The 71850-nt window shown below is 40.2% G+C and overlaps 2 protein-coding genes across 4 annotated transcripts in view; both read right to left on the bottom strand.

Moving 5' to 3' along the window:
* The window catches only part of LOC118006516 (uncharacterized protein C5orf34-like), a 37475-nt gene extending 13912 nt beyond the window's left edge, over positions 1 to 23563 (bottom strand). The window contains exons 1-9 of the mRNA XM_034999198.1: positions 23273 to 23563; positions 17845 to 18078; positions 17594 to 17683; positions 14400 to 15046; positions 9380 to 9478; positions 8156 to 8279; positions 1482 to 1573; positions 916 to 985; positions 1 to 132 (exon numbers count right to left, since the gene is read on the bottom strand). The exon at positions 1 to 132 is cut by the window's left edge and continues 39 nt beyond it. Of these exons, the coding sequence (XP_034855089.1) occupies positions 1 to 132; positions 916 to 985; positions 1482 to 1573; positions 8156 to 8279; positions 9380 to 9478; positions 14400 to 15046; positions 17594 to 17683; positions 17845 to 18039 (1449 nt within the window). The 5' untranslated portion in view covers positions 18040 to 18078; positions 23273 to 23563. The remainder of the gene's footprint in view (positions 133 to 915; positions 986 to 1481; positions 1574 to 8155; positions 8280 to 9379; positions 9479 to 14399; positions 15047 to 17593; positions 17684 to 17844; positions 18079 to 23272) is intronic.
* Positions 23564 to 28603: 5040 nt separating this feature from the next.
* LOC118006471 (polyadenylate-binding protein-interacting protein 1) lies at positions 28604 to 60226 on the bottom strand. Of its 3 annotated transcripts, none has more exons than XM_034999140.1 (11): positions 60209 to 60226; positions 58700 to 58869; positions 49094 to 49279; positions 45590 to 45702; positions 40904 to 41015; positions 39389 to 39514; positions 38015 to 38121; positions 36967 to 37084; positions 36119 to 36173; positions 32158 to 32251; positions 28604 to 29774 (listed from the first exon to the last, which is right to left on the bottom strand). In XM_034999140.1, exons 2-11 carry the CDS (start codon positions 58796 to 58798, stop codon positions 29681 to 29683), a joined length of 1104 nt encoding a protein of 367 aa, XP_034855031.1. In that variant the 5' UTR covers positions 58799 to 58869; positions 60209 to 60226; the 3' UTR covers positions 28604 to 29680. The 3 variants fall into 3 exon arrangements, with proteins under 3 accessions (XP_034855031.1, XP_034855030.1, XP_034855029.1); XM_034999139.1 differs by lacking the exon at positions 60209 to 60226 and adding an exon at positions 59683 to 59941; XM_034999138.1 differs by lacking the exon at positions 60209 to 60226 and adding an exon at positions 59443 to 59933.
* Positions 60227 to 71850: the final 11624 nt, after the last annotated feature.

The following is a 71850-nucleotide window of genomic DNA, read 5'->3' on the forward strand; positions in this document are numbered from 1 at the left end:
GGTTAGAGTAATGCCATCTAAAAAGACAGCATGTACTTTGTCATCAGAGTATGCAAGAAATCTTCCCACGCTGGGTATGACTGATTCTCTCAAAAGCAAAGGCAGTATACTGCTATCATTTATCCCAGGTACCTAAAATCAAGTTAATAAAAATAGCAGGAAAGAGAGTTATCCATTATTACTTAAATGATTAATAAACTAAGAGGCAACTTTATTTAGAAGTTGAATATTGTAGAATCCTTACATATATTTTGACTTTTCCAGAAGTGGATACCCAAATTAGTCTATTACAAGCAGATTAAGTTCTAATATCTTTGTAAAGTCACTGTTCTGCTGAATTTTACATAGAACATAGAAAAACATTAGGAACTACAGCAACGTATAGGTTTATAACTAAATTAGTACAGATAATAGAAATCAAAGTCTGAGAATCACTTCCTTTAAAGTCAACGTTAAAGAATTTACTTGTACAGTTATGGAAATACAGTAGAATACTGTAATATCATAGTTTAAAAGAACTATGTTTCCACAAACTTCAAATCCAATCAATTCCCTGCTCTTCCCCCTCCACTAAGAAAAAAGAAACAAAAACAAATTATAGACAAAGTATAACATAAAAGCTGGATCTTGCAGTGTTTTTCTAGTAAGTGGATATTTTTCTGAATAAACCAATATTAATGTTACAAAGAATTTCTCACATGACTTAGATGAAAGTAAATTGAACTTAGAGGTATGTATGCAAACAATAAAATAATTTTAAAAATCTTCTTTCTAAAATAATTTTAAGGGGCCCCTGGCTGACTCAGTCAGTGGAGCATGTGACTCTTGATCTCAGGATTGTGAGTCGGGCCCTAAATTGGGTATAGAGATTACTTAAAAATAAAAATCTTTAAAATAATAATAATTTTAAGATACCATTTTCCAGCAGCATATACGATAATTATGGCTTAAAGAAAGCCTTGTCTTGGCGCAGTGTTGAAGAATTCTGTGAACATGAAAAACAGTACTTAAACATTTGCAAATAATGGCATTTTCCAATTCTAGCATCGCATTCTTACTGCTATACAACATGTTAGGCAAGTAACTCATTTCCACTAAAATAGGTTCAGAACACTTTTCTTCCAGAAATCCTTTATGCCCTGGAAGGGGGGTTGCTTTCCTTTGTGTTAATCTTACATAGTGAAGGCTACTCCTCTAATTTTTTAGCAATGAAATGACTCCAAATGGAGACTTTTGAGGTGCTCCTTTCTAAGAGGTGATGGATTCACAGCACCTGCAAGGTTTGTCAAAGCCAGAAGTACTCTTATAATGATGTGATTACCTTATTTTATAAATGAAGAGACCAGAAAACTTGACAGATTCTACCAAAGACACATATTTCCACTGTACCAACAAATTTTTAGTCTTCCCCTAACCACCAGAAAATGTATCAGGGTTCTCAGACACATAACACTTGAGTCAGATGAATGTGAAGAACTTACCTGGTTGCCTGTTTAAGTAGAGAACACACAGAGAACAGACTTCCTGGTCTGTCCGGAGGAAGGTTATTTACTGAGTAAGTTTTCTCTTCTCTCTGAAAATTAATTTAAAATGAAATAGCTCAATAATAAATCCTGGCCATTATTAGTTAACTCTTCTTTTTAAATTTTGTATTTATACTGTGACGATGCAAGCAGTTATTTTAACTTAAAAGCCCATAAAAGGTATATTTTTAAAGTTATTTTATGCTTTTCCTTTTTTCCCATTTTTTTTTAAGTCTAGCTTTCATCCTGGATAGTTATAAAAGTTGCATTCTAATACCCTATAACTTACTGCCCACTTTAAATTTTGGCTATACTTAATATGGCAACCAAATTAATTTTCCTACACCTTAGCAGAAAACTTATCATATAAGCCTCACTTTACCTTTAGACCAAAAAAAAAAAAAAAGCCTATATAGGTTTAAAAAACTATTTTAATTGAACAAATTATATAATTTTATTATGTTTTCTTAATGGAAGAACTACTGCTACAGTTTGTGGAAGACATATTATGTATAATATAAGCTCAGCTTCTTGAATTAAAAAAAAAAATTTGTTATTCCCTTTGAATTCCCTCTTTCTCAGGCTCTTTAACACTTGTGTTTCCCTGGGTTCTGTCTCCAGCCTTGTTTTCTGATTTCCTGACTTCTTCCTGGGTAATACCAGCAGAGTCCAAAGTTGTGTTCATAATAAATATAATATCAACAGCTAACATTTATTGAACAGATACTATATGCTAGGTGCTATGCTATGTAATTTACATGGTTATTTCATTTACTCCTCAAAACAATTCTGAGATAAGAACTATTAATGCCTATTTCTTTTAGATGAGGAAACCGAAATTTGAGGGCTAAGAAGTAGCACAGATCTAATTTGAACCACAAGAGAATATAGCTCATACATGCTTTACCATCAGTGAGAGAAGGTGGGCTTTGAAGTTAAGACAAAGCTGGATTCAAATCACAAGTATGCCTCTTACTAATTATAATGACAGGCAGGTTTATGTAACCTTTTGGGTTTTTTTTAAGATTTTATTCATCCATTCATTCATTCATGAGAGAGAGAGAGAAAGGGCAGGCAGCAGGGGGGGGGGGGGGGGGGGGGAGCGGGCAGAGCGGGGGAGGAGAGGGAGGAAGAATCTGAAGCAGACTCCACAGTAAGCAGGTGCCCGACCCAGGCAGGCTCAATCTCACAACCAGGAGAGAAGACCATGACCCCAGCTGAAACCAAGAGTCATTGGTCCAACCGACAGAGCCACCCAAGGCGCACCTTATGCAGACTTTTTTAAACCTTGGTGCCTACTACCTGTGAAATGGTGATACTACCTACCACCTAGACTGAGGATTAATGATATAATACATATATAAAGTACCCAGGACAGAAGTTAGTATATAGTAGGTACTCAAAAAATAGTCCCTCCTCTTCTCTACTAGGCTTCTCCGCTGGATATCTCACTTCAACATGTAGAAAATGGAATTACCTTCATTTCAAAATTCACATTTTCTCCTTCTCTACTTCGTATATACCTGTGGTGTGTTCCCTCTCCCTGGAATTCAGTTCCCTCCTCCATCATCTCCCTTTGTCTAACACCTACTTTCCCTTCTTCTCAGGGAAGCCATTACTGAGGTCCCACAGACTAGGTGAAATCCCTAGTTATGTCCACAAGCACAGTACCCTCCACTCCAGCTTCTTGGTTTTCATTATGATTTCAATTTAATACTTTTTTACTTAATGTCTGTCTTCCCTGCTAGAATAGAGCTTCGTGAAGGTAGGGGATGTGTCTGTTTTACTGACCTCTGTATCCCCAGCATTTATTAGCAATGTGCTAAGGCACATGATAGGCACTCAAACTATTGCATTTTAACTATTTACATCTTTTTCTTTTGGATACTGAGTTCCTTGAGAGTTCTTGTCTTTTCCACTGCCCTATTTCATCAATTCTAAGGTGCTCACTTTTCACAATTTAACCTCTATGACATCTGGATACATCTTATAATTAAGAGTATCTCACTTTTAGGCAGATGTTGAGATCTAACAGAATTTAAATGTTTTATTGACACCTCCCAGTAAGATAAAAAAGCAGTCATCATCAAAACAGTTTAGATTTGATAAAATTTTGGTTTAATACTGTGCCTGCCACCATCACTCATTTATTTATTTAATAATCTGCCATCATTTTCAACTCCTTCCTCATCCCCAATCTCCAGTCAGCCATCAGTTCTGTTTCCTTAATATTTCTTGTGTCCATTCCTATGTTTCCATTCTCATTACCACTGCCTAGTCCTCATACTTTCTTCCCTGAACTGCTATAAATGTCTTCTAACTGGTCTACCTCTTCCCCACTCCAGTTTATCTTCCTCTGAAATGACCTAACAAAAATAGGATGTCACTTCCCTACTTAAATCCTTCAGTGGCTCTGCAAAAGCAGTATGGTTTCTCATGCCCCCTTTAGGAGCTGGCCAAACTTAGTGGTTTAGTCTCTTCCCCAGACATTACCCCAACACTCGATCTCTACAGCATTCTGTCTATCTATAGCATTTTCATTTCCTTCAACACCCCACACTCGTCCCAGCCTCTAGTTAGGTGACATTCATCTACCTCTTTGATGCTCTAGCAATAATAGTGTGTTGAACAAGACAGGGCTGACTTCTAGTGTGGGCTAAGTTAGCAAACAAACATTAATCAGTAAGAAAATGTCACACAGTATTAACTGCTGGGAAGAAAAAAAGAGGAGGGTACCATGACAGACCGTGTCATAGGTAGCTTCTTGAATTTGGATAGTCAGGAAAAGCCTCCTTGAGGAGATGACATTTAAATAGAAATTTTACCAACAAGAAGCCAGCCATGCAAGGAGTGGAGCAAGTAGTGTTCCCTCAGCTATATACTCCTCCAACCTCTACCCTTCTTCTGTATAACTCCTTCTTTAAAATCATAGGTCTAGGGACACCTGCCTGGTTCAGAATAGAGCATCTGACTCTTGATCCAACTCTTGATCTTGGGGTTGTGAGTTTGAGCCCTATGTTGGGTGTAGAGATTACTTAAAAAATAAAATATAATGTAATTATAGATCCTAGCTCAGCCATGTCATCCTCCAGAAGACTTTTCCCCCCAAAACTAGGTCAGGTGCCCCTCCTTATGTGGTTCCAGAGCACCAAGTTCTTATCTCTACAGAAGCAATTACATCTTTCCTATTTAAAAATTTAATTGTACAAGTAGCAATACATCACTATTTTTTTTTTTTTGGAAGAAAACAAAGCTAAAAAAATATAAGATTTAAGTCCCTCCCTACTTTTCCTCCCTCACAAAATCCCACACTCCTCCCCAAAAGTAACCACTTCAGTTTTAAGGTTTAAGAGATTTATCTATTTACTTGAGAGAGAGAGATAGAGAGAGCACGAGTGTGAGAGGCAGAGGGAGAGAGAGAATCTCAAGCAGACTCCTTGCTGAGCATGGGGCCTGATGCCGGGCTCAGTCTCACAACCCCGAGATCATGACCTGAGCCAAAAATCAAGAGTCAGATGCTTAACCAACTGAGCCACCCAGGTGTCCCTTCAGTTTGGTTTTTATCTGCCCAGATCTTCCCCTGTGCATTTACATGTGTATTATATACAGTAATATATTTGGGTTTGGGGTTTTTGTTCTTTACAGAAGATACCACTGTACATGTTCTTCTGCAACTTTCCTTTTTCAGTGTCTTGGAGATCTTTCAATCTCTCTCTCTCTGTATGCATCTACATCTTCCTCATTCCTTTAAACTGCTGCACAGCATCCCCATAATCTGGCCACAAAGCTCATTTCACCATTTTTCTACTGATAAGCATTTAGACTGCATCCAGTTTTTTGCTACTACAAACAATGCTACAATCCACAACCTTCGCCGTATTTCTTTGTATATATGTGCTAATATTCTGCTAGAATAGATACCTAGAGGCAGAATTTCTAGCCAATTTAACTTGATATTTCAAATTGTCTTTCATGAAGGGTGAATCAATTTACATTCCAACCAGCACTGTGAAACACCCTTTACACTACACCCTTGCCCATTGTAGACACTATCAAACTTTAGATAATTTCATGAGTAAAAACATATGTTAATTTGCATTTCTTTGATGCAAGCAGTAAAGCCTAATATGCTTCCACATATTAGGAGTTATTTATATTGCCTTTTCTATGGCTTAACCATTCTTATTGTTTACTCATTTTTCTACAAGAGTTTGTGGGGGTTTTTTGGTCTTTTTATTCTGATTTATAGTGTAGAATATTTTCTTCTAGGCCTTTGCTTATCTTTTTGGCTTTATCTAATTTAACAGAAGTTAAATATTTAAAATTTAACATAAGTATGAAAATTTCAAGGTTGCCAAACTTTTATTTTGTGCCTTCTGGTGTTTTGTACTGTACTTAAGAAGACCTCCCTCCCCCAAGATTATAAATATTGTTCTTCCATATTTTCTAACATGAGAAAGTTTGGTTTCTTACATTTAGCCCTTTAATGCATCTGGAATTTATTTTTGAGTATGGGTTAAAGTAAGGAGCAAACAATTTTATCCTGAAAAGATAGCCAATTGTTCCTAAATCTCTTCACTCCAGTGGACAGAGCTGAAGTGTTGCTCACAGAGGTGGTCTGAGAGTGAAGCCTGAAGCAGGCCACCACAAAGGCACAACTCGTCTGGACGTTCTGTTTTCTCCCAAAAGCTCATGTTCCTCCTCCCTGATATGTTTGCTTCAGTATAAAAATTATCATCACTGGGGCACCTGGGTGGCTCAGTCGGTTAAGCATCTACCTTCAGCTCAGGTCATGATCTCAGAGTCCTGGGCAAGAGCTCTGTGTCGAGCTCCTTGCTCAGCAGGGAGTCTGCTTCTCCCTCTCCCTTTACCCCTCCCCCCACTCGTGCTTTCTCTCTCTCTCAAATAAATAAATAAAAATCTTTTAAAAAAAATTATCATCCCTCCCCTTTACACCTTGAGTAAAACTGAAGCTCCAGGAAGATGTAGCGTATTTATCTTGTACATTTTCAAATTCCCAATACGTAGCAGTCAGAAGTATAGGTATGCACACCCACTCTATTTGCCTGTTTAATTGACTGTCTCATGCACTAGACACACACACACACACACAGAATACTGGTCACACTTTTATTTCATTTGCTCATTTGCCTATCTGAATGACTACTAGGCTGTGAACGCTTGAGGGCAGGAGTTCTTCATCCTTACCCAGTGCCTGACAGAGTGTCTGCTTAGGAGTATTCAATTAATACGTATAGAATAAATGAATACTTTCCTACAAATAGACCCAGTGGGAAATCTGTTCCTATATATATGTTATATATATATAAATATTAATGAACGGAAAGATATTTGGGATTTACTTAAAATATAAATAGGGAGTGGAAGGGGCAGTGGGAAGTATAGATGGAACAAGTGGATAAACAAATGATCACTCAAAATTCCACTCTGTAATATGGAAAGAAAACATATTCATTATGTTCCATCCTGCAAAGCAAAGCCAGGTGATACTACGGTGATCCTTACATAATGGTGGATGTCAAATGTCAGACTGGGAACAAGCAAATGTAGACTATTAATAATATAGCCATATGACTACATTTTGGTCTGATAGATTAAATATATCATGTTATGTTTTACTACTTTCAAAAACAGAGAACAATCTTGTTCAACTTTCTTTCTTTTTTTTTTTAAAAGAGGGTGGGGAGGGGCCGAGGGAGAGGGAATCCCAAGCAGACTCCATGCTCAGCATGGAGCCCACCACGGGGCTCGATCACACATCCCTGAAATCACAACCTGAGCCAAAACCAAGAGTTGGATGCCGAACTGACTGTGCCACCCAGGTGTCCCTTGTTCAACTTTATAGTTGTATATAAAGATTTAGGAGTTAAGAGGTATTTTAAATATGCAAACAGTTACATGATGGGGAAAAAAAGAATGTGCATATATTAATTCAAAGAGGAATACTGATTCAAAGTAATGCTGCTGGTTTTAGTGTTTCCTTATTGATAAATTCTATGACATGAGAAGTTTAAATTTGGGGCGCCTGGGTGGCTCAGTCGTTAAGCATCTGCCTTCGGCTCAGGTCATGATCCCGGGGTCCTGGGATTGAGCCCCGCATCAGGCTCCCTGCTCCGCAGGAAGCCTGCTTCTCCCTCTCCCACTCCCCCTGCTTGTGTTCCCTCTCTTGCTGTGTCTCTCTCTGTCAAATAAATAAAAAATCTTTAAAAAAAAAAAAAAAGAAGTTTAAATTTAACTTCCGATTTAAACATAAATTGGGGCACCTGGCTGGCTCGGTCGGTAGAGTGTGTGACTCTTGATCTCAAGGTTGTTAAGTTCGAGTCCTACCTTGGGTGTGAAGCTTATTACTTAAGAAGAAAATCTTAAAAAACAAACAAACAAACACAAATTTCTTAGGCAAATGACTGGCAGAATACAGGATAAAAATGCAATAAAAATAAGGTGGCTAGTAATCACTGTGACAATGTTGGCAAAAGGTTATATGAATTCTCCAGACTGTGTAGTAGTAGGCAAGCAATGTTATGTAAAGATCAAATTTCCTATATATATTCAGAATTATTTAGAAACAGCTATATACAAATTCTTGAGCTGAGACCTAATTGTCAGCTTACCTCTTCTGATCCTTCTTGAATGGAATAATATGTAAAATACCTCCCAAAATAAGCTCCCTCTGATTTGAAAACAGATCCATCTCCAGGATAAATCTCTATTGAGTTCACATTTTTATGGTTTAGTCTAAGGAAGAAAAATAATCATTAAATTTCTTTTTCTAGTTGAGAGTAAAACATAAATGAGAGCAATCAAACAAACAAACAAATTAGTAGGGGATTTTGCCTACCCAGCAAAATGGATAATTGCAAACTCTGCACCCAACCAGCTATACTAAATTTTTTGCAAAAAAATAAATAAAACACATAGAATTGGTTAACATACCTATTTCAAGAACTAAGCCTACGTTTTGGAAGTCAGGCATCTTATCATCCTGGTAGCTTCACTGCCAATCATGGTAGCTGGCATACACTAATCACCAAAGAAATGCCCACTGCAAAGAAGTTAAATATGACAACTCCAGAACCCGAAAATAGGATTATTCTTCAATAATGAAACTAGTAGAATCAATATCTGATGAATGAGATTAGCCATGTGTAAAAGGAACCATCTCTAAGAGAAGGTGATTGATCATATCTGAAGCAGCCAAGTACAATCAAGGTATTGGGTATATAACGTACAAAAACTTCAGCCAAGTCTACTTTTTAAAAAGAAATATATGAAGAATATATTGTCAGGAGGGAGTGGGCTTTCATGCACAAAAGGAGAGCCCAAAGAACAAAATTTTGCAGTGCTCTTCCAGCATTATTTATAGTAGTGAAACCATGAATCTAGCCAATATTAGTATTCTAGTCACCGGAGAGGTATACTTTGTGGTGGGGTAGGAATAATTCAATGGGATAGTGCAGACACAGAGGAGCCTCTAATCTTCTCTAATGCCATGCTCAACAGGCAACATTTTGATGTGACTAATTCAGACAGCTAGATCCCCTGATGCTTGGAAGAGGAATCCTAAATAACTGACATGAGTATTTCATTCACCAGGAAAACTAATCCTCACTGGCTCTGGAGTTGTCACAAAAATCCTGTGAATATGGTTAATGTGAATTAGTCACAAGACCCCTATGTACACTCATAAAACTAAGTTTTGGGACCTATAAAATTTAGGACCAAACAGAAGAATGATGGCCCTGGCCAAACTGTTGTTTGTGGGAGTCTGTCTGCAGGGCTAGTCCCCTCCCCTCTGACATCGCTGAAGAGCTCCCACTCCAACACAGGTGCCTTACCGGTAAGTTACACCTTTGTACCAAACCACTTTCACTAGCTCAGCATAGGAATATTCTTCATCAAACTGTCTTTGTGAAAGTGAATCACAAAAATTCCACCTGTGAAGGACAAAGTACAAGCTTGTAATTCTGGTCACTTAACATAATTACCTTTAGAAGTCAACAAAATAGTGCTACTGTAACAAGATGTATTTCTTACTTAACTTGCTAGAGCAAAGAAAAGCAAAAATTAACATAAAGGTATATGAAGGAAATTGAAAACTTATTTTTCCATGTATTTTTTTCAGTATTTTTAACAATCTCACTATTCAATCTCAGCACAATTACATAAATGAACAGTTTTACTAACATTTAAAATTTAGGATTCAAACAACAAATATTTTCTACACTATCTATGCCACACCCACTGGGGATATAACACCCAAAAAAGCAGACACAGTCACTGCCCTCAGTGAAGATTCTTATCAAGCAGGGATGTTAAACAGCAGACACAGAACACAAAGAAAGGAGAATTGCTGGATGCTGTGGGATTGGAGAAGAATCTAATCCTGTCTGGGAACTTTAGGACAACCACCCGAAGGAAGAAAACTTCCGCTGAGACCTGGAAATGCGCACAAGTTAGCGAGCTGAGAAAGATAAAGCAGTGCTCCTGGCCAAGGACAGAGCAGGTGAGGTGGGAAACAAAGCTTGGACAGGCATTCTAGAGATTGTAAAAAGGCCAAGAGTAGAAAAAGCAAGGGAAGCGTGGTGAGGATTACAGATGTTGAAGGGATCAGAAAATGGAAGGCCTAGTAGGCCATGTTTAAAGATAATGGACTTTAAGGTTAACAGCAAGTTATTGAAAACTATTCATCTGGAAGCCTAAATCTCTTTCAATGTGTATTTATAATACTGGAACTTCCAATTTTAACTAGATAATCATGACAAGCCTGAAAAATCACTCCCCTGTTTTGCTTTAAATAACAAATATATATTCAGAGACAACCTGGGATCAAAGCCCAATTCTACACGTGCTAGCTATGTGACTCTGCTCAGGTTATTTAACCTTCCTATTTCTCCAGGCTATCAGATGGGATAAAAAAAACAAGACCCATCGATATGCTGTCTACAAGAGACTCATTTTAGACCCAAAGACACCCCCAGATTGAAAGTGAAGGGGTGGAAAACCATTTACCATGCTAATGGACACCAAAAGAAAGCTGGGGTGGCAATCCTTATATCAGACAAATTAGATTTTAAACCGAAGACTGTAATAAGAGATGAGGAAGGACACTATAATCTACTTAAAGGGTCTATCCAACAAGAAGATCTAACAATTGTAAATCTATGCCCCTAACATGCGAGCAGCAAATTATATAAGGCAGTTAATAACAAAAGCAAAGAAACACATCGACAACAATACAATAATAGTGGGGGACTTTAATACCCCCCTCACTGAAATGGACAGATCATCTAAGCAAAAGATCAACAAGGAAATAAAGACTTTAAATGACACACTGGACCAAATGGACTTCACAGATATATTCAGAACATTCCATCCCAAAGCAACAGAATACACATTCTTCTCTAGTGCCCATGGAACATTCTCCAGAATAGATCACATCCTAGGTCACAAATCAGGTCTCAACCGGTACCAAAAGATTGGGATCATTCCCTGAATATTTTCAGACCACAATGCTTTGAAACTAGAACTCAATCACAAGAGGAAAGTCGGAAAGAACTCAAATACATGGAGGCTAAAGAGCATCCTACTAAAGAATGAATGGGTCAACCAGGAAATTAAAGAATTAAAAAAATTCATGGAAACCAATGAAAATGAAAACACAACTGTTCAAAATCTTCGGGATACAGCAAAGGCAGTCCTAAGAGGAAAGTATATAGCAATACAAGCCTTTCTCAAGAAACAAGAAAGGTCTCAAATACACAACCTAACCCTACACCTAAAGGAGCTGGAAAAAGAACAGCAAATAAAGCCTAAACCCAACAAGAGAAGAGAAATAATAAAGATCAGAGCAGAAATCAATGAAATAGAAACCAAAAGAACAGTAGAACAGATCAACGAAACTAGGAGCTGGTTCTTTGAAAGAATTAACAAGATTGATAAACCCCTGGCCAGACTTATCAAAAAGAAAAGAGAAATGACCCAAATAAACAAAATCACGAATGAAAGAGGAGAGATCACAACCAACACCAAAGAAATACAAATAATTACAAGAACATATTATGAGCAACTAGATGCCAGCAAATTAGATAATCTGGAAGAAATGGATGCATTCCTAGAGATGTATCAACTACCAAAACTGAACCAGGAAGAAATAGAAAACCTGAACAGACCAGGTGCCTGGGTGGCTCAGTTGGTTAAGCGACTGCCTTCGGCTCAGGTCATGATCCTGGAGTCCCTGGATCGAGTCCCGCATCGGGCTCCCTGCTCGGCAGGGAGCCTGCTTCTCCCTCTGACCCTCCCCCCTCTCATGTGCTCGCTCTCTCTCATTCTCTCTCTCTCAAATAAATAAAATCTTTAAAAAAAAAGAAAGAAAGAAAGAAAGAAAACCTGAACAGACCTATAACCACTACGGAAATTGAAGCAGTAATCAAAAATCTCCCAACAAACAAAAGCCCAGGGCCAGATGGCTTCCCAGGGGAATTCTACCAAACATTTAAAGAAGAATTAATACCTATCCTTCTGAAACTGTTCCAAAAAATAGAAATGGAAGGAAAACTTCCAAACTCGTTTTATGAGGCCACCATTACCTTGATCCCCAAACCAGACAAAGACTCCATCAGAAAGGAGAATTACAGGGGCACCTGGGTGGCTCAGTCGTTAAGCGTCTGCCTTCGGCTCAGGTCATGATCCCAGGGTCCTGGGAACGAGCCCCGCATTGGGCTCCCTGCTTGGTGGGAAGCCTGCTTCTCCCTCTCCCACTGCCCCTGCTTGCGTTCCTGCTTTCCCCATCTCTCTCTCTCTCTGTCAAATAAATAAATAAACTCTTTAAAAACAGAAAAAAAGGAGAATTACAGACCAATATCCTTGATGAACATGGATGCAAAAATTCTCACCAAAATACTAGCCAGTAGGATCCAACAGAACATTAAAAGGATTATTCACCACGACCAAGTGGGATTTATCCCTGGGCTGCAAGGTTGTTTCAAAATCCGCAAATCAATCAACGTGATACAATACATTAACAAAAGAAAGAACAAGAACCATATGATCCTCTCAATAGAGGCAGAAAAAGCATTTGACAAAGTACAGCATTCTTTCTTGATCAAAACTCTTCAGAGTATAGGGATAAAGAGTACATACCTCAATATCATAAAAGCCATCTATGAAAAACCCAAGCGAATATCATTCTCAATGGGGAAAAACTGAGAGCTTTCCCCCTAAGGTCAGGAACACGGCAGGGATATCCACTTTCACCACTGCTATTCAACATAGTATTAGAAGTCCTACCCACAGCAATCAGACAACAAAAAGAAATAAAAGGCATCCGAATTGGCAAAGAAGAAGTCAAACTCTCACTCTTTGCAGATGATATGATACTTTATGTGGAAAACCCAAAAGACTCCACCCCAAAACTGCTAGAACTCATACAGGAATTCAGTAAAGTGGCAGGATATAAAATCAATGCACAGAAATGAGTGGCATTCCTATACACCAACAACAAGACAGAAGAAAGAGAAATTAAGGAGTCGATCCCATTTACAATTGCACCCAAAACCATAAGATACCTAGGAATAAATCTAACCAAAGAGGCAAAGAATCTGTACTCAGAAAACTATAAAATATTCATGAAAGAAATTGAGGAAGACACAAAGAAATGGAAAAACATTCCATGCTAATGGATTGGAAGAACAAATATTGTGAAGATGTCAATGCTACCTAGAGCAATCTACACTTTCAATGCAATCCCCATCAAAATACCATCCACTTTTTTCAAAGAAATGGAACAAATAATCCTAAAATTTGTATGGTACCAGCAAAGACCCTGAATAGCCAGAGGAATGTTGAAAAAGAAAAGCAAAGCTGGCAGCATCACAATTCCGGACTTCAAGCTCTATTACAAAGCTGCCATCATCAAGAGAGTATGGTACTGGATGGGTTAGCCTGGTGATGGGTATTAAAGAGGGCACGTTCTGCATGGAGCACTGGGTGTTATATGCAAATAATGCATCATGGAACACTACATCAAAACTACACTACATCAAAAACTAATGATGTAATGTATGGTGATTAACATAACATAATAAAAAAAAATTCATAACCTTCCTGTGTCTCAAGTTCCTCTGTAAAATGGGTTGATAACCATACTTACCTCATACAATTTCTATGATAATCCAATAGATGAAGTACCGAGGTGCCTGGCACGTAAGCACTTTGTGTCAGCTATTACCATCACTACTGTACTACTTACAGAGGTTATTCACCTCTTTGTCGAGGGAAAAGGTTTATATCTGGCCTCCAGAAACCTCTCCACGTTTACCACTTGTTTCAAAAATGTTCAATGTGTATACACATGGGTGTATACAGCTAACCAAAGATAGGTGTGGCCTCTGAGACTAGGTATGAAAGAACCCAGGATCATAAATCAGTCAGATCCATGCTCCAGCAACCAATGGGAGGACTCCACACAGATGCAGTTGATGTTTCTCTGTGCTCCCCACCACAGCCCTGTGCCAACACTTACCACACTTTAATCATCTTTTCAGTGACAGTGACCTTCACAGAGTCCAAGCTCCTAGAAAGCAAGGACTGTGTCTTGGTCATCTCTATAGTCTCTGTGCTTTAGAAAGTATGTAGTGTACAGTCAGCCTTCCATAAACACTCAATGCATGAGTACAGAGTAAGGAACATAAGCAACACATGGGCTAGGGGAATGATTTACTATTGGTTATTAGCAAAATTTTGGATCACTGAACTTTCCTTAAGAATGGTAGCAGATGACTGAGAAAGAAAAATTATCTTTAGTTAAGGACTGGCTCTGACAAGAGCTTGATGACAAAGAAGCCATTCTTCCATTACCTGTGCAGGTGGGGGACAGGACAGCTGAGTAACAGGGCCCTGGGAAGAGCAGAAACCTCTTTTCCTCTTTCCTCTGAAATCTCAGAAGTTAACGTTCTACTCCGGGTGATGTCTGCATCACTTCTTGACATACTGCTGATTTTATTATGAAAATGAAGTGCTAAAGACAAAGGATATTTCCATTCCTCTGGACAGGAGGCCACAGGCCAGCGCTGCTTCACCCATGTGTATACACACGTGTGTCGTGTACCAGGCGGGGGTGGCTCCTCCCTCCCTTCAGCTCCATCTACACAGCTCTTCTTCTCTAAAGGTTCCTTGGATTTCGTGAGCTGACAATAAAGGTCATTTTCTTTATTCTTCAGTCTCTGTCTTGATAAACTTCCATATGTACAGATTTTGCCTGCTTTCTCAACTAGTTTGTCCTTTCTGGCTTGATTCTTCTTTTCTGACAATACTAAAGACGAGTCTGGCTTCTGGCTTACTTTACACAAAAAATGTACTATAAATTCATGCTGCGATCTGGGAAGGCAAAGGTATGCGTGCCCATCCAACGATGCTATCTTCACGCTGCCCCTCTGCGTACATACCACACCATCAGCAGTGTCAGGACTGGGCCATCTCACTTCTGAGAAGTCAATGAAGATACGCTGAGTGGAGGGGAGAAAGAGAGATGGGGAGCATTTTGTCAGCAGTCCAATGTTTCCATACATTTGATGCTTATATATTGTGTAAGAAAGCTCTTGAAGTTGGGTTTGTGTTTTACTACCTAGAAAGAATGAAAAATGGCGAGCCAGGTGTTGGCCTATATGTATTTTTCCACAGAATATTTGATATTGTTAAGATTATTCCTCTTAGAGAGATGTAAAACACACACACACACACACAGAGATAAAAAATGAAAGAGAAGAAAAAGAGATAGATTTTCAGCCCTTCCCAAAAGTCTACCCTGAAAAAGAATATTAATGAGGGAAGATCAGCACTACAATGTACAAACACCACCACAATGTACTATATTAAAAGCAATCACAACTTAAATGGTATGGAACTAGTATAAAAATCATTGCCAGAGCAACTCAGATAACAAGGAAACAGAATCAACCATATCTTAAGATGTTACATGTGATTACATAAACTTTTCAAAACAAGGAGGGAAGGGGAGAATGACTTAATAAATGGTACTGGAATTACTGAATAGCATGTGGGAAACGCTATCTCAAAGGGTTATCCAATAGACTAAATAACATGTATAAAGTACTTATCCTAGGTAGCACCTGGCACACCATACCCTAAAATAAATTCCAGGTAGCTTAAAGGGCAACATTTTTTAAAAACTGAATTACTAGGGGCGCCTGGGTGGCTCAGTCAGTTGAGCGTCAGGCTCTTGGTTTCAGCTCAGGTCATCATCTCACTTGTCGTGAGATCGAGCCCTGTGTCATCGAACTGTGTCGGGCTCTGCGTTCAGCGGGGAGTCACCTTGGGGGTTCTTGCCCTCTGACCCTCCCCCACTTGCACGCACCCTCTCTCCCTCTCTCTCTCAAATAAATAAATAAATAAATCTAAAAAAAAAAAATTACTCAAAGGTAAACTGATCCTGACCAATAGCAAACAGACTCGTAACAGGTGCCAGTGCCTACTACATCTCCTCATATAAGATAAAAACAGTAGGTGTCACCTAACAGTCTTTTTTTTTTTTAACCCATAATTTTTTTTTATTATTATGTTATGTTAATCACCATACATGACATCATTAGTTTCTTTTTTTTTTTTTTTTTTTTAAATATTTTATTTATTTATTTGAGAGAGCGAGAATGAGAGAGAGTACATGAGATGGGGAAGGGTCAGAGGGAGAAGCAGGCTCCTCGCTGAGCAGGGAGCCCGATGCGGGACTCGATCCCGGGACTCCAGGATCATGACCTGAGCCGAAGGCAGTTGCTTAACCAACTGAGCCACCCAGGCGCCCGACATCATTAGTTTCTGATGTAGGGTTCCATGATTCATTGTTTGCGTATAACACCCAGTGCTCCATTCAACACATGTCCTCCTTAATACCCATCACCGGGCTGACCCATCCCCCCACACCCCTCCCCTCTAGAACCCTGTTTGTTTTTCACGTAAGAGTCTTTTAATCAATTAATCTTGGCAACAGTTAAACACTTCAGCTTCCATTTATATAAAACCTTAAATTTACAAAAGCTAGTGTCAAGAAAGCCTCTTAAACTTATAGTGCTATTTATGTGTACAGATGTTAGTACAGTATTCACTGATGGCAAAGCTGGCTTGTAAGGATGGTCAGTTAAGATGGTTCTCTCTTCGGGGCACCTGGGTGGCTCAGTCGGTTAAGTGTCTGCCTTCAGCTCAGGTCACGGTCCCAGGGTCCTGGGATGGAGCCCTGCACTGAGCCCCTGCACTGAGAAGTCTGCTTCTCCCTCTTCCTCTGCCTCTCCCCTCACTCAGGCTCTCTCTCTCTCAAATAAATGAATGAATCTTAAAAAAAAAAAAAGTTCTCTCTTCCAGAGTTAGATTATCTAATAATCCTACTACAGCATCAGCAGCAAATACTCTTATAGACTAAGTTACAGCTTACAATTTTTCTTGGCTCCTTTGCCATCATGACAGTAGTGGAAAATGATTAAAAGACATGGCCTTCAGAGTCAGATAAACTTGGTTCAAATCCTGACTGCCTTTTAGAAAATGTCCACGAACAGATTAGGTAAACCCTCTGAGATTTAGTGCCCTCACCTGTAAAAATATACCTGAATATACCTGTTTTGACTGGCTGGACATCCACTTTGATTATCAGGAACCCATGCCATACTGACTGGTGTTATTAAATATTTTTAATATCATTCCTAATTCTTGGCACAAAGTAAATCCTAATAAATGATAGCTATATTATTATTCATAAAACTTCAAAATAGAATATAAGCAAAAAAATAAAATGTGCGTATCTATAAGTAATTAAACATCTCTATTGAACAGTAACTGCACATAAACTACTGAACTATGTACCTTCAGGGTCTCATCAATATTTAACATACCAGAACACCCTAGTCTGGTGAAAAATATAAGCCTATGCATTCTACAGCAACATGTGTATTCCCAAGTCTCATAAAGAAAAAGATTAAATATGAAACTACCTGTTTCTAATTACTTGCCCTCAAATATTACTTATAAAAAAATCTTTGAAAAATTACCTTTTTTCTTTCAGAAGGTATGATGGTTTCAGATAAAAAAGGGCAAACAGCAAAAGAATTTCGAAAATCTAGGGCTCGCTGTAGTTGCTCCTACAAAAAGAAATACATAATGTAACCTTAAAAAATGTAAAATACTTTGAAAATCAATTTAGAGTGACAGTAATCTGGAATACTGATTACTTTCCATATTCTGACTACCTCAACAATATTTTGGCATCAGAAAGAGTTGTTTCTGTGTCATCTTTACTTACTCGGTAAGTGCTAATAACGAAGTGTGTCCTTTGACGAATTCTTTCTGGTTGTTCTAAAGGATGTGCTGAAACAGGAGGTGCCTTTTCAAATAAAAATTCAGAGCCACATGGAGAAAGCTGCAGTCTGGAACCATCAACATATTGCACTTGCACTGAATCGTCTTCATAAAGTACCATTCGCACTTCCGCTGCCATTCCTAGGACTATGGATAAAATGTCCTTCCAGGGTGAAGACTGAAGGAAATAGGAAATAGGGTAGCACAAATAGTTCCTTTAATGTACAAAAGTTCTATAATAGAAAATGGATGCATTTTCTAAGAACATAAGCAAAATGTATTTCCCTTGTATTTTTGTTGGAGGAAAAGGGATTATTGGGGCACCTGGGTGGCTCAGTCGGTGAAGCGTCTGACTCTTGGTTTTGGCTCAGGTTGTTATCTCAGGGTTGTGAGATCGAGCCCCACATTGGGCTCCGCACTCAGCCCAGAGCCTGCTTGAGATTCTTCCCCCCTCTCTTTCCCTCCCCCTCTGCTCCTTTCCCCATGCTCTCTCTCTCTAAAATAAAAAAAAATTTCGGTTGCCTGGGTGGCTCAGTCGTTAAGCGTCTGCCTTCGGCTCAGGTCATGATCCCTGGGTCCTGGGATCGAGCCCCACATCGGGCTCCCTGCTCAGCAGGAAGCCTGCTTCTCCCTCTCCCACTCCCCCTGCTTGTGTTCCTGCTCCCGCTATCTCTCTCTCTGTCAAATAAATAAATAAAAAATCTTAAAAAAAAAGTTAATTAAAAAAAATTTTTAAGAAGCAAAATAAATAAATTTTAAGAAGTGATTATTTTACTACATACTTTTAAATTATCTGACATTAACAACCTGAACAGAATGCCTTGATTAACCCCGAGGGCTTTACTCCAATGTGGGAAGATAACCTAAAGGGATAAGAAAGCTCATCAAGTTATAACTGCCTTTATACTTTCAATAGCTTTAGTTCTCCTGAAGTTTAATTTCTGTAAATTATATGCTCAGCAAGTCAATTCATATAATAAGCAAATTCCATCTTTGTGATAAGAATACAGCAAATCATTTGTAATATATGCAAAAGGCAGGCCAAAAGTAACTAGTAGGCCTAAGAAAAAGAACACTGAAAAAGAAATCCCAATACCTGGATTTTTGTTCCTAGTCTGACATTAAGGAAGTAGTTCCATGTCACTCCTGAATAAGCTAAGTAATCTTCTAGTGTCTTAGACTCACTCTTATTTCACTGAATTCAATTTCCTCTTCCCTACCTCTAAAATGACTGTCATCGCCTACGCTTTCCATAAAGGGTTGACTGATGGGCAATTAGAGGGTTGGGTTCCATTCATACTCCACCATATACTAGCTAAATGCTTCAGGCTGTTTGTTTCCTTATTTGTAAAATGGGGCATAGTAACAAGACTGTTGCGAGGATTGAACCAGACAACACATATGCCAGTGCCAGAATTGCAATGTCGCTTTGTAGGCGCCCAATCTTTTTTTTTTAAGATTTTATTTATTTGTCAGAGAGAGAGAGAGCACAAGCAGGGGGAGCGGCAGGCAGAGGGAGAAGGAGGCGGGGGAGAAGCAGGCTCCCTGCCGAGCAAGGAGCCTGATGCAGGACTCGATCCCAGGACACTGGGATCATGAACTGAGCCGAAGGCAGACACTTTACTGACTGAGCCACCCAGGCGTCCCATGAACCACCCAGGCGTCCTGGAGCTCAGTAAATTTTATGATTCCTTTCTAACACCGTCGCCATCCTCTCTGACACTTACCCATCTCCCTCTAGAACATCATCCTTTTTTGTTTTAATATTTATTCATTTAAGAGAGGGAGAGAGGGTGGGGGAGGGGCAGAGGGAGAGAATCTTCAAGAAGACTCCCCGCTGCGCGTGGAACCCAATGCAGGGCTCCATCTTACCACCCTAAGATCACGACCTGAGCTGAAACCAAGAGTTGGAAGCTTTACCAACTGAGCCATCCAGGTGCCCCGAGGACATCATCCTTTTTAAGACTTTCCTTTCTAAACACTAGCCCATCCTCTTCTAGGGCATTATCTCCTACTACTCAGGTGGTCAACTTTCACCTGACAGAAAAAAGTAACTTTCCTCAGTTTACTCTTTTTTTTTTTTAAAGATTTTATTTATTCATTTGAGACACAGAGATACAGAGAGAGAGAGAAAGCATGAGCAGGGAGAGAGGCAGAGGGAGAAGGAGAAGCAGGCTCCTCGCCGAGCCAGGAGCCCAATGCGGGGCTCGATCCCAGGACCCTGGGATCATGACCTGAGCTGAAGGCAGATGCTTAACCATCTGAGCCACCCAGGCGCCCCTCCTCAGTTTACTCTTTTTGCCTACCAAAAAACTTCTCCAGTATAATATCCACTCATTGGGGCGCCTGGGTGGCTCAGTTGGTTAAGCGACTGCCTTCAGCTCAGGTCATGATCCCAGGGTCCTGGGATCGAGTCCCGCATCGGGCTCCCTGCTCTGCAGGGAGCCTGCTTCTCCGTCTCCCATTCCCCCTGCTTGTGTTCCCTCTCTCGCTGTGTCTCTCTCTGTCAAATAAATAAATAAAATCTTTAAAAAAAAAAAAAAAAAAAAAAATATCCACTCATTGTCCACTTTCTCTCCCATCCGTCTTCAGTCCATTGCAATCCAGCCTTTCTCCACCTTTCTACTGAAATTGTTTCACAACGGTCACCAATGTCTTCCCACACACAGTAACTTCAGTCTTCATCCTACTAAACTGCTCACTCTGTGATAGTGCTGTCCACCTTCCCCTGCACCAAACTCTCTTTTCCTCTGCCTTTTATTTTTTTAAAAAAGGAGGGAGTGCCATGGTTTCTCCCACTACATCTACCTCTATTTTTATTTTAATTTTTTAAATTTTAAGTGGACTCCACACCCAACGTGGGGCTTGAACTCATGATCCTGAGATTAGGAGTCACATGCTCTACTGACTAAGCCAAACAGGGACCCCTACCTCTGTTTTTAGTTTAATCATTCCTTTCACCATTCTCTTAAATCAAGGATTTAAGACCTGACCTTAGTCCCATATCATCTCTTACTATAACCACTCATGTTGCTTTTATGCCCACCCTCTCTTTTTAAAAAAAATCTTACGCCCTTACAATGTATGTAATCAGCTACATATGACTGGCCTATAATCCTCTGTAAAATATGTCAGAATATAAGTACACGTTAAGCCATATGGTCTCTCCTGAGCAGATTCACACAATTTTATTAATTCCCCTCTCTAGAAAACTTCCAAATCCACCTGACCTCTCCCCAGAACTTTAAGCTGCCTGCTAGACCTCTCTTCATGTCCTTGTCCCACAGATAAATCAAACTCAATTAACATAACTAAAATGGAACATTGTCACTCCCACCAAAGCAGACTTCTGTAACATCTCCTCATTTCACTTTCACTCTTACCTCCCTCAAGTCCAGTCTACACACAGTAGCCAGAGGGATCTTTTAAAATAAAAATGAGATCTATCACATCCTGGCTCACAATCTACCATTTTGCACTTAAATAAAATTCCAAACCAAGACCTATAACAGCCACACAATCTGGCCTCATCTTCCCCTCCAAATGTCATCTTCTATCTCTCTTCTCTTGTTCAGGACACTTTAGCTACAGTGGCTTTTTTTTTTTTTTAAAGATTTTATTTATTTATTTGAGAGAGAGAGAATGAGAGACAGAGAGCATGAGAGGGAGGAGGGTCAGAGGGAGAAGCAGACTCCCTGCCGAGCAGGGAGCCCGATGCGGGACTCGATCCCGGGACTCCAGGATCATGATCTGAGCCGAAGGCAGTCGCTTAACCAACTGAGCCACCCAGGCGCCCCTACAGTGGCCTTTTTAATGTTTTTAAAACAAGCTGTTTCCTATCTCAGACCCTTTGCACTGTTCTTTCTGCCTAGCATGTCCTTTCCCTGGCTTATCACATGGCTGGCTCTTTGTCTTTTAAGCTTAAATATCACTTCCTCAAAGGCCTGACTTGTTCAACTCAATTAAAGTTGTTCCCAACCACCTCCCAATCACTTTTTTTTTTTTTTGTCAGAGAGAGAGGGGTCGGGGGAGAGAGCGCACAAGCAGGAGGAGTGGGAGAGGGAGAAGCAGGTTTCCCATGGAGCAGGGAGCCGGATGCGGGACTTGATCCAAGGACCCTGGGATCATGACCTGAGCGGAAGGCAGACGTTTAACCGACTGAGCCACCCAGGCGTCCCTCCCAATCACTTTTTATCCATTTCATCTTTTTTACTCATAGGATCTATCACTATCAAAACTGATTCTATTCCTTTCCCTGCTTTTTATCTTTTTCCACTGGGATATAAACTCAATCAGACCAGAGACCTCATCTGTCTTATTCACAGTAGTATCCCTGGCATTTAAAACAATACTTAGCAAATAATAAGGGTGCAATAGATATTTAGTTAATGATGAAAGAATGAGTAAGTGAATTTCAAAATTCCTGCTCCTCCTGAATTTGCAATGTGAGTTAATGGCATCTCAATATTAGCAATATTTGACTTTTCACTTTGTTTCTCTCTACTCCCCTGTAACATGTCTTGTTGACTTGGTAGGTTTCTTTTATGAACCTGGCTCCTTTTCCATTTCAGTCCAGCAACTCACTCCTCCATTTCTGCCACTATCTAGGACCTTCTTCAGTTTCTTCCCTCTCCATTTCCAGTATTGCTGTTATAGGTAACTTTCCACAATCCGGACAATACCAACCACTTTACATCACTTGTTTACGTGCTTGTTCATGTCACAAGCAATAAATATCATAGCAATAAATGTATTTATACTGCATACACACACACATATACATATAAATCTCAGATATCTACTTGCTATTTCAGGAAAAAAAAAAACAGGTCGGAAAACTTGTATTTTCTGATTGCCAATTAGGAAAATGTCTCTATGTTTGGCCAAGTTTTTAATTAAAAAAAAAAAGTGGGGAGCCTGGGTGGCCCAGTTGGTTAAGTAACTGCCTTCGGCTCGGGTCACGATCCCGGGGTCCTGGGATTGAGCCCCGCGTCGGGCTCCCTGCTCAGCGGGGAGCCTGCTTCTCCCTCTGCCTGCCACTCCCCCTGCCTGTGCTCTCTCTCTCTGTCAAATAAATAAAATCTTTTAAAAAAAAATTTTAAAAAGGTTACAGAGATATAATCATTTATTTAAATAACAAGCAGACACAAGAAACAGTGGAGTATCTAAAGTTCCCGGCATATTACTAAAAAAACATAATCCGGCTCCAACCTACATTTCAGCCTCATCTCTACTGTCTTATTCCTGTTTGTTTTCACCACCCAGTACATTACGTCAGAGTGTTTAACGATCAAAAGCCACAAGTCTGTACTTGACATCAATGGGACCTCATTCTTCCAAATGGCAGTATCTAGTTACAGAAAAAGCCTCACCAAAACAATAACCAACGTCTGGGACTCACACGGCAGTTCTGAGATGAAAATTCCTGGAAATGAGGCCAAAGGCCCCTTTAATTTGCCAAAATGCTTGAAGCCTGCCCACGACCGCTTCTCCAGGGGTATTTCTTGAATTTGACAAATTACCAACGGTGATGTTTCTTGATGAGAGAAAACAATCACAGCCGCAGAGGAATAAGGTCACAGAGAGAGTGCTCTGGACGAGACGTCCGTCGTGTCAGGGTAGCGGGAAAAGGGCGGCAGCGCCAACTATGAACCCGCAAAGAAAACACAGGAAATCAACAGCAGTTCAAATCTTCCCGCAACCGGGGGAAGCGTCTTTCCTCTCCGGAAAAAGACCGGAAGTCCCGCCCAGTCCGCGCCCTCCGCTCCGGGGGCCAATCTCCGTCGCGCTCCTAGAGAAGGGCGGGACCGGAAGTAAGGGAGGCGGGCTTTCCCTGTCCTGAATGCGGTTGCTTCCTTCTTGATCTTTATTTGATATTCAGGTTGGGACCGGTCGGACCTAGCTGTGATTCGTCCTTGTCAGGCAGTTCAGCCAAGAGCTGTTAGTGGAGTAATGCATGTTTAAATAATCTAAACAACAATTATACCTTAATAAAGCTGTAAAAAAAAACAAACAAAAACTTGGACAAAGATAGAGACCTCTTCTTTTCCTAATTTGGTATCAACTGTGTATCTGCACTTTTTTTCTAAAATAGCAAGTAGCGTGGCTGCTAAATTTATTGTAAGTATTTATGGGGAACTTACTATGTGCTGGGCACCCTGGGGATAAAGCAGGGAATGAGACCCAGGGTCGAGGATGGGGGCTGGAGATTAACTGGAAAGAAAGGAGTAGAAAGTAATTTCGTCACAGTAGTGGTTAAATATTCCTAAACTAAAATACAGAGGTCTGTGAGAGCATGTAGTGGACAGACCTGAGACTGAGGAAGTATTTCCACTGAAATCCAAAGGGTAAGTATGTTAGCCAAGTACAATGTGGAAAAAGTGTTTCAAGCAGAGCTAACAGCCTGTGTTAAGGCCCTGAGGCCCAAAGGAAAGATCTTGCCCCCTTCGAAAGGCCAGTTTGATTTAAGAATGATTAAAAAGGAGAGAGAGGCTTTTAGGAGCAAGAAGCCTGAATGGGGACTTAGAGATAGGCAAGGGCCAGATCATTATGGATTTATGAATGATGGACTTTATCTTAAAAGCGATGGTAAACTATTACAAGGGCTTTTTTGGTAAATTTTACTTAACAGTGCAATATTGGTTCTGGAGTAGAATTCGGTGATTCATCACTTACATACAACACCCCTGCCCTCTTTAATAACCATCACCCATCTAGCCCATCCCCCACCCACCTCCCTCCATCAACCCTCAATTTGTTCTCTATCCTTAAGAGTCTCTTAGGGCTTGTTTGTCTCTCTCTCCTTTTTTTCTATTCCCACTTCCCATATGTTCATCTGTTTTCTGTCTTAAATTTCACATATATGGTAATTTGTTTTTCTCTGACTTATTTCACTTAGCATAATACACTCTAGCTCCAACCACATCATTGCAAATGGCAAGATTTCATTCTTTTTGATGGCAGAGTAACATTACGTTGTATATACACACCACATCTTTTTTATCCACCCATCAGTCGATGGATGTTTGGGCTCTCTCCATAATATGGCTGTTGTTGATAATCAAGGGCTTTTTAAGCAAAGGTGGCAGCACCAAGGAATGGGAATAAATCTAACTCCTTAAATTCATCTCCATTTTTGAATGTCTGATAAGCAAACTGACCTCAATCTTACGTAGAGTGTCATAAAGTCACCCTCAGATGCCCTGTTTTCATTGATCAGTAACATCAATTTCTATTACACACTGTTAACTTAGGTCCTATCCTGCTCCCACCTTTTTCCTAATGACTAAGACCCTCCTATCTGCAAACTGTCTACTACTAAGGGGTTTTGTGATGCTATTTGTATTTTAGAAAGATCCCTGGAATGTCTGAGTGAAGAATGGATTGTAGGATGCAAGAGCAGATGTGGGGAGCCTGGTAGTCTTTTGAAAATGCGATGGGAGAGATGGCATTTCAGACTCAAGATTAGACAGTAAGGATGGAGAGCACAGCTCCAAGAAATATTTACATCAGTTCAATAGTCTTGGGGATGACTGAACAGGACTTAACAGTTCCTCAAGTTCTGACTGGAGTAAGTGGATAGGGGGCAGTGCCATCAGTAAGATGGACACAAGAAAACTTAGGGAATAGCAGGACTTCAATTTTGTGTCTTCCTAGTGCAAATACATTAGCAAGGTCTAGAAATAGATTAGAAAGAAATCTGGAGGTCAATGTTGATAGCTGCTAACTGAAGCTTTAGGAGAGGATTAAATAGTCCAAGGATATAGTGACATGAGAAGAAAATGTTGACAGAGCTTTGAGGAACACCAATAAAGATTAAAGGGAAGAGAATTCCACAAACACTGAGGAACAGCCAGAAAGAAGGCTATTCTATTCCAGATGCCTAGAGGTTTTCAATTTTGGTGTCCCTTGATACTGTCAGGTATTGCCTAGAGAACAAGCTAAAGAATCAAATTTCTACTGGATTTAGTGGCATAGATGTCATTGGTGGCTCTACCAAGGGCTATTGTATATAGTGGCAGCAGAAGCTATAGGTCTCAAGAGCAAATAGGAAGGAAATGGAAAACAAATATGGGACATTTGAAGAATCTGGCTAGGAAGCAGATAGAACTGTACAGAAATGTGAGGGCCAGATTTCTCGATGAGAGGAATGACACGTTCAACAGCTCGTGCAAAGGGCCAATGGAGAGATTTTAAAAAGAAAAAATACAGACCAAGTAACAACAGAGTTCATGAGGGAGTGAGGGCATGGGATTCAAGCACATGTGGAATAACTGGCCTTTAACAGGAAGGCTACTTCCGAGTACAAGAGGAGGGATGAAATGAATGGGAGGCATTTGTGTACATTTGCCTGATTTCTTCTGTGAAGCAAGTCATTAAATGGGGACGAGAAACAAAGACAGTGGAGTTTGAAACAAGCAAGGTAATAAACACAGTAGGATTACTGGCAGTGCTGATAGCGTAGGTGGCGATTATGAGTTGACACTGGTACAAACCTACCAGAAATAGGACCTCCAGCTGCCTGGTTGAAGCAAGTGTTGGGTCCATCCAGGGTTGTTTTGCCAGGCTGACACAATACATGACCTAGTATACATGACCTAAAATTATTTACATCTATTAAAGTCTAGTCAGCCAAAGACCACCAGGTTAAAGCCTGCAGTCTGACAAAATGTTATTGACTTGTAAGCAAGGGAGGAAACTCCAGGGAAAACACGAATGGCATGCTACACAAGAGGAAGGAGGGCACCCACTTTGGTAAAATTTGGATTCCTGCTGAAGGAATCTGAGGAGACTCTAAGGGAAGAGATACCTGTTCTGAGTTGGATGCTGCTTCTGAAGCAAGATTAGAAGCAGGAATTGACTAGGGATTGGTGTGGTTATGAGGTGACGGCTGTCTAGTAATTGGGTATCCCCAGTAATAGATGGGTGGGATAGCAAAGCAGGTCTGAAGACAACAAAGCAGTAGTCCTACAAAGGGGTCATGATGGTAGTTCATAATTGCATGGCTTTGGGAAAAATGTGTCCTGTTAACTTTCTAGCTGGCTTTATCTGTGTCTATCCTCCCAACCAGAAAAACAGCAAGGGTACACCTCCCCACCCCCCATGAGAACTGATTTTCAGTCCTTCAGTCCTGAACAGGTTTTTACTCTTTCATACCACGTGTCTTCTCTTGTTAAACATGACTGATTTTTTCTAAACAAATGAGAACTTCCTCCAGATCCATCTGTTCTTCTACAGATAAGACTTAATGAAATACCTAATCATGGAGTTGCCCTTTTCTGACAATTTCCAATCTAGGGTGAACCTCCAGTTTCTTGGACCCTCTCCCAAATTATCCAACCAAAGCACAAATCCTATTATAATGGGTTCTAATACCCTCTTACTGACACACCCCCCAGTTCCCCATATGTGTATTCTCCTTTAGTGCAAAAGTACGAAGCCCAGCCTGTTCAGGTACATGTATATTCCTGGTAGTCTTTGGCTGGAAGGGCACGGACAACATAAAGACAGAAGGTATGAGTTGATGACACAAGTGCCAGATACTGTACAAACCAGTATTTGTACTTTGTTACCAGAACACAGGCCTATGACCTGCACTAGCACCCATGCATTCTTGCTCATTGGAGACTTGTACTATTAATCCTTACAAGAGACTTAGGACCCATGTTTCTGTTGAAGATACGGCCAACAATAGTAGCACAGGGCTGGCTCTTCCTTTCGGGATATACCGTTGCAGTTTTAAAACATATCCACACATTTCCTGATGGCCTCCTATTTGATATGTCTTTAGTGACTCAGAACTAAGACTGTAATGGAAGTTAATGCTGTGTGCAGCTTCCAAATGCAGCTTCTTCCTGAGTCTTCCACAATGCCCCCTCCAAAATCCAGCTGCCATGTTTGTGAAAAGTCCAGGCCACATGGACAGGCCATGTGTAGGTGGGTCTTGCCAAGTGATAGCTTCAAGTCATCTCGGCCCAGTCAGCCATGTGAGTGAAGAAGACTTCAGATGATTACAGCTCCTGGCCATTTGAATCACCTCCAGTCCTTAGTTTTCCCAGCTGAGGCTGCAAACACTGCAGAATAGAAAAAAGCCATGCCCTGTCCAAATCCCTAAACCACAGAACTCATGAGCATAATAAAATGCTTATTGTTTGAAGACATTAAATTTAGGTGGTTATTTAAACAGCCCTAGTAACTGGAACACATAATGATCCTGAGTACAGCAGTGACTGGTGACAATGAGCTAGTGGACAAAGCTGGATAGTTATTCACAAAGCAACCACAAGAAGTTTAAAGTATATTCAGTTTTCATGTACTTGGCCCCTGGTCTAATGAACTCCCTCTTCCCCATACCCCTTCCCCCTCACCCCCAAGATTTACAATGAGCACAGTCTTTGGAGAACTGCAAATTAAAGTAATTATCCACCACATTACAGGAGCCATTTTGAAAAAAAGAATCCTATTACAAGTTCCAAAAACCCCAATTATATATATCCTTCCCTTTTACAATAAGGAATCTAAAGGTTAATGTTTTATATTTAATTTTTCCAACTAGACTTGTTACTGAATTCTTAACACACACTGAATAGGACATCTTCTAGCATAGTTTGATTTCAAACACTTAATTTTATGACAAAGTTGAACAGAAATTCTTTAAAATATCAGGATACCACTCCAAAAACTTAAGAGGAAAACTATTTAAATTTTATTTTCAAAGTCTAACTTTAATCCAGACTGAACAAACAAGCTGAAAAGTGAGAAAGCTAACTGTATTAGCAGACACAGATGTACCAAATGTAAAACAGTGGGTTATTAACAGAACTATTTACATGCATATTTACAAGCAATCCTTTTGTACATAAGTTTTTAGTTAGCTGGAAAAAGGCTTTTGACATTAGGTACAAATATTTTTAAATAGGGCTGAGGTGGTACTGCATTATAGTAAAAGTATTAGAAAAGTGATCCTCAGGGTGTATCAATTATAAAGCAGGTGAAAACTTGAGTGACAAAGATCTAGTAAAATTCTCTAGTAAAAAAGTCAATGCAACTCATGCTACAAAATAAAAATGAAAGCCATATAAATAAAGCAGAATAATGTTCTAGGCTTTTGGGTAATGAAAAGTTGGGGGGTGAGTTGGGGAAGAACAATTCCAATAAATCCTAAGTAAAGAATCCTGGTTGTTTAGTTGGGAGTTTTAAGTTTTGTTTTTTTTGTTTTTTTTAATGACATTTTAAAAGCCCTTGGTATCAAATAGCATCTGGATATGTAAATCAGTTGTTAATGATATATTCTAAGACTTTAGTGCTAAAGATTTTCATGATTGTGATTCATACTTGAAACCCAATTCATTGAGACAACGTAAAACTAAATGAAAGCTATATACTCATCTAAAAAAGGATGCTACATTTTGCAATAATACATATTTCCAGGCTAAGACTTTTTCCCTCAAGAAAAGTAGAATTTAAAGGTTAAGCTTCTAACCAACTAGCAAAATTTACTTTCAACATTTCATTTATTTCAAAATCGATTTTATTGCAGCCAGAACAGTGGAATTAACTGTACATAATAAACTATTATATATATATACACATTTTAAGTTATAGGGAATAAAGTTTATTTTGGCAGATAGTGTTAAACAAAATTAAAGTTGCATACATTAGTAACATAACTCAACATCCTTAATTTGGTATAAGTGTGACACATTTTCCTGTTTTCCTGTGTTCTGCTAAATCACCATAACCTAAACTGCTTTATAAAACTGTTATGTTGAAATTTAGCTTTACTGTTTTCGCTTACGCTCTGATTCCAAACAAAACTTTTCATAAGCTTCTTCTATCTCTGGGTCCATCTCATCATCAATATCATCCAAGTATCTATGAAAGAAGTAAAGATGATTCATAAGTTTAACATTTTTCAATTCAGAAATATCTAAGATGCTAAGCCACACAAAAAAGTATGGTGATATAACTTTCTTAGACTGTTACAGAATGTAAGCACTTTTCAGAATTACATACATATCAGTCCTCAGACAACCAAACGCTTAATCTGAGCAGTTACCTTTCACACTGGATTCTGAGTCTCTTGTGTTTGAAATTAAGCTTCTGTTATACTTTTAGACGTATGATAAAAAAAAATTTATCTCTACACCCCATGTGGGGCTCAAACCCACAACCCCAAGATCAAGAATCCCATGCTCTTCTGACTGAGCAGTCAGGCGCCCGACATGTTAAATTCTTAACCTAACCTAAAAGTGAATTCAAAGTCTCGACATATAAATTTGGGGGCTCAAGATTGATATTATTTTCATAAACTTACCTTAATCACACTATAGTTAGAACATAATTTCAGATATGCCATTCACCTCTAATAATGCAAAGTTTTATGTCTACTTTTTTTTTTTTTTTAAGATATTATTTATTTGATAGAGACAGCACAAGCAAGGAGAGCGGCAGGGAGAGGGAGAAGCAGGCTCCCCACTGAGCAAGGAGCCCAATGCAGGGCTCGATCCCAGAACCCTGGGATCATGACCTCAGCTGAAGGCAACCGACTAAGCCACCCAGGCTCCCCTATTTTATATCTACTTAACATCAGAAATGTTATTCTTGAAATGACAATTTAGTCACATTCCATTTATCTGGAATCACTTTCATAACAAGAAGCTACCTTCGAGATCATCTATCTCAGAATTTTTCCAACTATTAGGTAGTTTAAAATGATGGAAAACAAAGCTTTCCACAGTTAAGTATGGGTAGAAAATTTAAAGAGCCCATTAAGGATTTAATATACATATTCTTACTGAATACCCATAGCCATCTTAAAAAGATAGGTACTACTATCATCTCCATTCTTTTTAAGTAATCTCTACACCTAACATGGGGCTTGAACTCACAACCCTAAGATCAAGAGTCACATGTTCTACTGACTGCACCAGACAGGCACCCATCATCTCCATTTTAGAGATAAAAGAAAAAAAGACTCTGGAAGGAGGTTAAGTAAATAACTCTAAGATTTGGGTTAAATATGTAGCACAGCCAGAATCTGACTCCAAATCTTTTCCCTTTTCTACACTTTTCCTCTACAACATGTTGTCTGTATGTCTCCCCACCCCGCAATAATCCTTTCCACCTACATATGTGACAAAACTATCTTGCCAATCCTACCAACTGCTGATGGGTCTTTCTGTCATTGTTCCTCCGTTTCTAGTACAAGGCCATGTGTTGAAATGGCCATAAGTGTATCAGGGCAAGAGCATGTAATATTTACCAAGCAAAACTTCAGAGGACAATCTGAAATTCAATGCCAAGAACAGCTTGAACTTCCAGTGGTATACCCAGCAGGGCTGAACCTTTTTCTTATTGGGCTTGAGTCCTTACAACCCTATTTTTTTTTTTTTTTAATTAAACTAGTATGTAAAAAAAATATGGTAACATTAGATCTCAAACAGACTTATAAATGTCACTAGATGGGGGAGAGAATAAAAGTGGTTCACTTTTTTAACCTACAACATACATGAGAGATGAGACGTAGGAAAAAATTAAGTCAGTTTTAATTTATTCCCTCTCCTCCACTTAGAATACCTGAGTAACTGGTCCAAATTCACATGAACTGTTAAGAGAGCTGGGACCAAACCTTACAAGCTCTTGGTTCTTCTATAACTCAGTGTAATGCAATCTGATGGTAAGCGAGTAGCAAAAGTTTCTTTTATTACAAAGAATGGCAGGTAGGGATCGAGAGATGTGAATGGGACTATAACTTACACCTTCCCATCAGTCCAAACACTTAATGTAGTTATCAGCATTCTCTTTAATCTTAATTCATCCTTTAAAACAGCTAAGATCTGAGTCTTTTACTATCTGCCAGGAGGTGGTTCTAAGTATGTATGTATTTTCACCTAGTTCTCAAAGGAACTCAAGGAAGGGTCTACTATTTCTACTTTACAGATGGAAAAAACAGGCACAGAATTTGCCTAAGACCTTACAGTATTAGAGCTGAACTGAATCTATTTTACAAAACTATACTTGAGTATACCACTATTTTAGTTTTTCCCCTTCAGATATATATACATTTTCAGAATCAGAGTTTATGTTTTCTAGTATGATTTCCTGAAAATTTTTGGTAAGCCATACATGTATACCATTGCAACACCATCAAATCAAAATGTGCATTCTTCATCTACCTTTTTCTAATCTAAACTCCATCTACAAACTATGGCCACAGAAATATCACAAAGAAAGTTAATAGCTAGGAAGAACTTACGGATCACCAGCCCCTGATAAATCTGTCCCATTTTCTTCATAATCTGGAAAAAAGTCTTCTCTTTCAAGTAACTCTTGATATTTCTCTTGGTAATCTATAAAAAAAATTGAAAAAAAGGTTGACAAAAGTCATAAAATGGCCAGTTATCCTTAAAAATGACTTTTAATATTAGTTTTCATTTAAGTAGAGCCAGTGTTTAAATAGCAGTTGCATATTTAATAGCTTTTACAAAACTTATATTCTAACTGGCTTGCTTTTGCCACCTGCGTGCTCATAAATCTTAACATTCCTCTAATTACATGTTGCAAATCAAGGCCACTGTGGATATACCATAGCCAATGTGTATGCCGCTTATACTCTCTGCTGCTTCTTTCCATAAAACAAAACATATATCTATATAACTTGTTGGGAAAAAACATGTTCTTCCATATTCCTGTTCTTCCTTCCACAAGGAAGGATTTTAATCAAATAGCCTGGCCTCTGTTCCCCTTACTCTTTCCCGAGGAAGTCAAGTGAGCTAGTGGCTAGCAACTAACAGCCACTGGCCCATGTTTCTCAATCAGATTAGCTAACCTAGCAAAGGTTCTGAGCACAGGGGATTTTCTTTTCTTCCCTCAGAGACAGCTGGAAGGTAGCTATCTGATAAATGTTTCAGCTATACGAACTTTCCCTTGGTTGGGTTCTTCCAAGGCAATACGGGTAATTTTATAGCTCTCCATCTGCCAACTGTCTTAGGCAGAGTTACTGAGTATCTTTTAAGATTAGCATATCCATATGGAGTACTTATCTCTGAATAATAAAACAGATCAGTGTGTATTAAAATTAGTTACCTTAAAATTGGTTTCTTATGAACAATAGCTACCTCAAATTTCAACAAGATAATTACATTAGACCGTATTTTCCCCAAGATTGCCAGTCTCTATAAAACTTATTTCAGCTTAAAGGGTTGGTGATATTTTGACATCCAATTTTGGCAATTTGGAGACAATTTTAACTGCAGAACCTTTCTGCAACAAATACTTGGGGTAACAGATAAGACAAACATTCTTTTAAATGCACAGATGAGTTCAGAAAAAAGAAAATCAAGTCCCTTGATGACCAACAAAAAGGGAACTGAAAATCATACATACCTACTCCAGCCAGGAGGCTGGCAGACCACATGCTCTCAGTTAACAAAGGGGCTTGGATTTAAAAACCTACAGAAGTTCAGAAAGCAAGGTCTTGGGCCCATGTGAAACAGAGATGGAATTCATGCCCATGCCCACCTCTACCTACAAAAACCCGGGCCCTTCAAAGGGTGGATATCTCAAAAAAAGGTGGACCAGGAAAAAAAACAAAATGGAAAACACTCTGGTGGCAAAGAGAGCTAGCAAAGAAGCTTGCTGGTCTCTTCCTGGGTTTGAAGGAGAAACAACAGTACTCTGAAGAAACCGGTTCCTCAGAAAATTTGTAATAATGGGCCTAGACCTCAAATTTCTACTACCCACATAAAAAACCCTATGACAAGAAAATAAAAACTTGTTCCAAATCAGTTTTACCCCTGTGGCTCCTTGGCAGGAAAAGATGTTACTACAACCCAAGCCATAAGGAGTTTTCATGAAGAAAAACAAAAAAAAGCAGTTAAAACATGAGAGCAGTCATTAAGGGCCACAATATGTATAACTTCAAATGGTTTAGAAAAGTGTGGACAGAACAAGTGATAAAGCAAATAGAATAAACGTTAACAAAGGGTACATGTGGGTAATGGGTGGATGGGTGTTATTTGTACAATTTTTACTTTTGTAACTTTTCTGTAAGTTTGAAATCCTTTCCAAAAAAAGTTTAAGACCATTAAATATCAGATTGCAATTTAAAAAAAAGATCAAAATAAATTTTATGTGATCCTCAAAAATAACAGCAAGGTTAGAATTAAAAGAACAAAAATGTGAAACAAAAATAAGCATCTTTAGAAATTTCTGTAGACAGGGGCGCCTGGGTGGCTCAGTCGTTAAGTGTCTGCCTTCGGCTCGGGTCATGGTCCCAGGGTCCTGGGATTGAGCCCCACATCGGGCTCCCTGCTCAGCAGGAAGCCTGCTTCTCCCTCTCCCACTCCCCCTGCTTGTGTTCCCTCTCTCGCTGGGTCTCTCTCTGTCAAATAAATAAAATCTTAAAAAAAAAAAAGAAATGGACTTCCTTTAAAAAAAAAAAAAAATTTCTGTAGACAAAAGAACAAATAGGTTGAACAAATGAGACACAGATGAACAAAGAACCAAAATGATTCAAGGTAACTTTGAAGACTAAGAAAATCTGTCTTACCAGCCATAGCAAGATTTAAAGTAAAGTAGTAATTAAGACTGTGGTATTGGTATTAAGACAGACAAAAGATCCACATGCACAGACACAGACTAAGATACAAGTTAGAGAGGATGGACACGGTACACATCAGAGGGACTGCATTTTACTGAGGAGAGAGAATGGGTAACTCAACACCAGTTGCTGAGACAAGAGAACATGGAATATTTAAGTCCTACTATATCTATCACATAAAGATTAGCCAGATGGATTAAAGACCTCAATATGAAAAAGCAACAAAGACTTTTAGAAGAAAATGGAATTTGATGGTAATAAGGAAACCTTAGCCACCGAGAGCAGGAACAAGACAGATACAGTGACATGAAAACTCGAAGCTTCTATAGGATAAGACAAACATAATGGAAAGACAGCATATACTGGGAGAACCTCAGAGTCACTTTCTGGGCTATGTAAGGAATTACAAATCAGTTAAGAAACAAACGATCCAAGACAAGTATGGGCAAAGAACACAAATAGGCAATTCTTAAAAAAAAAAAAAAAAATTCTTAAAAAGAAAACAACTGTCAATAGAAACATGAAAAGAAATTCATTATCACTAGTAAGGAAATGAAAGTTTACAATTTGGTACAATCTAACTGACAACAATAAGGTCTGGTAATAAGTGTTGCCATGGATGAGAAACAGGAATCCTCATGTTCTGCTGGGGGCATATCATGTGGTATAGTCAGACTGGAAAGCTGGTTAGCAACATTTAGTGAAGTAGAAGATGCAGGTAACCTACAATGTAGCAACTGTACTTCTTCACCCTGAAGAACCTCCTGCATGTGCACAAGGACTACTTAAAGAGTACAGCACTCTATAGTAAGGAGTGTGAGCCACCCAACCACCCTCAAGTAGGGACCTATAACCAGTGCTGTACTCTGAGTGCAGTATTATTTGGCATTTAAAACGAACCAGCGTGCTTTTTATATTCTGAGAGTTTCATAATTTAAAGTTGAAAGTTAAGCAGTCCTTCTTTCCACCTCCTCTGAGGAACAGGAGGTGCCTCCTATCCAGAGTAAGCAAATGGGAAAATTCCGAACAATAAGCTGGTTATAATTTTTATCAACTGGGAAAATTTTCTCTTGCTCATACTGCAGTCCCATTTATCACAATTAAAGAAATCTTTCTATAAATGGCCCTTTTCTGGAAGGGGAAGTGTGCCGAGATTTAGATTTTAATTAACTTTGACCTACTGACTATTAATGAAACCCGTAATTCTTAGTATCTGCAAGTATTAACCCATAGTAACAAATGTTGTACTCTATGTAGTGACTAGAACCATCTTTCCCTTCTATTTTAACCACCTAAAGCTTACAGTATAAAAATGAAATATTAGAGAAAATATAAAACAAAAATGGTTGCATTTAATCAAGGGATTCCTCCAAAACCACTGTCAGGATGACAAGATACTATATACAGAGTCAGACTTTCCACTTGAAATGGTTCAAAGCGGTTGTCCCTGTCAAGAATATTCTATAGGAGATAAACATTTACAAACATTTACCCTGTATCTTAGAACAATGTGCCTGCTTCAAACAGTTACCGCTTCGTTCCCGTGAGGGTATGGTTTTCTGTAACTCACTAGCTTACCAAGCAATGGGGGGCAAAGCACTGTGAGACAGCCTACCTGGGTCGGCCGCAGTGAAAGGAACACCGTCAGAGGTATAAAATGTTGGTTCATTCTAGGATGAATCAAAGTGATACAAATATGTAAGCATTTCAGAGTTTATTTTTTAAAGCACATTAATTAACAAAGCATGGCTGAGGTCACTCATCTGCACCTGATAATGCAAGATCACACAAAAAACTAGCTTCCTAATAGCCATTTTCATTTCATTGGGAAAGTCTATGGTTTTCAGATTTCTATTCTATTCTCTCAAGTTCCTGCGGCTGTAACCCTGCTGTCTAGTCTGTCACACTCGTGATGAACTGTTTTGTTGTGCACTGTGATTTAGCGTTGTGTCAGCTTATTTTGAGTTGTGGTTCTCCCCCCACCCCCCACCAATTTTTAAAGAATTTCCATGGCTGGGGTTATAGGAGCATTTCTCCATTGTTGTGTTAGGTTTGGTCATGTCAGGAGCTTCAGGGCATCATTGGCCTGGTGATCACTTTTATTTTAATTTACTACAACATGCAAAGTAAAAGTGTGAGATGCAGGCCTTTGGTTATAATTTCTCTGGAAAAACTTCCCACAATCCCACACTCAACTGAGTCCAAGCCTTATTGATTTCCCTTGCCACTGGATGGATCTTTCTCTAGTCCACGCTTTCCTTAGAGGATTCCATGTTTCTTCCCTATTTACCTGGCCTGCTGGTTGCCATGTGACCCTACGCCAATGAAAAGAGTTACTGGCATTAAATTCTGAGAATACCTTTTTTTTTTTTTTTTTAAGAATACCTTTATGTACCTCATCTAGAAATTTCCAAAATTGGATCCAAACAATAAACAAAACTTAAAATGTAAACGCTGGCATACCATAAAATAATTAGGATCATTTTCAGGTGTTGCTTCTCTGTACGTTGAAGTTGCGTGGACTCTACCCCAGTTACTTGACCGGAGTTCAACAAGCTTCAACAGCATCTGTTTCACATCTCTGCAGACAAGTTGAAAAGGAGTTAAGGGTATCCACCAAAGTGTTGTTAGGCTCTAGAATACCACAGACTCCTAAAACCATGTTTCATAAATTTAACATGTACATCTAAGTGCTTTGATTTTTTAGGCATTTCCTATATTGACATAACATTTTTTTTTTTTAAGATTTTATTTATTTCTTTATTTTGAGAGAGAGAGAGAGAGAGAGAAACAGCATGAGAGGGGAGAGGGTCAGAGGGAGAAGCAGGCTCCCCGCCGAGCCGGGAGCCCGATGTGGGACTCGATCCCAGGACTCCGGGACCATGACCTGAGCCGAAGGCAGTCGCTTAACCAACTGAGCCACCCAGGCGCCCTGACTTTTTTTTTTTTAAGCAGCCTTGAAAGTTGTTCCATCTGGGGCGCCTGGATGGCTCGGTCGGTTAAGTGTCTGCCTTTGGCTCAGGTCACGATCCCAGGGCTCCAGGATCAAGCCCCACATCGGGCACCCTGTTCAGCAGGGAGCCTGCTTTTCCCCTCTTCTCCCTGCCTGTGCTCTCTCTCTCTCAAAATCTTAAAAAAAAAAAAGTTATTCCATCTAACTGTGACTATATGGTTCTTAAAGGCAGTGCCTATCCCATATTTTTACCTCCAACTGGACTTAAAATTGTACCTCACCCAAGTATTTACTGAACAGTTTAAAGTCTGAATCATTTTACTTTTCAACGGACTCCTATCTCACCACAGGAAAATCTTAACTTTTTCAATTTATAAACACAACTGAACAAAAAAAGCCAGGTGAGCAGAAGCCATAACTAAAATATTATACCTTTAAAGGAAATATTTAAATATTTAGGTCTGTAAGATTTCAATTCTTTTGATGATAGCATACATCACAGGTTAAAAAACAAGCCCCACAGAAAAAGAAATTGAGATCCACTGGCTAGCTACCCACCTGCTGCAATTTGCATCTAGGACAACATTCTCAATTCTCTGAATGATTTCTTCCATATCAGTCTTTCCTTTCTCCTTCCAGGCATCTTCCAAAACTGACCCTGTCAACTAAAAAAGCAGGTTATCAGTAAAATAAGGGATTCAATAAAGTACAGAAATTCTTAAAAAAAAAAAAAAAAGTATTCATAGCAATTCAAGCATTCTCTAAAGAAAATGAATTTGGTAAGTTAAATACTCCCAATTATTCTCCACCATCTAACAGTCAGGAATCTCTATTTTTCCTGATTGAGAGAAATTAAAGCAGAACCTGAATCACAGGTTTTATGTATCAATGACTATAGGGTATATTCCCCATGTAAGTTAGGCTATAAAATTTTAATCAACCTTTCGCTTTTTGAAATATACAAGTATAGAAGCTCTGAATTTAAAAAAAATAAAAAATACAAACTTCAGGGGGGGGAAAAAAAAGAGGTAAGGATATAAACCGGTAATTCATAGGAAAAAAATGGCTAACAAATGTGAAGAAATGCTTAAATTCACTAGTGATCAGGAAAATGCAAAACAAGATTTTTGTTTTTACTCATTAGCCATGACAAAACAAACCAGGATTGATTATATCCATCACTGGTAAGAATATGGGGAAAGCAGTATACTCATTCACTGTTGGTAGGACAACAACCAAACCACACACTGTCGTTTAGAAGGGAAATTTGACATTACTTCTCAAAATAAAGTATACTACGCTCACTGACCCACCAAATCTATGTGTAGGAATCGAACCTACATGAACAACTGCACATATAGAAACGAAGTTACTGCAGAAAGAGGTAAATCTTTTGTGCCAAAGATCTAAGATATTGTTAGATTAAAAGAGCAAGCCAAAAAGAGATTTTTTTGAGGGCACATATACATACATGGGAAAGGAAATTTAGAGATGGGGGTGAAGGACTTCCATTTTTTGCTTCTAAATTTGGATTCTCATATTTAAAAAAATCAGTACAGGGTAGCACGGGTGGCTCAGTTGGTTAAGAGTCCGAGTCTTGATTTCGGCTCGGGCCATGATCTCAGGGTCGTTGAGATTGAGGCCCATGTCAGGCTCTGTGCTCAGTGCGGAGTCTGCGTGTCCCTCTCCCTCTGCCCCCCGCCCCCAAATCCTGCTCATGCACTCTCTCTCTCCCCCCCAAAAAATCTTAAAATCAGCACATACTGCTTTTCTAATATTTAAATTCAAGAGCAAAGCAAAATGTCAATATTTAACTTAAAGAAAAAAATTTAATCTTGAATTCACTCAATACTATACATACTTTCCTTCCTCTAAATCATATACGAATGGGGTAGAAAGACGAATTTTAAGACAAACATAAGTAAAACCTACCTTCAGTAATTTTACTGCACAAATTAAGTTGTCATCCATAGGATTAGAAAAGAGAGCATTCAGCAACTCCCGAAGACCAACCTGAAGAATATCTGCTCTTGTAACCTGTCCATTTGTTCCCTTGATCTTTTGGGACAGAAGAAAATGAAAAGCAACCATGCCAAAATATTACAACAGATAAATAAATGGTCTAACATCTTGGCAAAATAAGTGTTTTAAGTTAAACAATACAAAAATCAGAAATGCTCTTGTATCTTCACAAAATTATACTATTTTACATGTATATAGGACCTCTAATACAACTAGTAAACTACAGGTAAAATTTTCCATTTATCACACATAACATATGGTCAGGATAACCTAAGCCTCCTTTATAAATTACTGCTTCATAAAGCATTCTCTGGTCTATTAAGCTACCACCATTTTTGGAACATGCAGCATTTTATTATTCTTTTTTATACTATTTAAAAATACTGTTTTGCATCAGAATCGTCTAAGTATCGTAGCTCTCCAGCCAGAAGAGCTGCAGTCTCAGGAGTCACACCTCATCTGTACACCCCCCACAGACATGGCATTATTACGTCCACATAGGAAACAACTGCATTCTTAGAATGACTCTTCATTTACAGCACATTTTAGGTGAATGCTCTTATTTTGGCTTATATAAAAATTAAACTGAAAGATTAATGCATGAAATTTTTAAAAAATTAAGTCCATCCAGGGACACCTGGCTGGTTCAGTTGGCATAGCATGTGACTCTTGATCTCAGGGTTGGGAGTTCAAGCTCCATGTTGGGCATGGTGCCTACTTAAAAAAATAAAATAAAATAAAATCCCAATGCAAAAAAAAAATAATAATAATAAGTCCATCTGTGGTAAAATGGGGTAGTAAATTAGGCACTAGATTGGACAGACCTTTTAGATGCACTGAGATGCACATTTGATGGTGGATCTCATGGGTCTTTTCAGTGGTGTTTACGATTAAGTTTTCAAGTCAAAGTTAAAGGAGGTATAACCTATCTCTGGGATTAACTAGTCCAAGAAAAAAAAAAGCAAATCCATTACAAAGTAATATTCAGCACTAGATATTCTAGTGTCTCCCCCCCGCACCGCCCCACCCTTTCAACTCAAAGCTTTGTGTTCTGCAGAGTACGCTGCTTTTGAGCCACCATCTGAAAGTCAATATACGAAATGTGTGAATTCAAAAAAGGTATTATCTGTATTTCGAGAGCTTACACTGCATGGAAACCATGGCTTTCCAAAAGTACACAGACTTTAAAATTCCCAGTAACCACTTCCCAACAGCCTCCCCGCAAACAGAAGAAACAAACATTATGGACGTTCCATTAGAACGCAGGCACTAGCGTGAGCAGCCCCTAAAGCACTGTTTCTCTCTCCCTTCACCTGGTTTTATTTCACCCTTAATGCTGTCCAAGGATAATGTGAATACAAATTCCTTATCATGATCAGTTTACGTTCCCAGGCTTTGTCAGTACTTAAGAAAATTCCTCCTCACCTCCAGGTTAAGATAGAGCTCCCCCAGGAAGAGAACAAATGCGTGGAATCGTTTCCGAGTCACTTCGTCACCTTTTGCAGCTTGATCTTTAACTTCATATTCAGTCCGACATCTAATGAAGATACACCTTTTATAATTGCACACTGCTTTGTTTTGTGAACAAACAGGATGACCAGCTGTCGGGTTCGCAGTCCGCAAGCAATACAGAGACAAGTACCATGCACCAATGCCCTGACTTTCTGGAGTAAAAAATGTTCCTGTCTATTGTAGAGACCAGAACAGGCATCATCTTTTTATACTAAGATTCCTAGTTGTAAGAAACTAACGGGTTTATTTTCAACTACTCTTATCAGATCAAGTTTGTAATCTGTTTAAGCAACATAGGTTTCATGAGGTTCATTGCATACTGGCGCGAAAAAGAAAGAAAATGCCTCACCTTTGTTTTATTGGCTTTTTGTCAAGAAAGCAATGTTTTGTATTTTTTTTTAAAGCATTGTTTTAACTCAAATTGTCTCTGTAAAATGTTCTATTCTGAATATATGAACTTTGAAACATATCTTTAAATATATATATATATATATATATAGATGGTCTCCAACTAAGCTGAAAATAAAATGAACTCTTATTAAGCCCATTATCCTTAATTTCCATTATACAAATCAGAGAAAAGAAGGGAAAGGTCCCCAAATGAAATTCACATAGAAACAGAAAGCAATTAGTTTGGTCTCAATGTCCCAGAGACCAAAGGAGTCATATAACTTAGTTTCCCTTGCTTTATTTTCCCCCGACTTGGCCCATCTACCATCCTATAAAGTATCTAAAACCATTACCATAAACCTGTCATTGCCCATTTCAGTGAATTATGGTGTCAGCTGTTATTAAAAAGGATTTTTTAAGGGGCGCCTGGGTGGCTCAGTAGTTAAGCGTCTGCCTTCGGCTCAGGTCATGATCCCGGGGTCCTGGGATCAAGCCCCATATATTGGGCTCCCTGCTCAGCGGGAAGCCTGCTTCCTCCTCTCCCACTCCCCTTGCTTGGGTTCCTGCTCTTGCTATCTGTCAAATAAATAAAATCTTTAAAAAAAAAAAAAAAGGATTTTTTAAATGTACTTTAAATGTTTACATTCTTGGCGTTAAATATTTATCTTTATTGATAATGTGGTGAAAAAACTCAAGGAAAGTCATGTGTTTTGTAAAGCTGATTTTTGACAGTTCTGTTAAAGACAAAAGGAGGGATTTATGGAGACTGAATGGATTCCAAGTATGAGGGACCAGTTTAGCTTCGCTTTGTAAAAAAAAAAAAAAAAAAAAAAAAAAAGTAAATTTTTTAAGGAAAAAAGAAGTCACTGCTTACCAAGAATTTACCTTGGGTCAATCTGTGAATCATCCATAAACCCAGGATAATTTATCATGTCTATGTGGCCTATAGCTTACAAGCTATTTTAAATGAGCAATATTTTCATTTGAATCAGATATAGTAAGTTATTTGTTACCGTCTAAACATTTTTTTTTTTTTTTTTTTTTAAGATTTGAGAGAGAGAGAGCGCACACATGTGTGAGAGCTCAAGCACAAGCAGGGGGAGCGCAAGGCAGAGGAAGAAGCAGGCTCCCAGCTGAGCAAGGAGCCTGATGAGGGACTCGATCCCAGGACCCCCAGATCATGAACCGACCCAAAAGCAGATGCTTAACCGACTGAGCTACCCAGGCATCCCTAAACATTAATTCCTCATCAGAAAAAAAAAGTTGGGATATCTATAAATGAAACACTCTGGCTAATAGAAAGGAAATTAATTAACGCCCGTTTAGTTATCCAAGCACCTTATTGGCTACTCTCCCTTCACGACTTTATCGGTAGTTTTGATGAAATGACCTTTTTGTTTTATAAGTACAATGATTATTAGATTATACGTTAAGATATGTTCATTCAAGTGCAAAAGTAAATCCCTACCCCTGTATGTCATTAATTATCTAGATGAGAGGAACCTATACCTCTAAACTAACCCTTTTTAAATTAAAGATTTTTCAATTAGAAAGGCAATACGTGCTTATTTCAGAAAGGTTAAAAAAACAGAAAAATATAAAAAACAAAGTCATAAAACCCAGAGATAACTGCTGTAAAGTAACTTTTCAAACTACATATATATTTAAGTTAATAGAATTATGCCCTGCTTTTTATTTGTTCAAGGACTAGCACTTCCATTATTATCTTTGACAGTATGATAATATTATGGGAGCGCAGATGGGGTAGAGTCAGAAGAGACCTGGAAGAGTAGTTTTCAACCACGGCTAAAATTCAATCACTTGGGGAGGTTTTAAAAAAACCGAGGCTCCACCTCAGTCCAATTACATCAGAATTCCCAGGAATGAGGACAGGGTCTCAGAGCCCTATTTTAAGTCTCTAGAGTGACTTTAAGGCACAGCCAGAGGTGAGCAGCTCAAGGGAAAAGCAGCCAGCCTTTATGCCATGCTACCTCCCAGAAGTACCCACTTTCACACCTTTCTAGGAGCTATACATCTAGATAAGGTTAAATAGCTTTTTAGAACTTTGTCATTTATATTTTTCCAAGTTTTACCTATTCAAAGGCATTCCAAATATTTCTATTAAAATACTGGTCTTCTGGGGCGCCTGGGTGGCTCAGTCGTTAAGCATCTGCCTTCGGCTCAGGTCATGATCCTAAGGTCATGGGATCAAGCCCTGTGTTGGGCTCCCTGCTCAGCAGTGGAGTCGGCTTCTCCCTCTCCCCCTGCTCATGTGTGTGTGCGCAAATGCTCTCTCTCAAATAAAATCTTTAAAAGTAAAAAAAAAAATTAAAAACTGGTCTTTTTAAAGGCTCCTGGGTTGGGGGCGCCTGAGTGGCTCAGTCGTTAAGCGTCTGCCTTCGGCTCAGGTCATGGTCCCGGGGTCCTGGGATCGAGCCCCGTATCAGGCTCCCTGCTCCGCGGGAAGCCTGCTCTCCCTCTCCCACTCACCCTGCTTGTGTTCCCTCTCTCGCTGTGTCTCTCCCTGTCAAATAAATAAATAAAATCTTTAAAAAATAAAAAATAAAAAATAAAGGCTCCTGGGTGGCTCAGATGGTTAAGTGTCTGCCTTTAGCTCAGGTCACAATCCCAGGGTCCTGGGATTGAGCCCCGTGCTGGGCTCCCTGCTCAGGGGGAGGCCTGCTTCTCCCTCTCCCTCTGCCCCGCCCCCTGCTCATGCCTTCTCCCCCCCCCCATAAACAAAGAGAATCTTAAAAAAACAAACAAACAAACAAACAAACAAAAACTGGTCTTTTTCTTACTCATTCCTAAGAGGTCCCTCTTTTCATATTAGAGCTCATTGCCATGTGTTATACATTTCCCTATTTTTTCTTCATATAAATTTATGACCCCTCCCAATATTATAATCTATATGTAATTAGGTTTAATCTCTTATTTTAGGATTTGTGGATATCATGTCTTGCTTAAAAGGGCTTTAGCAACCTAAGATTTAACTGTCAATTTCTCTTAGTATTTAGTGTTGCACTTTTAAGTTTTTTACAGATTTGAAATATATTTTGGTGTAAAGAGACAGGAACCCATCTTTGTTTTCTCCCCCAACGAATGGCTAGCCAGTTGTCAGCAGCACTATTTACCCTTTACATACATATTTGGAGTATCTCCATCAAAAGCTTAATTTTCAAGTGTCTCTGGAGTCTACTTTTGGGATCTTTATTCTGTTCCAGTGCAGTTTAACCACATGATGGAATACTTTGCAACCACTGAAAGTATCTTTAAAGAATTAATGGACCAACTACAATAAACTCGAAGGCAACCTTGTTATTGAATAAAACAACTCCCATAAGAAAATTAGTTTCCCTAAATTAGCTTTTGAATTCAAGGTCATGTCGAAAATAATACCAAAAAGATTCATGAAATTTCACACACTGATTCTAAAGTTCATTGGAGAAAAGCAGCATGCAAGAATAGCAAAGGAGATTCTACCCAAAAAATGTGGGGAGGGGTCCAACAGTACTATATTAAAAAATTAGAGCTTTTTAGTAGTATCATAATAAAATAGGAATAGAACAAGTGATGAAAAGAATATAATGAAACTCTAGAATCAAAACCCAAATGTAAGGATGTAGTGTGATAAAGGGAGCAGTTCAACTCAATAAAGAAATGGATCATTCTAAAAAGTGGTATGGGAAAAACTAGTTCAACATGTGGCAATAAATTAGAACCTACCCAAACCAAAAGTACAGATGTAACTAAGAAATATGTAAGTGGGAGATTTTTAAGATCTTGGGAAATGAAAGGCCTTCTAAGCACAAAACCAAAGGCAGAGGGCACCTGGGTGGCTCAGTCGATTAAGCGTCCGCCTTCGGCTCAGCTCACGATCTCAGGGCCCCACATCGGGCTCCCTGCTCAGTGGGGAGCCTGCTTCTCCCTCTCCCTTCCCCTCTGCCACTCCCTCTGCTTGCGCTCTCTCTCAATTGAATAAATAAAAATCTTAAAAAAGAAAAAACCCAAAGGCAGAGATCATTACAGAAAAAAAAGACCGATATGTGGGACTATAAATTTTTAACAGCATATACTAGAATACAAACAATGGTCCACCCTGCCTTCCCCTGCAGCCTTCTATAATGTACAGTCTTTAGAAGAGAGGAATGGTCAAAGTCTAGTAGGTCTAAAAGCAGCTTTCCTTTAACTTCATATATTCACACTGACCTTTGAAGCAGCAACTGACGAAAGTTGCCGCTCTGTGGGCTAATTGTCAGATGATGGGACAGGTAATTACACAGGCGAGCTCCCATGTAAGAGAAATTTGGGATAGATGTGGCCTTTCAAAAAGAAAAAAACTTTTTTAGGACACAAATACATTGTTCTTAATGCAAATACTTAACAGCAACGTTCTAAAGAAGAAAACATTTCCTCCCCTAAAACTGACCACACTCTACAAATGTACAAGTCTTTTTTAGTTGTTAGGCATAAAGAAATTAACTCTCCCTCCCAACTTTACACCAAGATCAAGAACAAAGGAAAAATTCTGAGTTCTCCCCATCATTTACCTGAGGTCACCAGAAAGCAAATAGACAAGACCTCTTTATACTAACCAATTTTTGCATAAGACAGGTGCATGTACCCAGTTGCATAGTGCTAATTATGAAAAGAGTATTTGCCAAACGATTGTTCTGTGGTGTTTTTCAGGGACAGACTGGCACAGACTTTGGCATCTAGCAGTCCAGAGCAAGATTCCCAGGCCTGCACTGAGACCTTGGACATCACTCAACCTCCCTGGGCTTCCATCTGATTCCTAAAAGAAGTGATAAATGGTCCCTGGTACAAGAGATTAACACTTAAAGAATACTCCAAACATACTTGGGGTAAAGCAGAAATAAAGATAAGCTATTCCAAAAACTAAGACCATGAAAAAACACTACATATCAAAGATAGTTTGATATAGCCAAAACAGTACTCAGGAAGTTTTAACTTTAATTGTAGTTTTTAAAGAATAGTAGAAAACACAGTTCACTACCTAATATTAGGTAGCATATTAAAAGGTAAAGGGACCTGACCAAGGTTACAAAGATAGTAGCTCACCATAATCTAGATATAACAAATGGCCTGAGGCCTCTCTGACCCTTTGCTGGGTCTACTTACCAGCTGTGGTAACCTTAGCCAAGTCCCTTAACCTCTGTTAAGATATGTATAAAATAAGGGATAAAAGTAGTATCTTCAACCATGGAGGATTAAACGAGTTAATTACATGTCAGGTGTTACCTAGCATGTAGAAAGTACTTCATAATTACTAGGTCTTTTTATTTCTGATTATTTCCTTGCTTGCAAAGACAACAGACTGGTTTCTCCTGAGATCATTCATGGATGTGTATCTGGTACCACAGAAGACTTGAAATTCAAAAATCATCCTTTTTCCATTATGGGCATTGCCTGTTTTCCTTTAGTTTACTTTTAAAATTATCACGCACAACTTAAAGACAAGAAGTTCTACAAAGCTTGTTATTAAAATTTCATACTTCCCCACTATACCTCAACTTCACTCCCATGGACAACCATTTTCAATTCTTTCAGCTGAAAATCAGGTTTCAACCTCTGCATCTCCATGCTTTGTGATTTCCGTTTGGACATTATTTCTTACTAGTTTCCCTCCATGGACAAGGAATATCCAGCTTTCACCTTGCTTACCCTCACTCCTTTCCACTATGCCAATCTTTCCGCCTACCAACATGGTCATACTATGATTTGATTAGTTTTATGTTTCCTTTTACAGCTGGACCATGTAATATATGGATTTCTACTTTCTTGCACAACTTTGTTTTCCCTAGACTTAAATTTTCTCTACTCTGTTCTTTACTTACATCTCATTGATTTACCCCTAAACTCATAAGTTCCCAAGTTTCTTCTTAATACATTCAAACACAGCAATTATGCTCATCTTACCAGGGAATCTTGCCTGGAGCCTTCTGCCCTACTCCAATGAAGCCCGGCTATTGTCTTGGGATCTCCTTTCACTACCATCTAGATAATCCATTTAGCCATTCCTATAAAATTCTGTTTTCTAGTTTTTACATCTTCATCTCTGGCTTACTTTCCTCTTTTTGGTGGAGTACTTCCCTTCAATAACTTCTCAAGAAGGGTTGTAATAAAACTTCAAACCAGATACTCAGTGCAAAAAGATGTAGAGGGTTTAGTTTTTTGGGGGTTTTTTATTTGTGTTTTTGTTTTGTTTTGGGGGGTTTTGTTTAATATTTTAAAGCTATCCTTTTAGTGTCATTCCATTCTTGTCCTAGAGTCTTTCAGAGATTCCACACAGTAAATCAGGGTGATTTTCAACTTTCCCCACTGGCTTGGAATTCAAATTGTTTTTTTAGATCTGCCCACCTGCTTTCTAGTCTCTAAGACTGGTACTTTAATCTCTTTCCCTCATGTCAGCCCCTACAGGGTCCTGGCTTCTTAAAATCCCCTTCATTTTTGTAGTGGTATTTGGGGAAGAATCAAAGTTGAATATGTATGTTTAATTGCCATTTTTATAACAGGTCTTCTTTTGTTAGTTGCTAGGAGTAAATCCCCCAATGAAATTTAAGAACTGTTGGTGAATCTGTGTATCACTGACACAGAATATTGATAAATAGGGAGTACATATTTGAAGAACTGGCTTTGAGACAATCACAGAAACTAGTTTGTTACATTACAGCCCTTAAGACTAGAACCAGGCAGCCTACGAAGAGCTGAAACTGAAGAGAAGAGAAATCAGAAAAGCACTAACAATTTCTCCATTTTCTTCTCATATTCCTTTGCAATCCATTTAGAGGCCAAAAGTAGGTATCAGGACAAATGGAGCAATTCTATACTCCTAAAACCTCAAGCATGTCCAGAAACCTGAGAGTTGGACAGGCAATACTGGGGTCCAGTAACTATCCAGAACAAGCTGTGAAAGTAGTCAAATGAAACACTAGGTAGGATGAAAATTACCTACTATCATAATCACCCTTCCACATATTCCAAATTCAAGTTGCTCTTTCAGCAATGACTTAAAGAACACTTAAGTTTCTATTTCTATTTATCTCCTACTGTTTTTGGTCAGTTTCAAACAGTGCCCTTAATCTGTCTTCAAAATCCAGTGTTGTCTATCTCCCCCACTGAAAATAGCATTAATGTGTCACAGACCAATACGCTAGGATCAAACTTAAATTTTCTGTGAACAATCTAGACGGACAGACTTATGGAATTAAGATGTAAATCCTCGGAAATTTAAAATAAACATAAATGTTGACTCAAGACAGTGTTTTATGGTCTAGCTTTTTTTTGGGGGGGGGTGCTCCTTTGTGAGGATGAAGGAAGTTCTCCCGTTGATTTTTCTTTTCCTCCCCTACTCCAAAAGTGCTATATAATTTGATACCGAGGAAAACAGAATTGCACTCTTTCTGTGTACTGTTAATTTCAGATCCTGTAAAAACACATACTTACCTAGCCTCCCTCATAAATGTCCAACATTCCTTCCAACTGCCTGTACAGAGCCTTGAATCTCCAGTCTGGCTCTAGCCCCTAGATCCCCAGCTACAGGAATCTCATACAACAGAGACTTAAAAGCTCCCATGAACCATAAAAAGTTAAGAAGCATGGAGGCCAGTGAACATGAACGTGAAGGAGCAACCACCACCCCTGGGCTTCAGGAAGCTATCTGATGATCACCTGCGGCATCAGCCAACCTACCTGTTGATAGATGAGTTCTACAAGTTCTTGCAAAGCATCATCTGTTGTAACCCAGCCATTCAGGGTCTCTGCAAACTGTTCAATTTCAGTTTCAAAACTGCCAGGCTGCTCTGTAAGATGATTCAAAAAATCCTGAACATATTCTGATAGAGTAGGATAATCCTCACAACCATCTTCATAGGATTCCTATAGATGAAAAGTTTTAAAAAAATGTTTTAATCCATGCAACGGGCTAAAATAAACCTGAGGCAGCTTTAAGGTGAGCGGTCTCTAGCACAAATGATTCTTCACATGATAAAATTTATTTTCTTCAATAAAATTAAGCCCACTGAATCATTCTTCCTCGCCCAATGGCCAACGTGTTACATTATAGCAGAAGGATTCCATCTAACTGGGTAGGAAATTGTCTTTTCATTCTGGCAGATTTACAAGACAACCGAGAAAATTTAAACCAATATTTCACTATAATACGGACATCAAAATTTTGATCTATTTATGGGTATAACATCTGAGATCTGCTTCAAAGTGGGAAGGAAGAAGGGGCCAGTGATAATAGAAACAAGAATGGCCACAGGTAGCTAACTGTTGAGGCCATGGGGATTCATTATACCCTTCTCGTACTTTTTTTTTTTTTTTTTAAAGATTTTATTTATTCATTTGAGATACAGAGATAGAGAGAGAGAGAAAGCATGAACAGGGAGAGAGGGAGAGGGAGAAGCGGGCTCCTCGCTGAGCCAGGAGCCCAATGTGGGGCTCGATCCCAGGACCCTGGGATCATGACCCGAGCCGAAGGCAGACGCCTAACCATCTGAGCCACCCAGGCGCCCCCCTTTTCGTACTCTTAAAGGTATTTGAGAATTTCTATATTGGGGAGGAAAAAAAGCTAGTAAGACTTGTCATCTGTTAATCCCCAAAGACAGTGAAATATATATAGTTAAGGGACTATAACATTTCCCCATAGTACATTGTGGCAGACTGCTATATCCAGCCTTCTAGCCAACCTTGACTGGAGTAGTTTCCAGCTAATGTTTTACCACTATCACCTTTGGTAGTTCCCAATCTTTTAATTAATGGCTGGAGGCTGAACAGGGGGAGGACTGCAAAAGGTATCAGATTATCAACCCTATACTTGCAATGCCTGGAATACTAACCAAGCATTCTGAAATTTACTTAACAGTTATGATTTAATAATAACTATATTACTGATGAAAGTTACCCTTTTCCAAAGGAGTCAAATGAGAAACCACACGAAAGAATTATGACCATAATATAGAAGCATTTTATGAAGGGGTTAAGTTCTAAAGCCAGTGAGTGCATAAAGAAAAAATAAAATCACACCCAGTCCAAATTCCCCTTAGGAAAGCTCCATGTTAGATGAATACACAATCTTAGTAGAAAGGCTAATCCAACCAGTTGGTCCTACTATTTTTTCAGCTGACCACCACTTAGAGGCCATGTTATGTAGTTTTTATGTATTTCCAGATATTAAAGTGATACTACTTACCATGACAAACTGCATGTGCTATCACAGGCACTAAGGAAATAGAACCAACTGCAGGAAGAGCGGACTCATGTGCCCGTATCATGCTCACAGCGTTTGCTGAGCGGAACAGGTAAACGGACAGATTAAATGTCTAAGCTCAAAACTGAATCCAAATTAAATGACTCCACTCTAAGGGCGCCTGGCTGGGTCAGCTGGTAGTGCAAGGGACTCTTGATCTCAGGGTCCTGAGTTCGACCCCTACACTGGCTACAGAGATTACTTAAAAATAAAAATTTTTTCTTTTTTTTTTTTAAAAGATTTTATTTATCTATTTGACAGAGAGATAGACAGAAGAGCACAAGCAGAGGGAGTGGCAGAGGGAGAGGGAGAAGCAGTCTCTGCACTGAGGGACTCCAGGATCATGACCTAAGCCGAAGGCAGTCACTCAACCAACTGAGCCACCCAGGCGCCCCTATTTTAGAGTCTTTTAAAAAATTTTTATTTTGGGGGCGCCTGGGTGGCTCAGATGGTTAAGCGTCTGCCTTTGGCTCAGGTCATGATCTCAGGGTCCTGGGATCGAGTCCCGCATTGGGTTCCCTGCTTGGCGGGGAGTCTGCTTCTCCCTCTGACCCTCCCCCCTCTCATGTGCTCTCTCTCATTCTCTCTCTCTCAAATAAATAAATAAAATCTTAAAAAACAAAAAAAAATTAAAAAAAATAAAAGACTCTAAAATAAATTAACATTGACGAAATTCAAATTTATTCATCATAAACATTACAGCTATGTGACAGAGAATTAAATGAGTTAATGCGTAAATGCCCCTGGACCAGTGAAGAGCACACAGTAAGGCATTAAGTCAGCAAATCTTTACATTTCTGAGAAAATACTAAAACATATTCCAATGCCATAGCTGTGTTCTCATACCTAAAGGATCATATCTAAAAGCATCTAAAAATAAAAAGCTATGCTTCTTGGTATGTAGGATGATACTCTGATTAATGAGCTAATAGCCACCAATTGCCTGTAAAATATGGGACAGTCCCTTTAAGAGCTCTGCAAGGCTGCCTCAATCCCAAAAAACTCTGAAGCAAGCATTATTGTTCCCTGTGCACAGATGGAAGAAATGAGCACAGAGCAGTTAAGTCACTTTGGTTATTCATTCAAAACCCTTCACTGAGTGCCTGCTAAGTGCCAAATACTGTTCCAGGTGCTGGGGGTACGGTCTTGGCATGAATAAAGGAAACAAAGTCCCCCTCCAGTGGAGCTTATCTTCCATCACAGAAGACATCATTCAGATCTTAGAATATACTATGAAAAAAAAAATGGGCTGAAACTAATGTAACACTGTATATTAACTATACTGGAATTAAAATTTTTAAAAATAAGAACAGAGGGACGCCTGGGTGGCTTAGTTAAGCGTCTGCCTTCAGCTCAGGTCATGATCTAAGGGTCTTGGGATCGAGCCCTACATTGGGCTTTCTGCTCAGCAGCAGAGTCCACTTCTCTCTCTGATCTCTCCCTGTGATCTCTCTCGCTTTCTGTCAAATAACTAAAATCTTAAAAAAAAAAAAAAAGGAAAAAATGGGAAGAATTCTGAAGAATTAACATCTAATCTGAGAAAAAAGAAAAAAATAAAACCAAAAAACCCAGTCCTACAAATACCTAAGGAGAGAGAGTCTATATATAGTAGGCTCAAGAAGCACGTAGGCCCCAAGGATAGGTGCTTACCTGACACCTTTGAGAAAGAAAAGCCAGAACACAGAAACTGAAGATGGGGCAATAGTTAACATTATCAATGAAGCAGATGGGGAAACTGTGTAGGGTCTTGGGGACAACAGGGAGACTGCCTCAAAAGCCAGTGGAAAAACCATCGGGCAAAGGCATAGAAGCTGGGGTATGAACAAGGAAGGACCATGTACCAACTTAAGTAATTTGTAAAGTCACACAGCTAGTTAGAAGAACTGAGCACAGAACAAACCCTGTACTTCTAACCTCTATGCTAAACTCCAAGTAACTGACAAAAGGCTTATAACCCAACCTTGACATATGTACGAGAAAAATCCATCTAACAATCTATCAACAAAGAACTGGTTAAATATACCAACTTATATCCACATAATGGATCATATAGTCACCTGACAAGATATATTTATATCAATACAGAAATCACCAATATGTTAAAATGAAAAGAACACAGAACCATTATTCTAGTACAGTTTAATTTTAAGAGATTTATAGACTATGAAAAGCTCTGGAAAGATAGACAAGGGATAAACAGTAGTTAGCCCTGGAGTAAATAAATGCTCATATTATGAATAATGACCATTTTTTATAAAATTGTGAAACCAGTTAAGCATTATAAATGTATACATTAAATAGTTTAATATTAGCCAGGTACATATGTGAGTTTCACAATTAAAAATTAGTTTTTGATATATAGTTTTACAGACTTGTAGTGTCCCTATTAAGAGAAAAGAAGGAACCCTACAGGTCCCAACTGAAGGTATTAATGCCTGATTTCTATCAAATGTCATCCACTGTGGCAAAAATGCAGTCTGGAACACTGATTTGTAGTCTTTTCAATAAGACCAATTCTCTTGTAAGAAAATTTGAAGTCTGGGGGTGCCTAGGTGGCTCAGTTGGTTAGGCATGAGACTCTTGATTTTGGCTCAGGTCATTATCTCAGGCTTGTGAGGTAGAGCCCCGTGCTGGGCTCCCTGCTCAGCGGGGAATCTGCTGGAAATTGTCTCTCTCCCTCTGCTCCTCCCTCCGCTCGCATGTGCACATGTGTGCACGCTCTCTAAAATAAATCTTTAAAAAGAAAATCTGAAGTCTGAAAGTAAAAAAGGAAAGCAGAGCTGCTCTAATTGTAAGCATTACAGGGGACTGATCAAGGTGGTGCCTGGCTGGGTCAGTGGAGCAGGTGACTCAATCTCAGGGTCGTGAGTTCAAGCCCTAGGTTGGGTGTAGAGATAACTAAAAATAAACAACGACAGGGAACTGATCAGAGCCTGTTGTTTCAAGCAAAAAAGGAAGCACAGCATACTGTGGACAGACGAGGACTCTAACATGTTTGAGTTATTTCTCTAGTACCAGATTTTTTAGAGTACAAATTTTGTCAGTCTTCAAAGTGGAGTTAGATGGCCTGCAAGCTGAGGAATATTTAAAGTTTTATGTATTTTTCTTAGAATTCTGACAAGATATTAGGGAGGGACATCAGATAGAAAACATACTTTTCATGGAAGATACTCTGAATGCGTTGCTAGAGATCTAAAGCAGCAGGAATAAAAGGAAACTAATCTGACACTTAGATGGTGGAATAATCAAGACTACTTTAGTTAACTGGATTGAAGGGGGCAAGAGTGTGAAAGAAATGTGAGTCAACACACCGTTTTTTTAGCCTGAGTAGCTAGTTAGAATATAAAAAAAAAGTTTGCAGAAGATAAATTCTTTTTTATACTTGAGTTTCAATGGGAGATCCTCATGAACAAGTCAAAACAAATGGAAACACAAGCCAGGAGCTCAGAGGGAGAATCAGATTTCAGGTATCAGTAGACAGGCAATGGTCAGATTCTAGGTGATAGGATCACCAAGGCAGGTAATAAAATGGAAAAAAGAGAACCTCAGGGACTACAATCTGAGAGAAGGAATGATCTGCAAGTTGCAAGGATGAAGAACCGCCACAGTGCCCAAAGGAAAAAGGAGAGGTGCTCATAGAAGAAGCAAATGCTACAGAATAATTTTACACGTTGAAACCTGAAAGAACAATGGTTGCAGTCCTGGAAGTGAAAGACTATGCACAGAGAGGAAAAAATTAAAATTAGTATCTTAACTATTCAGTTCTTATAAAAAGAAACTTCTAAAAGACTGAAAAGGTACCCTTGGCCCCTAGCACAGGACCTGACACACTGGAACTTGTTACACTGCATAGATCATACTGTGGTCAAAGTCTACTAGGATAGGGATTGAGAGAACAATAGATTTTCAGACCCAAAGAGCACCAGTAAAGGTCACAAAAAGTAGTATCAATTCAATTAGGGGGATCAGTCAGCGGAGGTTTGAACAGTGAGAAGTAAATACTAACCGTGAATACTTTTACATTTTGGAGAACATCACTATTGAAAGGCAGAACACAAACAGGCAGTAACTTGAGGGGAATGTTCTTAGAAAAAAGCTGGGAGAGACGGGGGGGGGGGGGAGAGAGAGAGAGAGAGAGTGTGTGTGTGAGTGTGTGTGGTGGGGGGATTTTGGTCTCTTAATAAATGCCTTTTTTTTTTTTAAAAGATTTTATTTGTTCATTTGACAGAGAGAGAGCACAAGCAGGGGGAGCAGCAGAGGGAGAAGCAGGCTCCCCACAGAGCAGGGAGCCCAATATAGGGCTCGATCCCAGGACTCTGGGATCATGACCCGGGCTGAAGGCAGACACTTAACCAACCGAGCCACCCAGGCGCCCCTTAATAAATGCTTTATGAATTCCTATGGAGAATTTTTGGTTCTTGTTGGTGAGCTGTGATTAAATATTCAAGATGTAATGGTTTATCATCAGAGAAGAAGCAATGGGCAGGAGTAGATAGATACAGCAACTCCCTGGTAAGAAGGCACGGAAAGCAAGAAATTCTAGCAGTGGGATTACAGGAAGGACTCTAAGATAAAAGGGTTCAGAATTTTGGAAGGGTTAAGAAAGCACAACAAAAGACTATCATAAAGGCTTTTTAGAAAAAAGCATGAAATCTTGGGGTGCCTGGGTGGCGCAGTTAGTTAAGCAGCCAACCCTTAGTTTCAGCTCGGGTCATCATCTCTAGGTGGTGAGATCGAGCCCTGTGTTGAGCTCTGCCCTCAGTGCGGAGTCTGCTTGGGACTCTCTCTCCCTCTCCCTTTGCCCCTCCACCCCGTACTCCTTCTCACTCGCTCTCAAACCTTAAAAAAAAAAAAAAGCATGAACTCTTGTGAAGAGATCCAACTCAAAGATACCCAGATTTTCTTATAAATATAAAAGCAGACTCAAGGCATTTCTGTCCATTTTGTTCACTGCTGTATTTCCAGTGGTAATTGTCCAACTTCCTGTTGAATGAGTGAGTGAATATAGCTAACTTTGGATTATGGCTACTACAAAGAGAAGTCTCCCTCACAACAAGACCTTATCCTAAGAGTCAAGGGAAAAACGAGGATATTGCTATTCTGTGACTAAGTAGACAGAGAAAAATGCTTAGCATTGACAAAGGGTAAAAGGGTAAATGAATAAGACTAGACAGTGCACGAGGGCAGAGGTAGCAAGCTTGAATGACTATAGAATCAAGGTGGAATACAAACAAATGAGACAAGCCAGTGAGCAATTAGAGCTCACACACATTCCATCTAAGGGGGCTGCGTCCATTCAGCTCCAGACAATCTTTGCTCTATTAAAGTTAACAGTCCGGGGGCGCCTGGGTGGCTTAGCTGGTTAAGCATCTGACTTGATTTCAGCTCAGGTCATGATCTCAGGGTGGTGAGACTGAGCCCTGCCTCGGGCTCCATGCTCAGCTCAGAGTGAGCTTGAGATTCTCTCTCCCTCTTCCTGTGTCCCTCCCCTGACTCGGGCTCCCGTTCTTTCTCAGTAAATAAGTAAATAAAGTAATAGTCTGGCACAAACACATATTAGGATTTCAAGAGAAACCAGAAAATTCAGATTTGCAACATCTATTTAAGTGTTGGTAGCTTATTAAAAGGTGCCCCTCCCCCCCCAAAAAAGATACACCTGCAGGCCACACATGAGTCATGGGCTCCCAGTATGCAATCTGCTCTGGCGGACTGAACAAAGAAGCAGCTGATCTAACAGAGGATATCAAGGAATGCCTAACAGAGGACAGTGGCTCAAAGTAAGTGAACATGGCTCAATACACTGCTCTGTAGCCCAGGAGTCACTTGAACTATGTAGAACTATGTAAACTAGTTTAGTACAGACTCGGAAAAAAAAAAATTGCATCCCTCCTATCATAAAATGGCCCAGGTAAATAGGGAGACAAAGAGAAAAGTTTTGTGGCTATTTGAAAGTAAGTACTCTTTACTATTTTATCCAACTACTCACAGCTCTCTAATCATTCCTTTCCTGAGCCAAATACAACTTTTTGGCAAGAACCCAAGCTGTTCTCACTTCTACTTTACATGACTGACAGCCCCTTTCACCCCAAATCAACTGCTCTTCCTGCTTGCCTATACTTTCTCCTTCCCAGCCCCAAAGCTTTTTCCTGGGCAGTCTAAGATGCATGGAGTTTCTGAAACATAAAATACAGCTTTTCCATACCTTTCCTTTCAAAAAATGGAAGGAAAGCACTGGCCCCCAGCCCCAAGAAGTAACAAAGCGGGTGTACCACCGTTAGTTAACAGGTAAATATAAATTAAAACCAAAAGTAGATGCCACACACCTACCAAAATGGCTAAACTTAACAGAAAATTCCAAATGCTGACAAGGAAGCAGAGCAACTGGAAATCACACACTACTCAGAATGTACACTGGAACATCTCTTTGGAAAACTATTTGACAGTCTCTCTTAAAGTTGGCTACCAGGGCACTTTGACTCCATTAGGTGTAGAGATATAGAGATCATTTAAAAGTAAAATCTTTGGGGGAGGAGGGGAGGAGAAGAGTTGGCTACCCTATGTCCTTGTGATTCCACTCCTAGGTATGTACCCAAAACAGAAACAAGGGCAAATAACCATCAAGACATGGATAGACAGACTAGCAGCCCTATTCACAATAGCCTAAAAGTGGAAACTACTCAAGTGTTTATCAAGAGACAAAGCAGAAGAAGAAAAAAAAGACAAATGGGACTGTGGTATAATCACACAGTGGAATGCTAGGAGAGTAAGTCACCTTCAACTATGAGCTACAAGGTGGATTAATTTAGATGTTCAATAAAATTGTGCAAAGATATTCTGTAGGACTCCAATTATATAAACTTTGAAAACAGGCAAAACTTGTTAAGTCAAAAATAGTAATTAACCTAGGAGAGCAGTAATGATTAGAAGGGGTTGGAAGGAGTTTTCGGGATGCAGATGACATTCCTTTTCTTGATTTGGATGCTGGTTGCCTAAATGTTCACTTCGTGAAACTTTGAGCTAACCTTTATGTACACTATTCCGTGTTAAATGTCAATAAAACTAAGAAATTAGGAAACATAAGACTTCTGCTAAAGTATCATCATTTCTTTAACCCTCTAATGGTTCCTGCCCCACTTATATACAATTAATTGCTATGCATTTACCCAGGACACATTCCTTTCTATATATCCCAGTTGTGCTATTTTCTCCCACTGAAGAAAAATGTGATCAATTTTTTTAAGTTCTTATACTGACAAAGATGAATCTGAAAGTTTAAAAGTTCTTCAGAGCTGTGTAAACACTTTATCAAAACCCTTTAGGGCGCCTGGGTGGCTCAGTTGGTTAAGCGACTGCCTTCGGCTCAGGTCATGATCCTGGAGTCCCGGGATCGAGTCCCGCATCGGGCTCCCTGCTCGGCAGGGAGTCTGCTTTGCCCTCTGACCCTATCCCCTCTCATGTGTTCTCTCTCATTCTCTCTCTCTCAAAATAAATAAATAAAATCTTTAAAAAAAAAAAACCCTTTATATTTCTTAACAGTAGTTAATTAGAACCAGAAACACTTCTGTTTTAACAGAGCCCAGATGTGTAACATTCAAAAGCCTACCTCAAATTAGTCTGCAGCAAAACCATGGTTTAATTTACCCTAAATGAATATTCAGCTATCTTGCTAAAATCAAATTTTAAGTCAGCTTTGCCAGGCCATTATTCTATAGATTGTCCAATAAGCCTGAACACAAATTTTAGTTTTATATATTGAAAGCGCCCTTAACCATATCCTGTATTAGCCTAAAAATACTCTAAAGATACTGGGAATACAGCAGTGAATAGAGACAAGGTCTACTCTCAATTTACATTCTGATATTTAAAACATGGTAACTACAAAATATATTCCCGAATCAGTTTTGGTTCCTCATGAGTTCAAAGAATTCATAATAAAAGGTTTTTATGTGTAGTAGAAAGCACCAGCATACTGATAATAAAATACAGTAATAACCACATTATCCCAGTAATATTAACTCAGAATTGTGGTAAAAAGGCCTACTTACTGTATAATTAGAAGAATAACCTGATGGGTAAAATTCAGGAGCATTCGCAGACAGTTTAGACATTAACACAGGAGCTACAACCACCTGGGGTTTAGCCATTGCTGACTCCAAGTTCTGCTGTGGGATATTATCCTGTGAACTAGGTGGAGCTCTCAGGGGCCTCGTTTGTTCTGAGAAAGGAAAAATGAGGTGTTAGACGCATTCCTTCCTTTGTATAGCAACTTACTATCTCCTGAAAAACCAAATGAGAAGGGCAGGCTTTTAAGAGTTAAACGAGAACGGTCACGAATTTTAAGGTTAACGCCAGGATTTTTACAGAGAGCCTGCAAAACGGAACAATAGACTTGCTTTAGCTCATTTGTGGCTATACCTGCCTCCTAAATGAAGGCTTGAGGGCTTTCTTTCCTCTTCTCCTAAGGAGTCGATTACAAAGGTGGTTGCTCGCCTGAGGTCTCCCTTTCCAGGGCTGGGAGGGGGAGGCGATTTTTACTTCCTCCCCGGACGGCCGAACTCGGAGACCGCGCACTGGGCCCCTCCCCCAGCCGGGGCGCACAAAGGATTCCTGCAGCCACCTTCCAAACCCGTTCCCGGCCCGTCCCCACCCCGTTAACAACTGGGCCCCTCGGGGAATGCTTTCGGGGAACGGGGGGGGGCGGGGAACAGCGCGCCGACCTCGGCGCGCGCGGAGGGCCGTGGGGAAGCGTTGGCCCAGGAGGACGGGGTCCCCTAGAGCGGCTCCGTACCTGGGAGCGCCCCGGGCCGGGGAGGCCTCTGGGGCCCGGCGGGGACCTCGCACTGGGCCCCTGGCGGCGGGGCCGTCCTGGGCTGGCGCAGCGGCGGCGGCTGCAGGAAGCCCGGGGCTTTGGGCTGCGGCGGCGGCTGGTGCCGCGGCCGCTCAGCAGGCCCCGCTCCGTTCGGGAAACCGCCGCCCTCAGGCCCGCCCCCTCCGCGGCCCAGGCCCCGGCTCCGGCCCCGACCAGCACCTGGGGCCCGATCGAAACCGTCCGACATGCTCCTCCTCCTCCTCCTCCTCCTCCGCCGGGGGCCGCTGCCGCTGCGCTCGGGAGAGGACGCGGGGGAGGCGCCGCGGGCCGGCTCTCACCGCCGCGCTCACTCGGCCCTCATGGAGGAGGAGGGCGGCGGGCCCCTGCTCGGCTCCTCGACGCTTCGGGCGGAGCGGACGGCAGTCGGAGCACCCGCCGAACCCGCCGCTCCAGAGCGCCCGCCCCCCGCGGCTGCCCTCGGCTTTTCGATTCTCCCCAAAACCCGGCTCCCCCGCCTTCGGCGCGGCGGGGGCGAAGGCGGGTCACAGCGGCCCCCCGCGGCCCGGAGGCCCCGGGCGCGCCCGCCGCGTCTGCTCCCGTTCGCGACCGGCTGGGAGCCGCGGCCCATCAGGCCGCCCGGGAAGCGGCGTCCCGGCCGCCTGACAGCCCTGCTTGCTGCGGGGGCCGGGCGGGGGGGTGCACTTCGTTCCCCACGGCCGGGCCGAGGGCAGAGAGGGGCGCTTACCCCAGGCGGGCCCGACCTACGCGGTGGTTCTCAGGAGAGAAGTGCGAGACTGACGGTTGATGCCAGGAAAATAAAAATACGGGGGGAGGGGGCGTGGAGGCAGCGCCAGGGTTCGCGGACGCGCACCTCCGTGGGCGCGCAGGTGTGTTCAGTGACCCTGCGCCGGCCGCCGGAGGACTGGCGGGAGGACTGGTCCGGAAGGAGGGCTCCGGGAGAAGCTCTGCCACCGGCCTCGTCGGCCACGGCGGAGGGAGGGAGGAACACAGTCAAAATGCAGCCCCCTTTCCCGCCCCTTTTGCAATTCACATCAGGTGTTTATCCCACCTTCTGTGCCCAGGCTTCAGTCTTCTCCCTTTTCTCTTCCCGTCCAGAAAGGTTCTGAAAATGCACTACCTTTCAATGAAATTCCCCTCTTTTTCGTCGCCCACCAGTTCTGTCCAATAAAAATACAGTGCGAACACAAATACAAGCTACTTATGTAATTACAAATTTTCTAGAAGCCACGTTAATGAGTAAAGAAACAGGTGCAATTATTTTTAACGATCTATTTTACTTACCTCAATTTCTCCAAAATGGTAGCATTTCAGCATATAACTAACACAAAAGTATTAATGAGATGCTTTTCCTTTTTTGGTACTAGTCAAAATCCACTGTGTATTTTACACCTTCAGCATGTCTCCGTTGGAATTAGGCACATTTCAAGTGCTCAGTAGGCACATGTGGCTAGTGGCTACCGCATCGCACAACAAAGTTCTTGACGTTATCTATGTGTAAATTATTGTTTTTGTCAGGACTGACAGTGATGAAGCCAAATGAAGGATGAATATAAGTAGTGAGAAGGAGGGAAAAAAATCAATTTCTTTACGGTTATATTGAAACATCCTCACAAACTTCGTTTGTGGGCCTTTATATTAAGCCGGGCTTAATGTTTTCCAATCTTGTCATCTTGAGAATCATTTCAATTAGGAACAAAACTCTTGTTAACAATTTTCTCTTCGTGCTAATAAAAAAAAACATTAACATCTTTACCTAAATGAGTGAGAAGAATGGCCTTAATGAGGGCAATCATAAATAAATGATTCATGCTGTTGATTGTTGACAAAAATAATGAAGTCAGGGAAGGAAGCCAACAAAAAGTACGGTTCCTTGGTATAGAGAAAGAATGTATGAAGCCAGAGCTTGGTTTAGATCCTGGTCTTGATCCTTAATGCCTTCGTGATCCTGGGTAAGCTAGGGATTTAGTTTCTCTGAGCCTCATTTTTCTCATCTTTAAAACAGTAAGTATGTTGTAGTACCCAGCATATATTACAAAGACAAGATTACAGTGTAAAAATTAGATAAGGTGATACTCATCACATTAAAATCCATTCTTTTATATTACTTCTTACCAGGACTTTTCTCTTCAGTAGGAAAGAAAAACGGTATACTCAGACACAGTGAGAGTGAGTTATCCTGATGTTCCACTGAAGTAGGAGCCCTAATCCTGTCCCAGGCTTTTGTTTGCATTCATCACCCTTTTGTTCTCCTTAGAACTTTGATGATGACTAGCACTTTTTTTACACCTGAGACATTCTTATTTGAGAATAAGGCTACTCCGCATCTGTGGTGATATCAGGGTATCTTTATAGCCACCTTTTGTTAGATAAGGTGGTTAATTAAGATGCTATCCTTTGCCTTCTCCCAATTTACTGTTATGTAACTTTAACCCTATTCTTATGAGATGGCAAAGGTGGCCTTAGAACCTGAATGGATTTAGCTTCATTATAATAACACTAGGTAATACTTAGTACGTGCTAGCCACTGTTTCAAGAGCTTTACTTTATCCTTTTATTTAATCCTCACATCCTGTGAGATAAGCATTCCAATTATCCCCATTGGACACCAAAGGTTGCCAAGATATATCCATCTCGGGACTGTTATAGGGCTAAGTGGAGGTGGTAGGTATTGCAAAATGCCAAGAGGCCAGGGGCACCTGTCTGGCTTAGTTGGTAGAGCATGCAACTCTTTTTATTTTTTTTTTAAGAGAGGGAATGGCAGAGAGAAGAGGGGAGAGGGAAAGAGAGAATCTTAAGCAGGCTTGAGACACCCAGGTGCCTCATAGAGCTTGCAACTCTTGATCTTGGGGTTGTGAATTGGAGCCCCATATTGGGGGAAAAGATTCCTTTAAAAAAATGCCAGGAGGTCACACACACACACAAACATAAGTACTATAAAGGACTCTCTGGAGAGAATCATCAAAAAAGCTCCTTCTCTACATTTATGCCTTTCTTATTGATTTATGAGGGTAGGGCTAAATTTGGAGAGTTGGAAAATATGTTATAATATGGGAAAAGGACCCGCTGTAAACCATGGAAAGGAAAGGATTTGTTTCCTTAAACTGGGTTTAAGGGGCGCCTGGGTGGCTCAGTCGTTAAGCGTCTGCCTTCGGCTCAGGTCATGATCCCAGAGTCCTGGGGTCGAGCCCCGCATCGGGCTCCTTGCTCCGTGGGAAGCCTGCTTCTCCCTCTCCCACTCCCCCTGCTTGTGTTCCCCCTCTCGCTGTGTCTCTCTCTGTCAAATAAATAAATAAAATCTTAAAAACAAAAAACAAAAAACTGGGTTTGAGAGATGTTTTCCAGGAAGACTTACCAAGCTGTCTAGTCACTTATGATAGTTGTACCTTGGAAAAACTGTGTCTTGGCACTTAGCATGCTAGATTGTTAATATTTGGTCTATTCTCTATCCTCTGCATTAAACTACTTCTGAAGTCAGAGGACACCTTTTTTTTTAAAGTACCTGTACACCCATTGTGGGTCTTGAACTCACAACCCCAAAATCAAGAGTTGCATGCTCTACCAACTGAGCCAGCTAGGCACCCCAACCAGAGGACACCTTTTCATCTCTACACCCTTAGATCTTAGCCAAGTACTTGGTATACAATAGGCTTTTAATGGTGATAGGAATCACCTGCAATGCTGCTTTTTCCTTAGGTCATTAGTATAGTGATGATAAAAAAAAGACTAGTTTTCTTTTACAGTTTTTGGAAGACTTAAATTTAAAAATGAATATTAAAAAAAGAAGAAAAAATTAAAAAAAGAAGATTGGCTTTCATAAATCTAGCAGAACTTAATGACTTCAAGATCATCATTGGACTGTATGGGAGTAGACAGTGCAGCCTTTCAAGTCCAGGTAAGAGGAGAATGTTTTCATAAATATGAGGGAGAAAATATTTGCAAGCCATATACTGACAAAAGACTTACATTTAGGGGCGCCTGGGTGGCTCAGTTGGTTGAGCGTCTGCCTTCAGCTCAGGTCATGAGCTCAGGGTCCTGGGATCGAACCTCAGCAGGGAGTCTTCCTCTCCCTCTGCCCCTCCTCCCCAACCCCCAGTGATGCTCTCTCTCTCAAATAAATAAATAAAATCTAAAAAAAAAAAAAAAGGCTTGTATCTAGAATATATGAAGAACTCTCAAAACCCAACTGTGAAAGAATAATCCAGTTAAGAAATGGGCAAAATACATGAATAGACATTTCACTGACGAGAATGTACAGATGGCATTTAAGCCCATAGGGGAAAATGTTCAACATCATTAGCTATCAGGTAAATGAAAATTAAAACCCCAATGAGATTTCACTACCTACTTATCACAATGGTTAAAGTAGAAAATAGTGACAACACCAAATGCTTGCAAGAATGTAGAGAAACTAGAAACTGAGTCACTCATACATTGCTGGTGGGAATGTAAAATTGGTATAATCATTCTAGAAACTAGTTCCTGGCAGTTTCCTTAAAAATTATACGTATAACTACTATACAACCCAGAAATTGCACTCCTGGATATTTGTGATGGTTAACTTTATGTGTCAGTTTGACTGGTCCATGGGATGCCCAGATATCTGGTTAAACATTTTTTTCGGGGCATGTCTGTAAGGGTGCTCCCGAAAGAGATTAGCATTCAAACCAGTAGACTGAGTAAACCAGATGGCTCTCCCCAAAGTGTCATCTTATCCACTGAGGGCCTAAAGAAAGCAAAAAAGAGAAGGAAGGGAGAATTCCATCTCTCTGTCTGATTGCTTGGGCTAGGACATTGGTCTTTTCACTTTGGACTGAGACTTGCACCATTGGTGCTCTGGTTTTCAGGCCTTCAGATGTGGACTGTAACAATACCACTAGCTTTCCTGGGTCCCCAGCTTGCAAACAGCAAATCGTGGGTTGTTTCAGCCTTTATAATCATGTGAGACAAATCTGAGGATTGGTTTTGAGTATTACAATGTCATGGAATTTGTGTGCTAGTTGGTTTCTTTTCTATTTCCTTTTTGGAATGGGAATGTCTGTCTTATGCCTGTCCCACCATAGTATTTTGGAAGCACATAACTTAACTGGTTTCATAGCTTCACAGCTGGAGAGGAATTTTGCCTCAGGATGAATGTCTTTGAATTTTGCCTTGAATCTCAGTCATATCTGATTTAATGATATTTATTTATTTATTTACTCCGTGTGAGGACACAGCAAAAAGATGGTCATCTGCAAACCAGGAAGGGGGCTCTCACCAAAACCTGACCATGCTGGCACCTGATCTTGGACTTCCTAGCCTCCAAAACTGTGAGAAATAAATTTGTTCTTTAATCCACACAGTCTGTGGTATTTTGTTAAAGCAGCTCAAACTAAGCATTTTCCCCAGAGAAATGAAGATTTATGTTCACACAAAACCATGTACCCAAATTTTAATCACAGCTTCATTCATACTATTCCCAAACTGGAAACAACCTACATGTTCTTTAATGGAGGAATGGTTAAACTGTGGTGCGTAGAATACTACTCAGCAAGAAGGACAACTTCTGAGACACACAACTTTGACAGCTCTCACAGGAATTATACTGAGTGGGGGGAAAAAGCCAATCTCAAACAGTTATTGTGTGATTAATTTATACAGCCTTGAAATGACAAAATTATAAAGATGGAAAATAGCTTAGTGGTTGCCAGGGATTAAGGAGGGGCTGGGGTTTGGAGGGAAGTAGTGTGGCTACTGAAAGGGTAGATACTATGAGGAATCTTTGTAATGGAACCATTTTGTTCTTGACTGTGGTGGTACTCACGTGAATCTACATATTGATAAAACGGCATAGAACTAAATACATGTACATGTGTGTACACACACAAATGGGTGCATGTAAACTAAGGTAGGCGTATTGTCAATTTCCTGGATGTGATATTGTGTTATAGTTATGTATAGTTATGTAAGATACTACCTTTGGGGGAAACTGGGTAAAGAGTAAACAAGATCTCTCCATAGTCTTTCTTTCTTTCTTTCTTTTTTTTTTTAAGATTTTTTTTACTTATTTGAGAGAGAGAGAGCGAGTACAAGTGGAAGGGGCAGAGGGAGAGGGTGAGAGACTCGTAAGCAGACTCTGTATGGAGCCCAATGTGAGGCTCCATCTCAGACCCTGAGGTCATGACCTGAGCTGAAACCAAGAGTTAGATGCTTAACCGACTATGCCAGCCGTGTGGCCCTCTCCATATTATTTCCTATAACTGCTTGTAAATCTAAATTATCTCTAAATAAAAAGTTTTAAAAACTGAACACATATAAATAAACCTTGTTCCATCTTATTCCATCACTCCCTACACTTTCCTAGCTAGTTCAGTTCACTCCTCCCTGCCCAAATTATCATGGCAACATATATATCATAAATTAGTGGGGACATCATTAAGAGAGAGAAGAATTAGCTGACATGTTTGTTCTCTTGGGTCTCATTTGTATAAATTATCTTCTGCTCCTAAAGTCTTGGGCCTGTAATGAAATATAGTCCCAGTCAGTCAGCACTTGACTCCCATCTGGATCAAGGCACCAATCCATCTTTGAGTCTGAGATAGCCAGGAATGCTACTTGGGATCTCCCCAACATCTGCTATGCTTACTTGTTTAATGTTGATCTCTTAGCTGGACTATAATTCCATGAGGACAGGAATTCATTCGTTCACTTCTTCATTCATTCAGTAAAAAAAAAAAAAAAATTTTTTTTAAGTAGGCTCATGTCCAGTGTGGAGCCCAACACAGGGCTTGATCTCATGACCCTGAGATCAAGACCTGAGCTGAGATCGAGAGTCAGATGCTTTACTGACTGAGCCCCCCAGGTACCCCTCATTTAGTAAATATTTATCACATGTCTACTCTGTACCTGACACTGTTTTAGTGCTGAGGATAAGGAGGGGTGTGAGATTAGTAGCTTGAGGTGTCTGAGACTAGAAGCAGGAAGACCTGTGATGGTTGTAGTAGAAATTGCAGAGGGAAATGATGATGGTGATTAAGGTAGTGGTAGTGGGGTTGGAGAGAAAGGCCAAATTCAAGAAATGTTTCTGAAGAAGTTGACAGATGTATGAAAGTCTTATTAATAAGCCAGGAGAAAGGATGACTCCCAAGATTCTGGCTTTGATCCTTCAGTCTCCAAAAGCGGGCATACCAGAGCGGGGCAAGTTCAGTGAAAGAGGGGACTCTCACTAGCTCCATTTTGGACATTTCATTTGGCATCCAAGTGGAATTGTTTAGAGATAGGTAAATTATGGAGTTAGAGGTCAAAGGAATATTGCCTAGCATTAGATATTTGAGAGCTGAAGCCACAGGAGAAATGAGCTAACTTAGGGAAAATGGATAGAGGCAGAAGAGGAAAGAGAAGCATACATTTAATGGCTGGGTTGAAGAAGAGAGATCTGTGTCCTCTGTTTACGTAGGACTAAAACTGAGAGAAGCCAGTGGAGAGCAGAATGTAAAACAGGGAGGGCCAGGGGCGCCTGGGTGGCTGTCAGTTAAGTGTCTGCCTTCAGCTCAGGTCATGATCTCCGGGTCCTCGGGTCCTGGGATCCAGCCCCATGTCAGGCTTCCTGCTCAGCGGGGAGTCGCCTTCTCTCTCTCTTCCCCTGCCCCTCCCCACTGCTTGTTCTCTCTCTCTCTCAAATAAATAAATAAAATCTTAAAAAAAAAAAAAAGGAAGGCCAAGAGTGTTGTATGTTACAGAGAGGCCAGATAAAATTAGGATTATGAAGAATCTGTAAAAGTGCACCTTCTCTGAGCTTGAGCACTCTACTTACCTTGGCAGGCACGCACTGCCTGAGGCCGCTAACCAGCTGAACAGCAACTGCCTCTGGGAACCAAGTCCACTTTCACCAAGTGATCTTCCAATTACCTATCTAAATTTGCTTTTTGAGAAGAACAGGAACAACAATAATAGCTAATATTTAGCACTTACTGTGTTCTAAGTAAACAGTTTACATGAGTTATCTCATTTTATTATTTTTTTATTTTAATTTTTTTTTTAAAGATTTTATTTATTTATTTGACAGAGGGATAGCAAGAGCAGGAACACAAGCAGGGGGAGTGGGAGAGGGAGAAGCAGGCTTCCTGCCAAGCAGGGAGCCCGATGCGGGGCTCGATCCCAGGACTCTGGGATCATGACCTGAGCCGAAGGCAGACGCTTAACGACTGAGCCACCCAGGCACCCGAGTTATCTCATTTTAATTACCTCATTTCATCTTCCAAACAAAGCTGTGATTACACTAATTACTTCCCTCGTGTTATAGATGAAAACACTGAGATTGAGAGAGCCTAATTAACTTGCCTAAGATCACATAAATAGTGAGCAACCCAGTTCTGTTAAGCCCAGAGTCCATAAGCTGAAACCATACTACACTTTTTCTCCAGAATAAGTGCGTCACAGAGATGCAAACATTCTATTGTATTTGAGTTCTATTTCTCACTGTAAATTAATAAACAGGCATTCTCAGGAAATTTGCAAATGGAATAATATAGATTTGCGAGTGATTTGGGTACAGCAGCTGTAGTATTAGGAAGTATTCACAGTTCTAAACCTGATGGTAAAATAAATGGGGGAGATATGGGAAGTTTGTAAGGCAAGTGTATTAGAGATGTTTTGTCGCCATTATAGTTTCTTTTTATTTTAAAGATGGGAGAAAGATGCATTTGTTAGCTAAAGACAATGAGGGGGAAAAGGAAAACATCAGGGGCAAAGGGGGAAACTGAGAGAATAAAGGACCAGAGGAGGAGGCAGGTCACAAATTCAGAGTATAGGTGGCAGAAATGACTTTGGATGGGGGAAAGCTTTTTCACTAAGAAATGGAAGCAGATGCAGAGAAATTGCAGGAGAGGGAGGATGCTGGAAACTTAAGATGATCTGCATGTTCTCAGTAAAAAGGGAGGAAATGTCTTTATTGTGAGGGTGGGAGACATAAAAAGAGGGAGTTTGAGGAAAGTGGCAACGGTTGCAAATGCTGCTCTGGGAGAGGAAGCTGCTTCGGAAGGGGGCCAGTTCACAGGAGAACTGCTGGGGGCTGCAAAAAGTCCAGCTTAGGTTAGAGACCAGGGATTTGCAGGGGCAACGCTCTGAACAATTTTGTGATTTTCCTCTAGCAACTCTTGACAACCTGATGTAGGAAAGAAATTTCATTAATGTAGTTGAGGCAGGAGAGTAAAGTCAGAAGGGACTGAGGGGCTGCTCATGGCTTAAGCTAGATAGAGAAAGGATTGAAAATGAAAGATAAATGATAGATTGGAAGGAAAAGGGAATCAAGAGTCAGAAAGAAGGGAGTTGGAAAGAAAGAAAGGGGTGGTCAGAGCATGAGATCTGGGTTGAAAATTTTAGAGGAAGATCTTGGTGAATAATTACAACGGGCAACATTCTACTAATTGCACAATTCAACTAATTGAACTGAAGTGCTTGCTGGCTAGCAGCAAGGTAATATAATAGCTAGAAATGCTATTTTCAGGGTCCAAATATGGCATTTGAAAGACAATTAGGAACATCAATGTTTAATGTATAAATATCAAGTAAGAGGTCTTTTGCTACTTATGTGTTCTATTTCCCTCTCTCTCTCTGGCACAGTCTATGTACTGCTCTTTTTGTTGGCACGAGGCCAAAAGCCAGTACATTTGATCTTTGAACAACATGGGTTTGAACTATACAGGCCCACTTATATGCAGATTTTTTTCAATAAATATAATATGGTACTGTAAATATATTTTCCTTATGATTTTCTTAACATTTTCTTTTCTCTAGGTTACTTTATTATAAGAATACAGTATACAATACGTATAATATACAAAGCATATGTTAATTGTTTATGTTATTGGTAAGGCTTCTGGTCAACAGTTGGCTCTTAGTTAAGTTTTGGGGGAGTCAAAAGTTATATGCAGATTTTCAATTACGAGGGGTGGGAGAGGGTCAATGCTCCTAACCCCTACATTTTTCAAGGGTCAACTGAATCTTCTTTCTGTTTCAACTCTTATGGGGCACTCACAATGTTTCTCTAACTCAACAAATATGTGTTGACTGCCTAATGTAGCCAGACAGCTTCATGACCCTGAGTCAAGAGTTGTAACCTCCTGGGTGTCTGGGTGGCTCAGTCGGTAAGCACCTGCCTCTGTCTCAGGTCATGATCTGGGGGTCCTGGGATTGAGTCCCATGTCCAGGCTCCTTGCTCTGTGAGGAATCTGCGTCTCCCTCCCCACCCCCCCGACTCTCATTCACGCTCTCCCCCCACCCTGTCTAAATTAAAAAAAAAAAAAAAGAGTTGCCTCCTCCTCCAACTGAGCCAGCCAGCCACCCCTGCCCATTTCTATTTGGATTTTTAAAAAACTGTTGAGTTTTGGGGCACCTGGGTGGCTCAGTCGTTAAGCGTCTGCCTTCAGCTCAGGTCATGGTCCTGGGGGTCCTGGGATCGAGCCCCGCATTGGGGTCCTGGCTCAGCGGGAAGCCTGCTTCTCTCTCTCCTACTCCCCCTGCTTGTGTTCCCTCTCTCTCTGTGTCTCTCTCTGTCAAATAAATAAATAAAATATTAAAAAAAAAGAACTGTTGAGTTTTGAGAGTTCTTTATATATTCTACATACACACCCTTTGTAGATAAGTGTTTTGCAAATATTTTCTCCCATTCTTTTCTTTTTTTTTTAAAGATTTTATTTATTCGTTTGACAGAGAGTGGGAGAGAGTGAGAGAGAGCACAAGCAGGGGGAGTAGCAGAGGGAGAGGGGGAAGCAGGCTCCCCACTGAGCAAGGAGCCCTATGCAGAGCTTGATCCCAAGACCCCGGGCTGAGCCAAAGGCAGACGCTTAACCCACTGAGCCACCTGGGCACGCCTATTTTCTCCCATTCTGTAGCTTGTTTTTTAATTCTCTTAACCTGAACCTGGTCTTTTGCAGGTTTTCTCATTTTGACGAGATTCAATTTATCAGTTTTTACTTTTATAAATCATGCTATTGGTGTCAAGCCGTGCCCTAGACCCTGAAGATTTTTCTCTTATTTCTTTTAAAAGGTTTTGTGGTTTTGTAACCGAACCAACATGAGTTTGTTCCTTGGTGAGTCAGAAATTGCACCAGGTTGAGTTGTGGCACAAAGAAAACTTTCATTTGTAGCAAATGAGATCATAGGGAATGGCTTCCAAAGCTGTGACTCCCTCAGAGGGTGAATGGGTTCCTTTGGGTTAGGGTTAGGGTGAATATTTAGATAGAGAAGCCTTGCCATCCTGCAGAGAGGAGGGCATAAGGTCATGCCTGCGCCTTCAGGAAACACGCCTATACACACATTGTATGTTATGTAAATGAGGCTGAGGCTCCTCCTGGGGCAGAGATTGTAGTATTATTATTAGGTGAAGGTCACTGTAGGTCATTCCCTAGGTCAGATCGTGGCCCATCTGCACAGGTGTGAGCCAGGTTTAGCTCAAACAGTCTTGGTGGTCTGGGCAGTGGGGAGATTATGTCAGTGCAGTTGCCATCACCAGTTGGGGGGAGGGAGGGGGGTGGTTTCAGGTTTCATGTGCCTGAGTCTAGAGGAAAGCCTGAAAGAAGAGCTTAGGGGAAAACCTAAGACCAAAGTTAGTGGGTACAAACAGGTGGGCAGTAAACACCGGGTCTTGGGGTCTAGCGGGTGACAGTTTTATTTACATTAAAGTCTGTATTCCATTCTGATTTAACTATCGTATAAACTGTGAGATTTAGGTTTAGGTGGAGTGTTTGTTGCCTATGGATGTTCAGGCTCTTCAGCACCATTTCTTGAAAAGGCAAATGTTCCTCCATTGAATTGCTCTTGCATCTTTGCCAGAATTAAACTGGACACACTTCTGAAAATCTATTATGGGCCAGACCCTGGGCTATCTTCTTTACAGTAGTTTTTTCTCCCCTTTACAACCTGCAAAATCGTTATTTAGCATCTGTTCTGTGCCAAACACTGTGCTAGTTTGGAGAACTGAGAGAAGAACAAGCCTGCCTAGAATGCTTTACAGAGGAAGAGACAAGCATGAGCACGTCTGCAAAGAGTAGGGAGAACAGGGAGAGCTTTCTAGACTGAAGAAAAAGCATGTCAAACGGCTAGAGGGTGTAGAACAGCTTTGTACATTTAGGAAGCAGTAAGTATATTATAGCTAGAAGGAGAGGAACAGGAGAGAATTTTCTCGTGTTGAGTTTAGAATACCTGTGGATATCTCATTGGAAATAACCAGTAGGCAATTGCCTACATGGGTCTGGAGCTCAAGAGAGAGATTTGGGCTGGACACTAAGCTTTGGAAGTTGTCATAGTACAGTTGACATTGGACTGCCAGGGGAAAAAAGTATTAGAGTTAAAAGAAAAGAGGGCCAAGGGAACATTTGAAACATTTGCACA

The sequence above is a fragment of the Mirounga leonina genome, unplaced genomic scaffold (assembly GCF_011800145.1).
Source record: "Mirounga leonina isolate KUSES-001 unplaced genomic scaffold, KU_Mleo_1.0 Mir_97, whole genome shotgun sequence".
Classification (NCBI taxonomy): Eukaryota; Metazoa; Chordata; class Mammalia; order Carnivora; family Phocidae; genus Mirounga; species Mirounga leonina.

What these genes read in the sequence shown, in the direction of transcription:
- LOC118006471 (XM_034999138.1), bottom strand. Translation starts at nt 59,710, where the DNA reads ATGTCGGACGGTTTCGATCGGGCCCCAGGTGCTGGTCGGGGCCGGAGC. An exon ending in TAGAACTCATCTATCAACAG is followed by an intron (nt 45,703 to 49,093) that starts GTAGGTTGGCTG and finishes TCTTTTTGAAAG; the next exon opens with GCCACATCTATCCCAAATTT. An exon ending in TTTCACTGCGGCCGACCCAG is followed by an intron (nt 32,252 to 36,118) that starts GTAGGCTGTCTC and finishes TTTTTTTTATAG; the next exon opens with ATTACCAAGAGAAATATCAA.